Source organism: Mustela erminea, chromosome 6 (genome assembly GCF_009829155.1).
Source record: "Mustela erminea isolate mMusErm1 chromosome 6, mMusErm1.Pri, whole genome shotgun sequence".
Lineage (NCBI taxonomy): Eukaryota > Metazoa > Chordata > Mammalia > Carnivora > Mustelidae > Mustela > Mustela erminea.
This window is the reverse complement of record NC_045619.1, coordinates 140,884,566-140,955,106: the sequence shown is the minus strand read 5'-3', so window position 1 is coordinate 140,955,106 and position 70,541 is coordinate 140,884,566. Positions and strand designations below refer to the sequence as shown.

Here is a 70,541-nt window from a genome sequence, read left to right as displayed (position 1 = left end):
GGCCAAATGAGTCAATGACGGGGTCTTAGAGCGCCCTCCCGCTTCTGAGAAGTTCATTAGTGAAAGGTAATTGTTGGGTCCGAATGACCCCTGGCTGTCCCCTCCCTGCTCCTGTTGCTCCGCTGGCCAGTGAGCTGGTCGGGGCCAGCACTGCAGCCCCACGCAGGAAACCAGAAATTAAAACAGGCCTTTGGGCGCCATTAAGGCAGGGGATTCCCAGGCCCCAGGGGACAAAGGACCAGGACGTGGGGGCTCCAAAGGGGGATGAGAAACCTCGGATCCTCCATGTCCCCAGTTTCCGACCAGTGTCCTGGGGTTTCTAGTTCACTCACGAAGTTTCCTCACCCCAGCCCCGGCAATGATTCCGCCCACTTGCCCCTGAGGCTCCAGCAAGGACGGTCGGTCCTCGGACCCGGGAGGAGCAAGCAGTCCAGCGCTCTGCCACATTCTGCACTACCCAGGCCCTCCGTTCCCAGGCCGCTGTCCACTCCCAGGGACCCCGGCCAGTAGAAAGTATTTACTGGACTTAGCCAGGGCGTCATCCACGGGGAACCGAGGCCGACAGTCTTCTAGGAGCCTGCGGGACCCCCGGGCCCCTGCCCCAAGCACATCAAGTTGCTGAGGGGGAAGACCTTCCCTCCCCATTACGAAACCCCCTCACCATGGGGGTGGGTGCTAGGGGCGCCCAGAGCGCGGACACAGAGCCCCAGACCCGTCCTCTCCCGCCCGACCCCGGGATAGCCCAGCCCTGCGGACCCCGCGAACCTCGGAACACTGGCCCGCCAGCCGGGCTTCTTGCCCCTCCCGACGCCGCGCGGCCGGGACCCTGGGCCGTGAGATCGCGGAGTCGTGCGCTTGCGCACACCCACTCCCTGACGCCGGACTCTCGGGAGCCCGGGGATGTGGGCGTGTCCCCTGCCCGAGGGGCGCCGCCAGCCAATCAGAGCGGCCTCCCGCCGGCCCCGCCCACCGCGCGCGCCCGGGCCCCTCGGAGCTGCGAGCGCGGCGGCGCGCGCCGGTAGTGTTCCCGCGGCCGCGGTCCCGTGCGGGGCATGGAGCGGATCCCGGCGCTGGGCCTGGGCACCTGGCAGGTGAGGGGGCCTGTGCCCCGGGGCGGGCGGGGCCTCTCCCCAGCCGCGGAGGGGACTCGCGGGGCCACCTGCCGCCCGCCCACCCCGTCCCGAGCTCTCGCCAGCAGAGGTCGGCGAAGGACGGCCCGGGCGGTGGTCAGGCCGCGGTCGGGGCGGGGGGACGGCGGCCACCGGCCCGCGGGCGCCGTGGGGGCAGGTGACCTGCATCCCGAAGGCTAGTGCGGTCGGGGACAGCGCGGCGGCGAGGCACCGTGCGCCGCCCTGTGCGCGGACTGGGCCCCCGCGGGCCGGGACGCGGGAGCCGCAGGGGAGCGGGGGGCGGACCGGGGTGAGCCCCGGCGACCCCGCGCGTCCGAGGGCTGCTGAGGCGGTTTCCCGCACGTCCTTTCCGGCTCTGCTGGGGCCCGGCTGTTCCCTGACCCCTGACGGCCCCGGGGTCCAGCCCTGCGCCCACGGCGCGGGAGAACCTGCGGCAGGTGCTTCCCGGGCCGGAGCGCTCCTCTCCGGGGTCGTCGGGGCTCGGTGCGCAGCCTCGGACGCGTCTTCCCGCGGGTGTGTGTGCGCGGTTGGCGGAGCCGGAGCGGGAGGGAGCGCGAGCGGACGGAGAGGGAGAGGGTGCGGGGCGGACTCTTGACCTCGGGTCGGAGGTTGGAGCCCCGCGGTGGGTGCGGAGCCTAGTTAAAAGAAAAAAAAAAAAAATCACATTCAACACATGTCCTGGCACGTCGCTACGTCGCCCTCTTGTTCTCTCCCTTTGCCTGTAGATTCCTTTGGGTTTTCTCCATACGTGATCACACCGTCTGCAAACCGTGCTGCTTTCGCCTCCTTCTCTCTGATGCTTAAGTCTCAAATTCCTTTTTCCGTTTTGTTCCTGATCTTAAAGGTTGTGTTTCTGATACGTACACGTTTGAGGATGATGTTTGCCTCTAGATTTTTGGGGTGGTTTTATTCTTGATTTTTGTATTATTGTTGTGGTTTTAAATGTGGGTATTCTTTACCAAGTTATAGAGTTTCCTTTTCCCCTAGTTTACTGAGACTTTAAATCAGGACCGGGTGCTCCAGCTTACATTGATTGACATTTATTTTTTTAATCTGTTGATGTGAATTATCATGGATTTCCTAATACCAAGCCATCCTTGGCTTTCTCAGATAAACTCAGTGTGCATGTGGTACGTTCTTTCTCCAGAATATATTGTTGCGTCCAATTTGCTGTTATTTTACTTAGGATTTTTGCAACGGTTATTCATGAATGAGACGAGTGTGTGATTGTTTTTTAATGTTTTTGTCTGCTTTTGATTCCAGGGATATGCTGGTTTAGTAGGATGAATTGAGAGTATTCTTTATTTTTCCCTTCTGTGTAAGACTGTTTGTTAAATTGGGACGATTTCGTCCTTGAAACTTTTGTAGAACTGTTTTGTGTCTGTTTAACTAATTGCTTCATTTAAAAAATAGTTATAGGACAAGTCAGCTTTTACTTCTTCTCAAGTAAGTTTTTCCAAAGATTTTTCCCATTCTTTTCATCTTTCCAAATCGTCGGCTTATGGTTATTGATAATATTTTCTGAGATTTGGGGTCTATGTTTAATCCGTAGGACTGTTTTTCATTCAGATCATGTAAAAAAAAAAAAAAAAACCTGGTCCCATCAGTCTCATCAGAAGCTTTTCCACCTTATTAAGGTCTTTCGAAGAACTAGCCTCTGGCTTTGTTGATCTCTGTCCTGTCTTTATTGGATGTTTGCTCTTGTTTTCACATTTTCTCTTCCCTTCTAATTTCTTGGCGGTTTGTTTCCTGACTTGAGATGGATGCTTCATTGGCTTTTGGCCCCTCCAAGTGTGCTGCTAGTCAAGCAAGGACCGTCACAACAACGCACAGGGGCTTCTGCGAAGGTCAAGTGAGCAGGTGCTTTGTGAGCCACGATGCCCTTTGGGAAGGCTCAGTGCGCTGTGTTGTGAGCCCTCCCGGGCTTCGTCCCTGTTCCGGCCCCTTCGCTTGCTTGAGCAGCCCCGTTCACAGTGAGCCTTTTCTGAGCTTCCACATTCTTGATGGAATCCGCACCGTTCCTGTGGGTTTGGGGAGATGGAGTCTCTCCGTGTGAGTTCGCTCCTGTTCACTTTTGCCCTTGGACTTCTGGTCTTGTCGGGTAGAGGTGGAGTCTAACCTGCTTCTCTCTCAGTTGCTATTAGGATTCCTCCTCCATTTCTTTATTACTCTGTTCGTTCAGGAGGCTCAGCGTCCGGCCCCGTTATTTGCAGGCACTAAAAGTACCCATAGACTTTTCCCCAGATAAGTCAAGGAGTTGCAACTCAGATTGTGTCTAAGTCCTTTCCGACTCTGACAGCGTCCCTCATTTGGGTGCTCACTGACACCGTGACCTCCTTCCTCACTTATGCGCTGTGTGAGTCTTCATTTTAGAGTGAAACGCTGGGATGTCCTGAGCGCGGGTGGATTGCTTCTGTCGTGTTCACTCTGCAGGCGGCTCCAGGGGAAGTGACAGAGGCAGTGAAATTGGCCATCGACGCGGGATATCGGCACTTCGACTGCGCCTACTTATACCACAACGAGAGTGAGATTGGAGCCGGGATCCAGTGCAAAATCAAGGAGGGTGTGGTGAAGCGGGAGGACCTGTTTATCGTCAGTAAGGTGGGACTTCACACGCGGCGCCCGCAGCGCGACCCCCGGGGGCTCCCTTAGCAAGACAGCTGACCCAGTGTGGGGGGGGTTCTTGGTCTCTGAGCAGCTGGCAGCTCAGTTCGTCCTGGAACCAGACCTGCCTAGACCTCCTCAGCTTCGCACACACGCTGGTGGCGCAGGTGAAGATGTCTGAGGCCGGGTGACGAGCGGAGGGGACAGCTTGCGCAGAGGCACAGGCGTGGGACAGCGCCTTGGGTACACGGACCTAGAAGAAGCTTGGAGTTCCTGGATCGGAGAGTGGTAGGCAGAGGAGTGCTGACAAACAAGGCTGGAGCAGGGGACAGGCCAGACCACAGAGGCCTGGCTGCCTTTTAAGGGCCTTGTTCTTTTTCCCGTACACAAGGAGCGCCGCTGAAGGATTTTAAGTAGGGAGCTTATCTTCCGCAGCGGAGAGACTCGTGTCCTACCCAGGCAGTTGCAGCTACTGAAAGGAGTGTGTGTTTGAGCAGAAGGCAGAAGACGGGGGACATGGAGGGCAGGGTGGGCGGGAGCGGAGGGCAGGGTGGGCGGGAGCGGAGGGCGGGCCCGCCTTGCACAGGGAGAGACGGTGGAGGCGGGAAGGAGGCGCGCGGGCCTCGTGAAGGGAGGACCCACCCAGCAGAGTTCAAGAACCCCTTTGCTTTGGACTCTGAGGCAGAACCTTAAGACCGGGAGGTCAGTAGCCACAGGCCCTCATTCCAGCGGTCTCTCACGAGCACCGAGAGACTGGGTCAGTCACCCGATGGCACAGGGTCACAGCGTCATTGTGTGTAAAGCAGGACTCAGATTTGATCATCGCCAGAGTAGTTTCCAGGTCCGATGTCCATAATTGCACAAGTCACCTCTGTGTCTGTGGCAGATTTGCTCTTCTGTTTCACTCTCCGATGGTTTCTGTAATTCATCGGTGCTTCTAAAGCTGGAGCAAAGGGAGGGGAGGGATGGGCCGGGCCTGCACGTGGCAGAGGGGCAGAGTCTCCCCTGCCACTCCAGGAAGGGAGGGGTGCCTGGTCTGCCCAGGCCAGCCCCGAAGTCAGGGGACATTCGCGCCTGAGTGCATCACAGCCGCAGGGCAGGTGTGCTCGTTACTCCTGACGTTTGGGAAAGTCATAGAAATAGATATAGATATGTTAAAAAATCACTATATACTCGCCATCTAGAGAGTCCTGTTGCTGACAACGTATTTTTAGGGATTTTGTTTTTCTTCTTTTCTGTCAGTACGCTGTGTGACAGTATGTTTTTCTGTGTTTCTGTTCTCACTCTTGTACTACTTCTTGTGTTTTCTCTTGCTGCTTCGGAGCCTTCGAGTGGCTCCCGTCACAGTTAATACTAAACAGCGAGACGGGAATCTCAAGAGGAAGCACCAGTCACAGATTTCGTGCTTACGGGTGGGGGCGGGGGGAGGGGCGTGTCCAGGTCGCCGCAGGCCCGTGGCATTCACTCACCCACCAACTCTACTGCAGGAGTATGACGCCTTCGTCCCCAGGGACCTTCAACATGGCACACACTGAAGTGGGAAACGCGATGTAGACTTTCTTCTGAGTTTTCCTCCTCTCCTTTCTGTCCACACGCATTGAGTTTGGTTGGCTTTATCCTGGTGGGTCCGGATAACTGGCAGCCCCCCACCATATAGTTCACGGGGCCACCGATGTCCCTTTAGTAGGACTCAGGCCGCAGAGCCCAGTTTTGGAGATCCCTCCCCGAGGGAGCCCCGGAACCATCGGAGGCTAATGTCACAGCCGTGTTGCATTTATAGCCATAGGGCTTGGATGTCGTCTTCTCTCCCTGATACTGGATTGTGGGACAAGGGGCAGACGTTGTGTTAACCCTGGCTTCCCTCCTCCCCTCGGCAGCTCTGGTGCACCAGCCATGAGAAGTCCCTGGTGAAAGCAGCGTGCACCAAGAGTCTGAGGGCCTTGAAGCTGGATTACCTGGACCTCTACCTCATACACTGGCCCATGGGTTTCAAGGTATGAAAGACACTAGCAGCACCTTCCTTCCTGCTCATGCCCGCCGGGGGAAAGCGGGGAGTGAGGGCCCCAGCTCAGCAGAGGCCTGGGCTCGAGGCCCCTACGGGCCACCATCAGCTCCCTCCTCTGCCTCACAGCCCGGGGTGGAAGACATGCCTTTGGACCCCAGCGGCATGGTGATACCCAGTGACACCGACTTCCTGGACACGTGGGAGGTGAGCCACAGGCTGGTGGGCCTCTGGGCAGGGTGCTGGGCCCTTGCGAGCTGGCTGTGTTCACCAGGAACGCACACGGGGATAACCAGGGCAGACCTCCTTGTGAGTCTCAGTGTCTACTTGGTTGCTTATTAGAAACAGCAGGTGGTCATCACAGAAATTCAGAAGAGAATAAAAAGAAAAGGTAGAATCTGTGTCTCCCTCCTGCAGTGGTGACCACCACTCCTGTCCTGTAGCTGCCAACGGCTTGTCCGTGAGCTTCGTCGGAGCGATGCCTGGCAGCACGGCGAGGTTTGGGGCGCTGGGAGGAGCTGGAGGGTGGGCCACGAGCTCAGCCCGCGGCTGGAGTCCGGACAGGAAGGGAGGAAGAGGCCTTGAGCAAAGAAAGCCCCAAGCACGGGAGTCGAGGGGAGGGGCGCCCGTGTGGAAGGGGGCAGGGTTCCCGCTGCCCCCCGCTGTGCACACCCGTGTGGGGCAGAGGAGGGCAGGGGTGAGGCATGGGAAGCAGGTGAGGTCACACTGAGCTCAGGGACAGGCCTGGGAGCCTACAAGTACCAGGCAGCACGAGGGGGACACACACCAGCCGGGCCACGCCCTCCCCCTTCCTCTTAAATGGGGGCTGGCTTAACAGATCAGCCGAGGGCCCCGGCCTGGGAGAGCCAGGGTCCGGGGGCCCCAGCCCTTTCTGCCCCGCGGCACTGCTTCTCCAGAAAGCGTGGGTTAAACTCTGGGCTGTCCAGGCGGCACAAGCGGGTTCTGGATGGTGCCGCAGGGGCCATAGCTGTTGTACTTGCCCGTGGCCACATCGTACTCCTGCTGACGGTGTGGCTGCCCCGGGCCACGCTCCTCCTGGAGCTGCCGGCCCCTTCCTGTGCTCAGGAAGCATCTAATCGGAGTCGAAGGGGTGAGTGGGCAGCAACAGACGTCCCTGACCCAAACCTTACCGACAGGGAGAGTGAGAGGAGCCGCAACAGCTGCCACGTGGCACGGCTTACCGCTTTCCAGCCCCGAGCTAAATGCTTGCATGTGCTGTTTGGTGGAATCTTTAAAACAATCCTGTGGCACGGACAGGCTTGTCCCCACTTTGCAGTGACAACATTGAGTTTAGTGCGGCCCTATAAACGTGCCCAAGCTCCCCCAGCCAGGGGCATGGAAGCGGCACAGGCCCTGCGCGCAGAAGGCCTGTGGGGCATCGGGCGGGCTCACTCGGCCTGCAGAGGAGTGAGGCCGTGGGTTCTCGGGCGCGGAACGACTCTCTGTTCTCTTAGGCCATGGAGGACCTGGTGGTCATGGGGCTGGTGAAAGCCATCGGGGTGTCCAACTTCAACCACGAGCAGCTGGAGAGACTTTTGAACAAACCCAGCTTGAGATTCAGGCCAGTGACTAACCAGGTGAGGCTTTCACAGGCGGAGCTGGCTTTTCAGGTCACTTCATGTGGCTGGACTGGAGATGGAATGGCGGGGCACACCGTGGGCATTTGTCTCTGGTGGCTGCAGACGGGTGACTCGGGGAGCAGGCAGGCAAGCAGCTGGGGCCAAGGCAGGAGAGCTGCCCCAGAGGCTTGTGCGGAAGGCGGTGCCCTCGGACGGCAGGGTGAGGGCTGGGCTGGGTTTTCCCTGTGCAGAGGCGCTGAGGGGTCCCGCTCACAGCCATTTGGGCCTCCTCAGAAAGCTCTTCTGTGTGGACCAGCCCCCGCAGAGGGCAGCCGCCGTGCGATTACTAAAGCAGAGGGCAGCTTTCAACGTGCAGATAACGTGACGCGTTATGTGCTTTTTTGCGTCCGGCTTCCTTCAGCCCCGTGTCTGTTGGATGCCTCCATGCCCAGTGTGACTGTCCCTCGTTCTGCTCTCTGCGTGCTGGTCCGTTCTGTCAGTAATGGGTGCCGACTCATTCTAGCACTGAGGGCCCCTTGGGTAGTTTCTGGTTTGGGGACATGAAAATAGAGCATCACATTCCATTTTTTATTTAAAAAAAAAAACCCTTTCTAGCTAAAGCATTACAGGGAGACTGGAAAGGGTGATGCTCCGTGAGTCTCCCCAGATGAGCAAGCTCAGGTGGTCGCACCTAGGGCAGGGAACAGAACAGCCGCTGCCTTCTGGAAGCTCTTCTAACCACTGGCCCCTCGCAAGGACCACTCAGTGTTGCTACTTTACAACCTCGCAGGACTAGATCTGTCCAAGTGCATCACAGCCCCTGTCCCATGAGGGTTCGCAGTGGCACTTTAAATCCTGGGAAGGGCTGGTGCCTCATCTGTGGGGTGCGGAGGGGCTGGCGGGTATGTCCCCTAATTAGGGTTCTGAGCCCCCCAGGAACGTGGGTTCAGAAGGGTTTTCAGAGAGCCCACAAGGCGCTGTGGTAGCTCTTCATTCTTCCTAAACAAGCATGTGTTGCCAGCCCACTGAGGACCTGGGATCGTACGTGAGAATTCAGAGGATGTGGAGACGGGGATCCTGCCCTCCAGGTTCTTCCAGCGCCCGCTGGCGTCCCCAGGAGCCTGTGTTTGCCCCGTGACTCTCCAACCCCGCTCGCTGTCCTCACAAGTGTTGACGAGCGCATTCCGCTAGCTCATGCTGGGTGTTGGCAGATGTCCGCACACACAGCACAGTCTGACCAAACCCGCGCCGTCGTGGAGTCTGCGTCACGTGGCGAATGAGGACAACATCAAAGATGTCCGCGATGCGGTCTGGAGTGGAGAGTAGAAGACAGAGCGGGCCTCACCGAGCAGGGGCCATCTGAGCGTCCAGGGAATGCAGGTGTCCCTTCTGCCTGTTCGCAAGGGCTTGTCACTTCACAGCGGTAGACGCTTGAGCCTCGGGATGGGTCACGCAGCTCCTCGGTGACAGCCGAGACAGTCATGCGTGGCCTGTTTCCTGACCTGCTGTTGCTCTGAATTTTCTTGGTAAGCTGGGACTCTCTTCGTAGATTGAGTGCCACCCGTATCTGACCCAGAAGGACCTGATCCGTTTCTGCCAGTCCAGAGACGTGTCCGTGACTGCGTACCGGCCCCTCGGCGGTTCCAGGTAGGACTGCGTCGCTGGCGGTGAGTCTAGGCTCTAGCAGGAGCTGCAGGAGATGCACCGTCTGACCGAATGTGGCTGGTTAGCGGAGGGTCTTGGGAAGCAGGGTGTGGGCAGGGTGCACACAGACCTGCGGGGGTGGTGCCGGGGAGGTTGCTGGTGCCGGGAGCCAGAGGAGAGTCCCTTTGGGGGACAGAAGCGGCTGGGGCAGCCTTTTCAGAGCCCGCCTAGCGCGAGGCTCCTGTGCTCAGCCTCTCCGTCGGGCTGGTCCGCGGACGTCCTGTCTCCGCAGAACAGACACTCCTCCCATCCGTCAAGCTGGTCCGCGGATGTCCCGTCTCCGCAGAACAGACACTCCTCCCATCCGTCAGGCTGGTCCACGGACGTCCCGTCTCCGCAGAACAGACACTCCTCCCATCCCTCCCCAGACGAGCCCCGACTCTGGCAGCCCTGGGCAGTCTGGGGAGGTCCGAGGGCAGCCCTCGGACCAGACACCTGAAAATCCGGCCTTCCCAGTCTCAGCAACGTCCTCGGATCATTCTGCCGGCGATCCCAGGCTCTGTCTCTTGGTCTCTTGTTCTCGCCATCGCTGCCTTGGCTAAGGGGGAGTCCCTGAAATTCTGCAGCCTCTTCACTCCGGCCATGTTTGACCGGTTCGGGTTCATTGTCTACACCGCACATGTAGCCAAAGGGAGTCTCTCAAAATGATCAGGCCACTTTCTTGCTTAAAAACTCTTCAGCTCTTGCGATGGCCTAGGAGTCCCAGCTGGTCTGGCTGCTGCCCATTTCTGGCCTCATTTCTTCCTGCAGGAAGTGTGCGCACCGACCCCTGGAAACTACGCGGGTCTCCCGGAATGGAGCACGTTCTTTCCAGTCTCTGTGCCTCTGAACGCACTGTTCTCTTTACCTAGAGATCTTGCTTTTATCCTTTTTTTTCCCTTTTTTTTTAATTTGGCTAACTCTGATTTCTAATATATGGTTTAACAGCGTCGCCTCCTCCAGGAAGCTCTCCAGACTCCTCGTAGTCAGGTTTTGTCCATTGCCCTCATCATACTGTCCTGACATCAGTTCCTTTTCCCTCTTGTCAGAGCTGCTTCAGTGCAGGGACAGTGTGTGATTTGTGACTTCCTGCCAGCCCCTGGCTTAGTGCCTGGGACAGAGCAGGTGCCCTGGGAAGGCTGGAAGTATTTGTGATTACCTGTGTAATCACAGGGGAAGCAGGCATAGGTGTTGGAACTTGGTAGCAGCAAGGGAGTTGCTGGAAGGTCCGGTCCGGTTGTGCAGCTGAGCGCAGGGTTGGGGGGGGCGGTGGGCACAGTGGGTGCTGGGAGCCGCCCAGGAAGGGGAACCAGCCGAGTGCTGGGCCTGCGGCAAATGTAATCACCCGTTTAGTTCCTTCAGGAGACTCTGAGCACTGTTTCTAGAGCAGTGCTCGGAATCTAGGAGCTGCGTAAAGAATGGTCCTTGCAGAGACGTCTCTCCAGAGTGGGTAGGGCCTGTGCCTGCGGGACCACGCGGAGGCCTGGCGCCATTCTTGGCATTGGGGCTAGCACCCGTTCCCAGTCTCAGGCTTGTTCTGGTATTTGAGCTGGACTTTTCTGAAATTACCATCACCAACACCAATGACTTAGGAACAGAGCTGCGGGCGCTAGGTCAGGCCTGGCAGTGTCAGAGGGACACACACCAGAGCATGGGCAGACGTTGTCACCTTGTTCTCGAGAAAACACCAAATGTACATCAAAGCAGCGCATCCAGCTGTCTCCAAGGGAGCGTTAGCCGTGGCTGTGGCTAGACGGCGGGGTTTGCGGGATGAGCTCGTCCCCGCAGTGAGCAGGAATCGTGACGAGACGAAAGCAAATCCTGGAGGAAGCGGTGTGTGTTTTGAAGCAAGAAGCACACACGTTTGACCCCCTAACCCCCTTCCCGGTCCTGCTCTCTCTAGTGAGGGGATGGACCTGATGAATGACCCCGTGATTCAGAGGGTGGCCCAGAAGTACAACAAGTCTCCGGCCCAGGTAGGAGGGGGCTGCCGGGGCTGGGGGTGCTGCTCCCGCTTCCTCAGGGAGCCAGGCTCTGGGTGGAGGAAGGGCTCACTCACGCTGGCCCCGCTGCCCCCTGCCCGAGCTCCCTCGGTTCCCCAGCGCACGCCCGCCCACTCGGGGAGGGGCTTTGCCTCCGTGTTCCGTGCTCTCATGTTGCACATCTAAGGGTTGGGCGCCTCAGTGAATTCTCTTTCATTCACGGAATTCTCCATGGGCACACACACATTGGAGGAACCGTCCAGAAAACACCGGTTTGGTTCCTGGAGGACTCTGGAGAAGACGACCTTGTAATAAAAGCTCCAGCTGCCCCTGACTTTGGGACGTCATAGTACCATATGATGTAAACTGTGCGGGAAATTGCTGACTGCCGGGGGATTTCCCTTTGGCTGATGTTGGACCTTTTTCCCGTAGATTTTGCTCCGATTTCAGATCCAGAGGAATGTGATCGTGATCCCCAAATCAGTCAACCCAAAGCGGATTCTTGAGAATATCCAGGAAAGTGCATTTCTTCTTTTACTCGGAGGGTTGGGGATCATCGCTTAGTTAGCTGGGGGTCTGACCCCCGCAACAAACAGGTGCCCTGTGGCCTTGACACAACAGAGGGGGGGCGGATGAAGCTGCAGCCGGGACACGGAATCCGAGAGGGTGACCGCGTCGGCCTAGGAGCCGGCCAGCTGGCCAAAATGGGGGACAGAGAGAGGACGAACACCCAAGGTGTCGCCCAGAGGTGCCCTGGGCTGCCTGCCTAGCCAGGCACCTGCTCCCCAACCTTCGGGCCCACTGTCCCCGGGCTGCCCTGAGCCCTCCAGAACTGAACCCAGGGCCCTGGCCCGCCCTCTAGTCAGCACTGCTATGGACTCCGAGTCGCTGGTTTCTCCTGGACTGTGGGGGCGTGGGGGGGCCTCGGGCACTGCACCTTCTCTCCCAGCTCCTCAGCAGCGACCAGGGTTGGCTCTCCCGGGAGAAAAGCTCCCATTTTAGGAGTGGATCATAGTCCTCAAGTGTGTTAAGAGCAAAAGGGCAGGCAGGGTGCCGGGGGGCAGCTTAGAATCCTGCTTGAGAAGGAACGGGCACAAAAATCACTCTGTGTTACGGCTACTGTTAGACCTAATGGTCCCGGGGCCTCAGCGCCCTCCCAGGTGGTAGGGTGTGCGGCACAATGGATTTGGGTTTTGGTTTTTCGTTTTTTAGTTTTTTTGAGCAGTGAGGGAAAGATGCTTTGCTGTGCCTCTTAACGACCCCGGGTGTCCCTGACTCCCACTGGGTGGGCACAGCACCCGGCTGGTCGTCCCAGGGGCTCCCACGCAGCCCCAGGCCGCCGGCCTGGCCCAGCACCTTGCAGGTAACGCGTGCACAGCGAAATATTCACCAAACTGAATTTGCTGTGAACGTCTGTTTGGGCTGCAGGTGTTTGACTTTGAACTATCAGAACAGGATATGAACGACATCCTCGGCCTGGACAGGAACTTCCGAATGTGCCGGCTACCCATGTAAGTGCGGCTCCTTTACTGGCTCTCGTGACAGAGGCTCTCATAGGCAGACGGAGGGCTTGGTCCCTGAGGAGGTGTTGATTGTATACGTGTGAGGTTAGCGAAGCCTTCTCACAAGTCTCTCCTGTTTGAGGCTAGGCCACCGAGTGAATCCAAAGACTGATTTAACACATCGGGGAGCTTGAAAGTACACGAATGTAGCTTTTAGAATGTTTCTGTTAGAAAGAGTATACATGTCTATTTTTTGTTTCCTGTTTCTCAGAGCTGTGAACCACAAGGACTATCCTTTCAACTTAGACTACTGAGCCTGGCTCCCCCCTTCCTCCTCCTGCCGCCTGGACGGACACCCCCAGCTCCCACCCGGCCCGCCTCGGCACCGGGCGGCCAGGGAGGGGAGGGTTGGGGTTTGACTTGGTGGAGTCCCGCCTGGAACAGAAGCTGAGCTCCCTGAGAAATTCACACGGTTCAGCTGGTCTCCGTGACAGAGACAAACACCACGGGAGCGATGATTACTCTCTGTGGAGAACCTCCGTCCTCAGAATCCTTTGAGCACAGTGTGAGGGGGTTTTTACGAGACAAGCCAAGTGGCCTGTACTCTCGAACAAAAGATTGTGTGGTGGAAATACTCAAATACAAGAGTTGAGATCATCGTGTGGTGAGCCCCTCACCAACCCTGGGCCGGCCCCACGTCGTCTGTGCGTCTCTGTCCCTGCCAATCCCCCAGAATCCACCTTCACACAACCAGGGAACACCTGGCTGAAAGTGGGAGATGCCTCAGTTCAACAGAGAGGCTTTTTTTCTTATTCAGGTAAACCCGTGGAAACCCCAGCTTAGAGAGGACATGTGGGCCATCCCGTCAGGCAGGCAGGGTCCACCTGGTCCCGGGGCTCCGTCAAGAAGGGCATGAGGGGGGGGGCGCCTGGGTGGCTCAGTGGGTTAAGCCTCTGCCTTCGGCTCAGGTCATGATCTTAGGGTCCTGGGATCGAGCCCCGCATCAGGCTCTCTGCTCTTGGGGGAGCCTGCTTCCCCCTCTCTCTCTGCCTAATTGTGATCTCTCTCTCTATCAAATAAATAAAATCTTTAAAAAAAAAAAAGGGCATGAGGGCTCATGTCCACACAGGCTCATTCAGGGCAGTGTGTGACTTTGACTTGTCTCACTGGGTGGCACTTGGGCACCAAGCTTGGGGCCATTTTTTATTTTGAGCTGCTGTAAATGATGTTAGATTAAAAAGGATCATTTTCTTGAATGAATTCCCAGATGTTTTCCCTCTTTCCGTTAAGTGTAAGGCTAATAGGGCTTTTTATTAGTATTTACAGAATTTTTCTATTTAACGAAGTAATTCTACCAGATTCAGACTGCAAAGAAAATGGAGAAGAAAGAGCTCAGTTACAGAGAGCGGCAATAACAACATCTAAGAAGAATCATCTTTCTGGTGGGCCCTTCAGCTCTCTGCCCATGCCCACGACATGTGTAGATAAATTACACAATATGTAACAGGGGCGCCTAGGTGGTTCCGTCCGCGGAGCATGGGACTCCTGGTCTCAGCCCAGGTGATGATCTTAGGATGGGGAGATTGAGCCCCAACTGGGGCTGCGGGCTCAGCAAGGAGTCGCTTCTCCCGTTCCCTCTGCCCCTCCCCCACTGCGAATGCACTCCCCCCTCAAAAAAAATCTGTAATACTTGTAATACACATCTAATAAATGGACATAAACTTCACAAAACTGTATTTGTAACTTTTTAAGAAGGCATGCCTGTATACACTAGATGTACAGGTCATGCAACTGTCCACTTAGTATTTTGACAAACAGTTTTAACAGATCATCCGAGCTTCCTGCCTAGTGTAAATGAATTCCACATCTTACAACGAATCCTTATCGCCGGAAGTCCAGCCTTACTAAGGCACTGCTTGCTGGGGTGGGGGGGGCGGTGCTCTTCTCACCCCTACATGCTAAACTCGCGTGCTGGCAAACGTCAGTTCACAGCTAAGCCTTGAGGGACCGCACGGTACTGTAAGTTCCATCACTGTGTTCCGCAGGGAAAAAAAAAAAAAGGATTACACATTTGTGAGTGGTTTCTTACTAGGACCACCTGGACTAGCAACACCACGGCAGGCACCGTGAGGGTAAGAAACGCTTGGCCCTGCAGAGCTGGGGTCGGGGACAGCTGCACGCGATGGGCACTGCGCCTGCTTGGGCCTGCGCGGGCGGCCCCGGGCTCTGTCGCGCTGCGCACAGCACGAGGGCGCGGCCTGTGGACGATAGGCCACACCGCCGCACAGACCGCAGCTGGGACCCCGGCCGGCGTGGGAGCGCTGCGAAGCGGGTCCGCGCAGGGCGCCGGGCATTCGCGGCTCTGCCGGCAGAGGGCGCCGCTGCTCCGCCTGTGGACTGGGGGCTTTACCCGGGGTCGTCCGGGGGTGGGGGACGGGGGAGCCGCGCTCCAGCCCGGGAACGGAGCGCCTGGGCTGGGGACACTGGCGCCCGGGCGGCCTCCTCTCGGTGGACCAGCGGGAGCGCAGGGGCCAGCCCCGGGGAGGCGGCTGGGCTTCGTTCCCGAGCCTGCACCGACATCGGGGGCCACGGGCCCGGAAGGCCCCCCGAGGGGCCAAGCAGCCGGGCGCTGTTTGCTTACCCCGCTCCCGAGATCCGACCTCTCCCCGGGGGCCCGCCCCCCACCTGGTCCGGACGCGCGGCGCCCGCGGGGGTGACGCCTGCTCCGGTCTGGAGTGGCCCCGTCCCGCCTGGACCACAGGAGATGGACGCCGGCTCGGACGGCTGCCGGGGGCCTCTGTCTCCGTGCGGGGGACAGCCCTCGTGAAAAAGGCCACCACTGCTTCCCCACCTCGTGCACACAAGGACAGCTTGGGGTCTCTGAACAGCGGGGTCCGTCTTTTTTGAGGGAACTTCTGTGATTACCAACAGTGTTTGAACTTGAGCCCCAATACATATATATTTTTTATGTATTACATAAATGCACTCTTTACTAATCCGTTGTGTACATTCTAAAATACACCTCAAAATTGAAAAAAAAAAATTTAAACTGAGCCAGAGATGAATAAAAAATGGAAAAATAAGTACTTTAATCATGGTCCAAACCCTATTCTCACGAATTTATTGTGATTACTAACAAATTCTTTTCAAAGCAACAGTTGGTCTATGTTTATATATATATATATATTCGATCTTGATTCAATACTTTGTGGTATAGAAATTTAAATTCTGATTCTAAACTAAGTTTCATTTGAAACATGGTCTTTATGGCAAGCAGCTGGGGCTGGGAGTTCCTCACAAGGCATTGATGCAAACGGAGAAGGCACATCTTTGGAACCTCTTAATAAATCATGGCACTCATTTCTCAGTCCCTTTTGCCAATTATGCCATTTTTGAAATTTGGACTCTCCGACATATGTGAAGTTTTTTAAAAAATTACACGTTCAGTAACTTCTACAAGAACTCTAAATTTATAAAGATCTCCTGGTGGAAAGTTGGGATTATATTTCAAAGTCATTAAAATGTGTCTATGAATTGATAGCAATTGAACCTTTAGATATCAAAGTTTAGGAAAAAAGAGGCCCCCCACCCCCATTCTCAAGTTGGAGAGTGGGTGTTGCTAAAGAAAATTATTTATGGTTAATCATTTGAATGGGGGGTGGCTAAAATTTGAATTTAACAATTTCCAGAAAGGATTGTTCTTTCCCTGGGGTTCATTTGGACTTCGAACTCCTCACCCCAAATTCTGAATTATCCCACCACTTGGTAACTAGCAATGCCAAGTCCTAGAACTTGCTTGAAATCCCCATCATTCAAGGTCAGAGAAGGGGGTGTGTATCGAGCCACTGGGTTCACTGGTTGGGCTAAATCACTCGTTTTTAATTCCACTTCCTCCGGGTTGTGCTCTGACGGGACTATTCTTGGGATTACTCAAGTACTGGTAGCAGGGCCTGTGGCTAGAGCCTCACCCAAATTCTTTTGACTGTGGGTAGGAAAGATTCCAAAAGGAGAGGGAACATATGTGTGGAGATTCCTCAAGAAATTAAAAATAGAGCTTTCCTATGACCTTGCAATTGCACTACTGGGTATTTACCCCAACGATACAGATGTAGTGAAACGGGCCATCTGTACCCCAATGTTCTTAGCAGCAATGGCCACAGTCGCCAAACTGTGGAAAGAACCAAGATGCCCTTCAACGGATGAATGGATAAGGAAGATGTGGTCCATATACACTATGGAGTATGATGCCTCCATCAGAAAGGATGAATCCCCAACTTTTGTATTAACATGGATGGGACTGGAAGAGATTATGCTGAGTGAAATAAGTCAAGCAGAGAGAGCCAATTATCATATGGTTTCACTTATTTGTGGAGCATAACAGATAACATGGAGGACAAGGGGAGATGGAGAGGAGAAGGGAGTTGGGGTAAATGGAAGGGAGGTGAACCATGAAAGACTATGGGCTCTGAAAAATAACCTGAGGGGTTTTTTTTCCCAGCATAACAGTATTCATTATTTTTTCACCACACCCAGTGCTCCATGCAATCTGTGACCTCTATAATACCCACCACCTGGTACCCCAACCTCCCACCCACCCCTGGCCACTACAACCCCTCAGATTGTATTTCAGAGTCCATAGTCTCTCATGGTTCACCTCCCCTTCCAATTTCCCTCAACTCCCTTCTCCTCTCTAACTTCCCATGTCCTCCATGCTATTTGTTATGCTCCACAAATAAGTGAAACCATATGATAATTGACTCTCTCTGCTTGACTTATTTCACTCAGCATAATCTCTTCCAGTCCCATCCATGTTAATACAAAAATTGGGGATTCATCCTTTCTGATGGAGGCATCATACTCCATAGTGTATATGGACCACATCTTCCTTATTCATTCATCCGTTGAAGGGCATCTTGGTTCTTTCCACAGTTTGGCGACCGTGGCCATTGCTGCTATAAACATTGGGGTACAGATGGCCCTTCTTTTCACTACATCTGTATTTTGGGGGTAAATACCCAGGAGTGCAATGGCAGGGTCATAGGGAAGTTCTATTTTTAATTTCTTGAGGAATCTCCACACTGTTCTCCAAAGAGGCTGCACTAACTTGCATTCCCACCAACAGTGGAAGAGGGTTCCCCTTTCTCCACATCCTCTCCAACACATGTTGTTTCCTGTCTTGTTAATTTTGGCCATTCTAACTGGTGTAAGGTGATATCCCAAAAAGATGGAAGACCATTCCATGCTCTTGGGTCGGAAGAATAAGCATTGTTTGTCTATACTGCCTAGAGCAATTTATACTTTTAATGCTGTTCCGATCAAAATTCCACTGGTATTCTTCAAAGAGCTGGAGCAAATAATCCAAAAATTTGTATGGAATCAGAAGAGACCCCAAATCGCTAAGGAAATGTTGAAAAACAAAAATAAAACTGGGGGCATCACGTTACCTGATTTCAAGCTTTATTACAAAGCTGTGATCACCAAGACAGCATGGTACTGGCATAAAAGCAGACACATAGACCAGTGGAACAGAGTAGAGAGCCCAGATATGGACCCTCAACTCTATGGTCACATAATCTTCAACAAAACAGAAAAAAATATACAGTGGAAAAAAGACAGTCTCTTCAATAAATGGTGCTAGGAAAACTGGACAGCTATATGTAGAAGAATGAAACTCGACCATTTTCTTACACTGTACACAAAGATAAACTCAAAATGGATAAAAGACCTCAGCATGAGACAGGAATCCATCAGAATCCTAGAGGAGAACATAGGCAGTAATCTCTTCGATATCAGCCACAGCAACTTCTTTCAAGATATGTCTCCAAAGGCAAAGGAAACAAAAGAGAAAATAAACTTTTGGGACTTCATCAAAATCAAAAGCTTCTGCACAGCAAAGGAAACAGTCACAAAAACAAAGAGGCAACCCACGGAATGGGAGAAGATATTTGCAAATGACAGTACAGACAAAAGGTTGATATCCAGGATCTATAATGAACTCCTCAAACTCAACACACACAAAACAGATAATCATATCAAAAAATGGGCAGAAGATATGAACAGACACTTCTCCAATGAAGACATACAAATGGCTATAAGACACATGAAAAAATGTTCATCATCACTAGCCCTCAGGGAGATTCAAATTAAAACCACATTGAGATATCAACCTGAGGGTTTTGAAAGGGTGGGGGGGGGGCGTGGGAGATTGGGGAGCCAAGTGGTGAGTATTACGGAGGGCACGTATTGCATGGAGCACTGGGTGTGGTGCAAAAACAATGAATACTGTTACACTGAAAAGAAATTAAAAAAAAAAAGAGAGAGAGGGAACATATGGAGCTGGAACCAATTTTCTGGTTTCTTATTTTATCAAGCACTTTTTTTATTTTCAGATAATTATAGATACACAGTAGGGTGTAAGAAATAATACAGAATATCCCATGTAATCTTTACTCAGTATCCCCTCATGGTACCATCCTGAAAAACAATAGCACAGAATCACAAAAACCAGGGTTTTGACATTGATGCAATCCACTGATCTTATTCAGATTTTCCCATATTTATGCTGATCTGTGCCTGTGATTTTTTTTTTTCACGTGTGTGTGTTCAGGAATACTTCACCACAATCTAAACACAGACCATACTCCCCTCTCTCTTGTGTTCTTACTCCCTCCTTTTTCCGCAGCTTGACTGAGATGCAGTTGATAGATAAACTCTGTGTATTTAAAGTGTACCAACACAATGATTTGGCAAACATGTTCATTATGAAATGATTCCCACAATCAGGTTAATTAATACACCCATTACCCCAGATGGTTAACAATTTGTGTGTGCGTGTGAAAGAGAACACTTAAGATCTAATCTTTAAGCAAATACCAATTTTACAATATACTATTATTAACTCTAATTACCCTGCTGAATGTTAGGTCCGTGGAACTTATAACAGAAGTTGTGCCTTTGACCAACATCTCTGCATTCCCCCCGCCGTGACGACACGAATGTTAGAATTTTTTGTTATTACTCAGGGCCCACGAGGCTCTGTTCATTTTTTCCCCCTGGTTACTTTCTCTCCCTCCTGTTCCCATTGGGTGATTTATGTTGTTCTACCTTCCACTACACTAATTATTTCTTCTGTACCTTAATGGCTGTCAAGTCTATCCTTTGAGATTCTTATTTCATTTATTGTTTTTTTCAGTTCTAAAATTTTCATTTTGTGTCTTCTATTTCTTTATTGAAATTTTCTGTCTTTTCATTTGTTCCCAGTTATTTGTCATTGCTTGTTGAAACATTTTCATGATGGCTGCTTTAAAACTTTTCTGATAATTTTCATATCTTGGTCTTCTTGGTGTAGGGCATCTGTTGCTTGTCCTTTTTCACTGGGTTTGATAATCTTGTCCTTGGTATTATGAGTGATTTTTAATTGAAATATGGCCTTTTGGTATTGTGTTTTATTTTTAAAATTTTTTTAAATTTTATTTATGTATTTGACAGAGAGATCACAAGTAGGCAGAGAGGCAGGCAGAGGGAGAGGGGGAAGAAGGCTCCCTGCTGAGCAGAGAGTCCAATGTGGGCCTCCCAGGACCCTGGGATCATGACCTGAGCTGAAGGCAGAGGCTTAACCCACTGAGCCACCCAGGGGCGCCCTTTATATTGTGTTTTAATTAAGTTTTAGATTCTTTTAAAAGGTCTGCTAAATTTGTGTAGTGTGGTAAACTCACAAAACAAAAGAAGAAAAAGATTCTTACGGACAAGTAAAAAGCTTGAAAGTATACTAAATGTTTAGCTTTTTTTTGGGAGGGGACTATGATCAAAGGATTAACATTTCAACCTCAGTGACACAGAAAAAAGCAAAATATACTAAAAAGCTAAGGTAGTAAAAGGTTAGGTTGTTTGATATGTATTTTCATTGACTTTGGGGGGGGAGTAAAGACAGGGTTTAGCGACTTTTATTTCCAGATCCAGGGACTAAAGCCACATTCAGCCTATCAGGCTAAGCAATGTGGGATAAACCAGATACCGTCTCATCCGTGAGCTGTTTGCCCATCATCAACCAGAGTCCAAGAACTCCAGGGCAACCAGACACCGCTGTCAATTCTCATCATAGAATGGATAATCTGGATGACTAACAAATCTAGAATGTAAAGGGAGAGACTTAGTCAAGTTTGTTTCCGGCCTGGGTAAAGAGAGGTTTCTTTTAAACTGGTTTAAGTATGAATATTAATGGAACCTTCTTTCTGGATAGGTACAAAGGCACCCGGTTTTACAATAACCATGTCCCGCTGCCTGACACTGTTAGGGATACAATGTAGAGAATATACTTACCTGCTCATGATCACAGGTACAAAAACAAACCGAAATGTTGCCTTTTTGCAGGTATTGTAGTAGTCTACAACCTAAGGAGATAAGCTCTTTGCGTTGCCATTTTAAACTCCCAAGAGGGCATAAATGAATTCTGGCTCTTTTAAAACCATGACAACCTAGTTTAATCCATCAAGTTAACAAATATTTCAAGGCAATGACGAGGAGAGTGCCGAGACTGTCACTGCGGTTCAGTTTCTTGCAAGCACTTGGAAGTAATTGATCTACGTCTTGGTGAGAAAGTACTTTTTAGACGTGGGGTGGATACAGTGGTTATGATATAAGATACTTCATCGGGGGGTTTTCATTTTAGCAAGGGAGGTAGACCCCCCCATATATAGTAATAATTTTGAGATAAGAAGTGCTAAATCACTAAACAATTAATTACTAATTAAAATGACCAGTGTTAATTGCCAAGGAATACTGCCCGTGTCTCCACTCTCTGCCCTTCCCTCTCTATCATATGATGGTATTATTCATTCAACAAGCTTTTATTAATGACTGGGGGAGACGGTAGGTATTTAAATCCTGCCCTAGGAATCTAACACTTCGAAGGAGGTCAATAGGAAATCAACAACATAAATCAATAAACGGCATGGGATGCTAATTAGGAATGTATGCCAAAGGGAAAACGAAGTTGAGTAGAGACAAAGGCATTGCTGGGCAGAGTTGTGTTCCAAGGTAAGGTGACAGAGAAAGCACCACAGAGGTGACCCCTGGGGGAGGACATGAAGGAGGTGAAAGAGTGGGCATCCAGCCATGGGGAGGGAGAGCGTTCTAGGCAGAGAGGACAGTCAGTGCAAAGGCCCTGGGATGGGCCTGGTGTCTGTGCAGAACAGCCAGGCCTTGGGGCTGCACTGGTGTCAGCAGGCCGAGAGCAGAAGGACATGGAGGCGGACAGCGAGGCCCCTGCAGGTGTCGTGAGGAACTTGGCTTTCACTCTGAGTGAGAAGGCAGGCTACCAGATGTCAAGAAAGAGGAGTGCCTGTCCTCTCTGGCCTCCAGGTGTGGACAGGAAGTGCCAGCTCTGGGTGACGGAGCAGACAGCAGATGGCTACCTGAGCAGGAAGACTTTGGGCTGTGTGTGTGCGTGTGGGTGTGCAGCGGGGGGTGTCTGCACATCCCATAGGAGCTCAATTGTAGACATGGTTGGTTTGAGGTTCATATTCCACACCCAGGTGCTGCTGAGTAAACAGATACACCAATCCTCATAGGTCTGGGCTGGATCTAATTTGGGGAGTGTGTATTTATTTAGATGGTGTTTAAAGCATGAAACTGGATGAAATCGCTGATGAGGTCAGTGCAGATAGGAAAGATAAGAAGTCCAAGGACTGAGTCTCTCCAAAGTTAAGAGGTCAAGTACATGGAGAGGAGCCTGCAAAGAACATGAGAAGGACCAGCTAGGGAGACCAAGGGAACACAGACAGGATCTGGGGAAGGAAAGCCAGGAGCACATTTCTAGGAGGAGAGAGCGATCCACCAGCTAAGACAAGATGAATGAGGAGAGGAGGTCATGGTGGACCATGAGGAAAGAGTTTTGGTGAAGTGGAGAGCAGGCGCCTGCTTTGTGTAGGTTCAGAGAAGGGAAAGCCTGGAGGGAAAGCCTGGAGGCAGCAAGTATAGACTTCTTCCAGAAGTTTCCCTGTGAACGGAGAAAGGGTGAGCGACTCCAGAGTGAAGTTGGCTCAAGAGAAGATTTTTGGTTTTGGTTTTAAAGATGGGAGCATGTTTGAATGCATCTTGGAATCATCCCAAGGGAAGGGAAAAGTTGGTGGTGGAGGCAGACTATGGGATTTCCCCAGGTTTCCTAAAGGCCACTGAATAGCAGAGAGAAGGACAGAAGTCAAATGTATCTGCAGGGAACACCAGCCCCTGGAATGCAAGTGCGGCGGGGACAGAGGACGGGAGAGAACAGGGAACATGGGGTCGGAAGGTCAGAAGGAAAAATGTTTCCCAGCCAATTCCTAAAAGATGAGGCCCCCCTCTGTGGATTGAGACCAATGGAGTCCCTGCTGCCCAGTGTCTACAGCTCACCGAGCTACTTACTCATCTGGAAAATAGCGAATGTTTTTGTTTAGGCCATCCAGACTTTCCATGTCCTCTGGTGTCAACTGGAAATTGAAAACCTGTCAGAAACATGAGAAGACAGATTCCTTTTCCCTGCATCTATGACTGCCCCCGTCCCTCTGGAGACCGTCCCTCTGTTTATCCAGAGATGGATGCAGGTTTTATGAGAGGATGGTCATGAACCTGTGGTTCATTCCCCTGCAGGAGTGTGGCAGTGTGTCCACTGAACCCACAGGCCCCTCGGGGGCACTGGGCGGGTGTGGGGTGGCTGGAGCAAAGGAATCCTAGGCAGGGTCAAGCCCAAATCACATCTCATCTAATTCCTTCATTTCACAGCTCAAGAAATCAAGGCCATACTGTGGGGTTTAAAAAGAAAATGGGATCAGGACCCAAACCTGACCCTCTGGAGTCCTTTCCCAACACCAGCTTCCCTCTTTGGAGTAGCCGGAGGAGAGACCAGTTACGTACGGCCCTCAGACACATACAGAACACACGGAGCTAAGCTTTGTCCAAGCAGAGCTCAGGAGCCCCACAGATAACCCAGACCACAGGGAAGTGAGGTGCCTCCATCAGTCCCCAGCTGCCCACGCCCTTCCACATACCTGGAAGTTCTCCTGAATTCTCTTCTCATTGAAGCTCTTGACCAAGGCCACCAGGCCCCGCTGCAGCTGGAAACGCAGGGCCACCTGGGCGGGAGTGCGCCCATGCTTTGCGGCGATGGCGTTGAGCACCGGATCCTTCAGGAGAATGGGGCAGTTCTTGTTCACCCTGGAAGGGAGGCAGAGGAGCTGTGTGCCTGGGCTATGTGGCCGCTTGCTCTAGGGGTGCTTCCACCTCTGAAATCTGCCTTGTTACCCTCTGGCTGTCTTCACCCCTGTTTCTGCTTCTTTTGGTAAATCCAGACAAGGACCAGAGAAAGAAAGACAGAAAAGGACTCTCAGGTATTCTTTTTTTTTTTTTTTTTTTTTAACATTTCTGAGAAATGTGGTAGAAGATTGGATAAGTCAAGAAGATAAAAATGTCCAAAGTAGGACCCAATAATCTCCCTGATTTTTTAAGAATTATTTTAGAAGAATTTCAAAAATGTTTCAGTGAATGACCTGTTTTATCGAGGGCTAAAAGGTGCATTCTTACATTGCTCTTCAAGAGATAAACTGAGACTTACAGAAGTTGTCAGTTGCCTCCTCTCACTCAACTATACTCAACTATCAACTGCCAGAATCGTGGTATGGGCTCCCTTTGTCACTCTTGAAGGCCAGAGCTTTCAAATTGCGGGAACATTCTCATCAGTGATTTTATTGCCTAATAAAATATTTTACTGGCAATATTTTACTGCCTAATAGTGTTACGGCAATATTTTATTGCCTAATAGTGTTATTCAGTCATGACAACGTAGGCTGGTTAAAGGGTTTCCAGAATGGATTACTCCTGCTGTCTACCGTCAACCTTCCCCCGAGGACTGAGCAATAACTCCAGCACCTATGGTGTCTGTGGTTAGAGTAAGTGCATAGAGGTCATTACCATTCCTTCCTAAAGTCAGTCCCTAAGGCAGCGTATGCAGTCAGGATGATGTCCTTGGACTTGCAGAATTCCCAGAGTTTGCTCTGGTTGAGGTAAGGGTGACACTCCACCTGCAAAACGCCAGGCACAATGGTTGAACACAGGACCACAGCCACCAGATGGGTGAGGAACAGATAGGGCTGCACCACGTGGTGGCAAGTGCATTTTGTGCACACGATTGTCACCCACAGCGGTACCAGTGGAGCGGCCTGAGGCTGACCCCTGATTACTGCCCAGAGACAGCACAGCAGCGCTGAGAAACGTGCTCAGTGCTCAGAGGAGACAAGCTTAGGGTGAGCAGTTGCCTGACAGGCTCAGTCTCTCTGATTGGAGAGCACAAGGCAGGCTTGGGTTGGTCTCACGCACTGCTCGTGTCTACAGAAGAGCAGCTCTGCCTTTCCTAGTTATCCTCAGCCTCACACTGACCTCTTCTCTTCACAGCCGCCACACCTGGAAAGCAGTCACTCATCCTCACATCTGAGCCATCTTCGTTAGGCCCGTTTGGCTCCACAAGCCAGAGTGCTTTCCTCTTTCCCACCACACCGTACTGCAAGGTCTCCGCGTGATCCTAGGAGCCTCCAAATGCCGGCCCTGCTCTGCACCCCCGCACCTCTTCCCTTCCCCAGGCTCAGTCTGGTCCCAGGGTTAGAGGGATTTGGGACTTCTGGCCCCTTTACCATCACGTGGAAAGAAATGGCTAGTTGTTATTCATCAGAAACTGTTACCAGTGTCGTGACACGCACACACTGCTAATAGAGAGGCTTCCGTGCCGTAGATGGTGATCAGTGGTGCTGTCACCTGACTTTCCATCTGACTTTCTGACTTCCTTCCATGCACCTGGAGAGCAGGAAATCCAGAACCTTTACCCAGAACGCTAACTGCCTTTTCTCTGCTTTCTAGTCCAGATCTAGGTGGGCCAAGACTATTGCCCCAGGCATGGGACAGGTGGGCTGAGGACCAGCTCAGCTCAGCTGGGGACTCTTGGGCTGGCCTTGGCTAGATTCCCTTCCATCAGACCCTCAGATCAATTAGGCTTGAGTTAAACCCCAAGTGGTTAGGCTGCAGGGTAGTAGTTTCCACTGTGGGGTGGGTCTGAACAGAAACAGAACATTCTGGCCATTTTTCAAGCTGGCCACTTCCCCTTCCCCCTGATAGAAGCATGAGTGTTCACTGGGAAATCCTGGTAGGGCTTCTGGAGGTACAAGCTATGAAAGTCTGGGGACCATCCCATAGATGAGCCCCCTGGAGTCTTTAGCTCCGGTACTCTGAGCCTCCAGCAAGTGAGCAGCTCTGTTTGACGCTTTCCTGCCCCATGGGGACCCTTGCAGTGGCTGTGTTCTTGGGAAGCCGCAATTCTCTGCATCTGTCTGTCTGCCTCCCCAATTTTCGGGGCCACAGCTTGCCCTGTGACCTCAATCCTCTGACGGATTGAGAGTGTAGCTGGTTCTCCATTGGTCCGGCTTTTTCATTATTGTACGGATGCAAAGGATAACCCCGTCGCTTCTTACAAGCCCGATCCCAGACCAGAGGTGTGCCAGAAGCACTTTCTACTGCACACCTTTCTCGTTGCTTTTCCCCTGATTCTGGTGGTCAGATCAGAAGGAGCAAAGATCCGGAATGAGATGGCTTGCTGGGCCAGATTAACTCTCTGGGTCACGGCCGCACATGCTTGTGGCTCGGTCAGCACCACGCACAGGGCGGAAGGGGGACGGGTTGTACGCAGGTCCACAAGCCAAACCAGGACCCGGGTCCACCTGACCTCACCCACCGTCCACGACGGAATTTTTGCCTCACAGGTCACAAGGAACTACACTCTGCCCTAGCTCTTCGGGCCCGTGTAGACTCCCCACTAACCAATGGCCTCCACTTGGCCACATTCTGTTGGCCCCGTAGAGCTCAGGGTCACTGCAGAGGTCGCGACCACTCAGCTTCTTAATTTGTCACCACTACGCAGGTCAAAACCAGTTTCTTTACTTTGTCCAAACCCATGATGCCCAAAGTGGAGCTAAACCTCTTAAGCAATGCAGAACACAACTTTTTAGAACTCCCATTTGTATTTTTCATCCAAAAATAAGCCTCGCAAGTATTGAATACATAAACTGCCTCTCCCTCCCGGTCAGCCGGCCCGTGAGAGGTTTTAAAGAAGATGATGTAGACATGGTGAGTGTGGGCCCCGCCGAGCGCAGACGGCCGGCCGCTTACCTCCCAGCTCATCGGACTTCTTACCTTATTTTCTGAGACGAGCAAGTCGTTCGTGTGGCTTATTAAAGCAGGTTTATCTTGACAAGGGGATTTCTTTCTTTTTTTTTTTTTTTAAAGATTTTATTTATTTAACAGAGAGAGAGAGGGGGAGAGAGCAAGCACAGGCAGACAGAGTGGCAGGCAGAGACAGAGGGAGAAGCAGGCTCCCTGCCGAGCAAGGAGCCCGATGTGGGACTTGATCCCAGGACACTGGGATCATGACCTGAGCCAAAAACAGCTGCTTAACCAACTGAGCCACCCAGGCGTCCCTTGACAAGGGGATTTCTTAATTTTTTTTTTTTTACTTGTAAATGTGTTTTGGTGTTAAAATACACCAAACCTAAATTTACCATTTAAAAAAAAAACAAGTTTACCATTTTGGCCATTTCTAAGTGACGGTTCAGTGGCGTTCCTGTATTCACGGTGTGGTGGGCTGATTTCGTACCATCGGGTCTCGGTGGTTACCTCATGACACAGAGCTCAAAAGAGTTCCCCCGTTTTCCTTTACACGGGAGTGCTCCAACTTTGCTGACCGGAGAGGAGAAAGCTCGGGGGTGGTTAGCTTTCATTTTCTAGGACCAACCACCGTAACACCTAGTCCATTACGTTCCAACCTGACCCTTGGATGTTTTTTTTATGAAGCGATGTGGCCTTGGACCTGTCTCAACAACCTGCAATGCGCTCTGTTCTCTGCAGGAGAGGGGGAGGCTGCTGGGGACCTTGCCGGAAGGAGGGAAGAGGAAGCTGAGGACGGAGAAGAGCTTGGGGGCAGATGGGTCTGGCTCACCTGGTTACAGACTGGCTTGTACTTGAGCCCTGGCTTGTTCAGGATCCTCTCCAGGTGCCTGCGGTTGAAGTTGGACACGCCGATGGACTTGGTCAGCCCTAAATCCTTACACTTCTCCATGGCCTGAGGAGGAAGGGGTGTGACTCGCGGGGGACGCGTGATGAACGGGGGTGGGCTCGGCGTGGGGGCTGGGGCGGGGAGAGACCCCGAGACAGAGCAGGAAAGACGAAGCCTCCAAAGGTGCCAGGGTCAATAAAGGGGAAGGAATTAACCACGTGGGAGAATGACAAAGAAAATAATAGGAGAAAAAAAAACGAGTCAGAAGATAGAGTAAGTAAAGAGGGCAAGACGTTCAAGACGGAGCCAAAAGGGCCAGGGTGATTTTTAGCTGACACCTAGAAACCCGGAAAACCCTGAGCGACGGCAAAATGGGCCCCAGGAGAACGGGAGGTGCAGCCCAGGAAGCCCAGGAAGCAGGAAGGAGGCCATCCCTGTCCCCCAGACCACTGGCTCCCTCTTTTCCCTTTGACCTCATTCCCTATGAAGGTTACCGAAGTCACTGTGGTCCAGTCACAGGCCCCCTTGCTGCTCTTGAACATGGCACGTTCTCTCTCTCCTTAAAAACCGGGCCTTGGGCGCCGTGGAGTGGCTCAGTTGAGCGTCTGCCTTTGGCTCAGGTCATGACCCCGGGGTGCTGGTATTGAGTCCCGCATCAGGCTCCCTGCTCAGCAGAGGCTGCTTCTCTCTCTCCCTCGGTGCTCCCTCTCTCTCTCTTGCTCTCAGTCTTTCTCAGGTAAAAACCACAGCACGGGACCTTGGCCTTCCTTCTACGTGCGTCACCTTCCCTCCAGGCACCCACACGATCAGTTCCTTGCCCACTGCCGGCTGGCCCAGGAGGCCCTACCCTGCCCATCTGCATCCCGTAGCTGCCCAGCGTTCTCGGTCCCCTGAGCCAGCTATCCCTTCCCATTCCTCCCCCGTGCCAAGCACCTTCCTATCCATGAGGCCGGACATCTTGATCTGCTCCCTGAAGCAGCCCGAGAACTTAAAAATACTCAGCACTGAGTACACCATAGGCACTCAAAAAGTACTTGCTGAGGTATTGAATGGGGGAGACGTGAAGCCAAGGCAGAGGGACATCCAGGGACTCATCCAAGGCTACATGGGAGCAGAATTGGACAAGACACACATCTCCCGAGTTCCTTGTCCACCCTCTGTCTCCCAGCACGCAGGGACATAGGTGGCATCTTTGGGGCTGTACTCACCTCCCATGTGGCACAGAGATCTACCGTGTCAAAAATGACTTCTCCATCTTTGTCCTTTGGGATAAATTCCTCCCCAGGCTGGGACACAGAAAAGAATGAGCGGTTGTATAAAGCTATCTTTGGCCTCATCCAAGCCATCTAGAGCCTACAGACCTTGAAGCTCGTGCAACAATCGATTCTCGTTCTTGAAAGAAATGGAAAGATTAGGGTAAAGGGAAAGAAAGTACCTGGAGGAAGTGTCCTTCCTAGAAAGTGTGCTTTTAACTGCTAAGGGTTTAATAAATATTGTTTGTGTCAAGGGCAACTTGAGACACCCAAGGCCCCATCCTTGGGAGAAGTGAGGGTGATGCCAGTTGGGAGCTCTTTGGCCCCCAACCCTGTGGGACAGGAGGCTCCCACCCCTGCTTTCCACCTGGAGGGGCCTTACAAGAGCGTGACTCATCCGCATCTCCAGGCCTGAGTTCCAGACTCACTACATCTCTTGTGCGCCAACTGGTCTCCACACTGGGACATTCCCCAGACAGGAAAGGACAGAGGCTGAGATTCAGGAACATGGGGTCTTGAAAATACAGGCAATGCAGTCACAAGAGTGAAGCAAAGCCATGGAAACCAGTGAACTCTCTTCACTCTGGGGCTGGAAGGGAATATTAGAGCAGAAAAGAAGGGGAATCTCAAAGTATTATGCATCTTTCCTCCTCATCTTTATTAACTATATCCTCTGTTGTATTCAGCTACTAGTTGTTACGTTGATCATCAATGTAAAATAACTTTTGCTAACCTTCAAAGCTACTGGGAAATGAATGAGATAAAGATTCACATAGCTCAACCCAAGCTTCCTCAGAGATGTGTCCAGGCTGGTTCGAACCAATTCTGGCCGGAAGAAGGTTCCCCACACCTGCAGAGGTTGGAAGAGAAGTGGTAGGAGACGGGTTTTTTTAAGAGTCTTTAGGAGAAATAAAGTACAAAATTCACTATTTGTGATGCAGACAAGATACTATATAAAGACTCCACCAAAAAAAAAAAAAAAAACAACTATGAGAACTGATAAATTCAGAATCCAATAAAGTGGCAGGTGACAAAATTAATATATAGAAATCTGCTGCATTTCTATACAATAAGGATGCAGTAGAAAAAGAAGTTAAGAAAAGCAATCCCATTGACAATTGCACAAAAAAGAATAAAATTCCTAGGAATAAATTTAATCCAGAAGATAAAAGACCTGGTTTCTGAAAATTATAAGACCTTGATGAAAGAAATTAAAGATGACACAAAGAAATGTAAAGACATACCATGCTTGCAGATTGGGAGAATTAATATTGTCAAAATGTCCATACTACCTAAAGCAGTGTACAGATCCAATGCAATCAGGCTCAAAATACCAACAGCAACTAGAACTAGAACAAACAATCCTAAAATGTGTCCATCCTTATGGACAAGTCTCCTCACATGTCTCTAAAATGTGTCCATACTTATGGACATGTCTCCTGAGGCATGGGAAACAAAAGCAAAAGGAAACCACTGAGACTACACCAAAGTAAAAAGCTTCTGCACAGCAAAGGAAACAATCAACAAAACCAAAAAAGCAACCTACAGAATGGGAAAAGATATTTGCAAATCACATAGCTGATAAGTGGTTAATATCAAAAATACATAAAGAACTTATACAACTCAACACCAAAAGAAAAAAATAATCTGATTAAAAATGGCAGAAGACCCGCATGGACATTTTTCCAAAGAAGACATGCAGATGGCCAACAGGCACATGAAAAGATTCTCAACACCAGAGAAACCCAAATCAAAACCACAATGAGATGCCACCTTGCGTCTGTAAGAACAGCTAAAATCAACAACATGAGAAACAATAGGTGTTGGCGGGGACTCGGAGAAAGGGGACCCTCCTGCACTGCTGGTGGGAGTGCAAACTGGCACAGCTGCTGTGGAAAGCAGTATGGAGGGGGCTTCCTCAAAAACTAAAACTAGAAATGCCATATGATCCACTACTCTAATTCCACTTCGGGGTATTTACCCAAAGAAAATGAAAACACTAATTCAAAAAAGACACATGCATCCCTATGTTTATTGCAACATTGTTTACAACAACCAAGATATAGAAACAATTCAAATGTCCATTGATAGACGAAAGGACTAAAAAAATGGGATATGTAGGTATATATGTAAAATGGAATATTGTCCATAAAAAGTGAAATCTTGCCATTTGTGACAACATGGATGGACCTAGAGGATATTATGCTAAGTGAAATAGAAAAAGAAAAATGCTATATGATTTCACATATATGTGAAATCTGAAAAGCAAAACGAATGAACAAATAAATGGAAACAGATTCATAAATACAGAAGAGAAAATGGTAGTTGGTAGTTGCCAGAAGGGAGGGGAGGCAGGGAACGGGTAAAACAGGTGAAGGGGGACCAGAGAGTACGGACTTGCAGTCATACGGTAAGCAGATCATGAAGAATGGAGAGTATATACAGTCAACAATGCTGCAACAGTGTTGTATGGTAATGGACGGGGGCTACACTTACCGTGGTGAGTGTTGTGTAACGGAGACCTGTCAAAACACTCTGTTGTATGCCTGGGGCTAATAAATACTGTATTTCAACTCTACTTCCATAACAAAAATGCTCTATCTTTTAACTCCATGTCAATAAAAAAATTGTTTTATTTTAATATGGCTTAGTTGATTGACGCATCTGGGGCTTACTGCCTCCCCTTCTAGCCTGAGTAGAACCAAATAAAACTATTTGATTCAGCTTTAAAAAAAAAAAAAAAAAAAAAAAAAAAAAACCTTTAGAAGGAATTAATCAAATGGCAAATAAACAAGCACAGATCCACATGCCGTCATTGGAAAGTGACAAATCATCCCGCCAAGCTTCTACGTTCTGTATCCTTGTAGCTTCCTTTTCATACAGAATGAAGACAATGAGGTAGAAATGGACAAGTATGGCCTTACACAGAGGGTGTCAGACTCTAGAACATAAAGGAATTACTTGGTCTGCCTGTACAGAACGCACCCCTGGGTTCTACCTCAAACACAATAATCTCAGTCCCTGGAGACTGAGCTGGGAAGTTGCATTTTAAACAAGAACCTCAAGAAGTTGTGATTCAGAAAATTGCACCTTGACTGTATTAAATGATCCAGTGTTCCAGAGATAACTGGACCCTATAGGGATTTGGGGGGAGGAGGGCACTTTAGTCAGCTTATTTTAGGAAGTAATAGTGTAAGGAAAATCAACCAGATTTGCTAAAGCCAAGGAAACAAAAGGAGACAAGGAGATGAGAGTAAGACGGTGATACCATGTCTAACACGGTCATAAAGGAAGCTTCATCTTCTGGAGTGAAAACGGAGAGATACCTGTTCGCAGACCTGCCTAGGATTCACTTGTGTGGACTTCAACCCTCTCTTCATGGACTATTTCACCTCACATTTAAATATTTGGTTCCAGGGCGCCTGGGTGGCTCAATTGTTAATCACCTGCCTTCGGCTCAGGTCATGATCCCAGAGTCCCAGGATCGAGTCTCACATTGGGCTCCCTGCTCAGTGGGGAATCTGCTTCTCCCTCTGACCCCCACCCCAATTGTTCTTTCTCTCTCTCTCAAATAGAATAAAATCTTTTAAAAAGCTATTTCTAGCAGTAATCGGCTCAATGCACACTACTAGAATAATGCCTCTTGGATTCCCTTTCCAGTCTGAATTAAGCATGTAAGTTCTTCTATTTCTTTCAGATTTGATATCCATGGATATGAGGAATACTAGGAGAAAATGGCTCAAAAGTTTAAATATATATATATGTGTGTGTATGGACGTCTAGGTGGCTCACTTGCTTAAGTGTCTTAAGTTTTTTTTTTCTTTTTCTTTTCTTACCTTATTATGTTATGTTAGTCACCATATAGTACATCATTAGTTTTTGATGTAGTGTTCCAAGAGTCACTGTTCATGTCCAAGTCTTGATTTTGGCTCAGGTTAAGATCTCAGGTCATGAGATTGAGGACAGAGCAGGCTCTGTGCTCAGCAGGGAGTCTGCTTGAGAGTCTCTCTCTCTCTCTCTCTGCCCCTCCCCCTGCTGACGTGCATGTACACACTCTCACTCTCTAAAATAAATAAATTTTTGTTAAAAAGTTAACAACAGGGGCACCTGGGTAGCTCAGTGGGTTAAAGCCTCTGCCTTCGGCTCAGGTCATGATCTCAGGGTCCTGCTGAGCAGGGAGCCTGCTTCCCCCTCTTTCTCTCTCTCTGCCTGCCTCTCTGCCTATTTGTGATCTCTGTCAAATAAATAAATAAAATCTTTTTTTAAAAACGTTAACAATGTACATAAGTACTTTCACAAACATTAATTTCATCCTTGTGGCAGTTCTCTTTTCCAACATCATAGAAAAGAGAACTTCCACATCATTATTCACAGATACCGAGGGAACTATACACAGAACCTTCGTCGTGTAGAATATGTCCTCTCTCTTCACGGTGCCATCAGCAATCTTCTTCCCGATGGCCCTCCCGATCTCTTCCTCATTTTGATACAAATAAGCCGAGTCAATATGGCGGTAGCCTACATCGATTGCTTTCTGGACGGCCTCTTCCACCTTACTCTTCGGGACCTAGAAGACCACAAAGACAAGGACCTACTGGATTCTGGAATGGCCAGTTCCACAAGCAGAGGTATTCTGCAAAACCTATTGTTTTGCTAAGGGCTGAGAGCTAGAGGTGACAGAAGTAAATATTTAGAACCTTAGCAGTAAATGTTTAACAACTGATTCTCTGAAGAGAAGAAGTCCTGATTTATGGCATTTGCTAGTAAATCCTACCACCACGGCTAACTTCAAGCTACGAACACTAGGAAAAGGTGCTCACCATCGGATCTCATGAGCCCATAAGCTGGCCCAACTTGTCACTGGTTTTAACCCCCCTGCCTCTGGATTTACATGATCTGTGGGTTTAGCCAATCTATAGAATTATAGTCCAAGTTATTTCAGTCTGTAAGAGATTATTACACTGATGGCAATTCAGGAGTCTAAGACGCAAATTATCTCTCAATTCAATGAAAGTGCAACTGTACACAGAATAAATTAATGATTTACCTATGGCAACTTAGAAAAACACTTCAAACAACCTTTGAGGAAGGATAGAGATGTAAAAGAAAGTAAACTATTCTTTCATGCAAAAATACCTCGTCATTAAGTGTGTTGTTATGGTGGTCTTTCTCCTACAACCAGGAAACGACTCGGTTATTGTTCTTAGCTGCCTACGGTTCTGCTGGACTGCCAGGATGGGCTTTCCAAGTTATCTGTAATTTCCCCTCTCTCTGATCCTCCTCTCCCTCACTTAAAAGGTCACCCGGGGATATTTTTTCATTCGTAACTCCCAATGACACAGACTTAAATAAGAGCCCAGTCCGAGGAAAAGCAACGCTCTGTGCTAGCGTTCTTTCTGGGTCCTCAGCATGACATCCCATGTGACTCTCGTGCTGGAGAATGAACCCTATAACTTTCTTCTAAATAATTATAACCTCCTCCACCAAGAACAGCTGACAATGCGCTCTTGTAAATTTGCAATGTTCAAATGCAAGACATGCATGGTGTTCAGTGTTTCAAGCAGAGAGAGAATTTCCAAGGGCCACTTGGCTCTCCCCATGGCACAATCTTAACAACCTGGCCTCTAAGAGCATATTTCCATTCCAGACCACCAACACGCTCTCTAACATGAATCTTGTCTCTCTCCAGGTCCTTCAGCGGCTGAGATTTCTCTAGATATTCTATGACTGCTGGTGGACAGAGAGCTCTTGGACCCTGGGCGTTACAGAGAAACTTCATGACAAGCAGGCTTGCTGTTAAGTCCCTGCCTCCTGGGTCTCATCGATTCCAATGGACTGTGAATGGCTACACAGGACAGCAAGTGAAAGGAACAGAAACAACCTTGCCCACTCCTGGACTGCTGACAGATGACACACTTCCATGTCCCTTGATAGAGCACCACTCCAACTGTGATCCTTGGACAAGTAGCATCAGAGTCACTGGGTAGCTTGTTAGAAATGTGGATTTTTGAGCTCTATCCCAGATCTACTCATTCAGAACCTTTGTGGGTGCAGCCCCCCGTCTGCATTTTTCACAAGATCCTCGGGTGTTTTATGCCTATTAATATTTTTTTTCAGTTTTTTTTTGTTTTGTTTTTATAATTTTTTATTTTTTATAAACATATATTTTTATCCCCAGGGGTACAGGTCTGTGAATCACCAGGTTTACACACTTCACAGCACTCACCAAATCACATACCCTCCCCAATGTCCATAATCCCACCCCCTTCTCCCAAACCCCCTCCCCCCAGCAACCCTCAGTTTGTTTTGTGAGATTAAGAGTCACTTATGGTTTGTCTCCCTCCCAATCCCATCTTGTTTCATTTATTCTTCTCCTACCCACTTAAGCCCCCATGTTGCATCACCACTTCCTCATATCAGGGAGATCATATGATAGTTGTCTTTCTCTGCTTGACTTATTTCGCTAAGCATGACACGCTCTAGTTCCATCCATGTTGTCGCAAATGGCAAGATGCCTATTAATATTTTAAAAGCACTGACTTAATGCAGTAAATAGCCTAACCTGGAAGGAAGGTTAGGTTATTACCAATGGAGAGAATGAGGCCCTAGTGCATTTCCTGGATTATGATTCTGGTAAGGACCCTTGTCTGCTACTCTCCATCTCCAATGTCATTTGACTACCTGACTAGGAGCAGAAGTGCCAAGTCCCAGCATAGGCATGAGGTGTCCGTCATTCAGCCTTACAGAGCAAACTTTCATTGGATTCATCTCTTTGCACTCTTCTGGTTTTTAATTAAAAGAAATCTGCCAAGGAGAGAAAATAATGAAATTGCTACTTTGAAAACAGCTTTAACGAGGTATAAATCACATACCATAAAACCATCCCTTTAAATTACACAAGTCAGCAGTTTTTAGTCCATTCACGGAGTTGTGACCAATATACCATTTTAGAACATGTTACCACCCCTTCTAAGACCCAATACTCATAGAAACAATTCCCCATTCCGCTCTCCCTTCAACCCCTGGAGACCTCTTTCTGTCTCTTTGGATCTGCCTATTCGGGAAATTTTATGCAAATGCACTCATACCCTATGTGGCATTTTGTGACTACTTGCATTCACTTAGCATAATGTTTTCAAGGCCAATCCATGTCATACTGGGTAATGTACTTCATTCTTTCTAATGGCTAACTGGCATCCCTTAGTACAGATGTGCCACATGCTTTTTATCCATTCATCAGTTGACAAACATTTGGGGTTTTTTTTCTGCTTTTTGCCTACTGGGAATAATGCTTGAGTAAACATCCATGCACATGTTTTTGTGTGGACATACATTTCCAGTTCTCTTGGATCTATACGTAAGCCTGGAACCAGTGAGTCATACAGCAAACCCAGATTTAATGTTCCGAGAATCTGCCAAGTGTTTTCCAAAATGGCTGTACTGTTGACACTCCACTTCTTGAGAATTCCAATTTCTCTACATCTTCTCTGACAACCATTGCCCATTGTTTTTTGTTAATAGCCATCCTGATGGCATGAAGTGATGCTGTGGTTTGATCTGCACTTCCCTGACAATGCGCAATGTGGAGCATCTTTTCATGTAACCCTTAGCTATTTGCTTATCTTCTTTGGAGAAATGTCTACACGAGACCTTGCCTGTTTTTAAATTGGTTATTAGTTTCCTTTACTAACAGATTGTAGGAGTTCCTTATATATTTTGGAAAGGAACTTCTTATCAAATATATAGTTAGCAAATTCCAAATACTTCCATTCTAAAGAACACCTTTTCTCTCTGTTGATGGTTTCCTTTGCTGTACACAGGTTTTTTGATTTGATGTAGTCCCACATGTTTATTTTTGTCTTATTGCTTGTACTTCTAGTGTCTTATTTACGAAATCCTGATCAATGTCATTGAGATTTCCTCCTATGTTTTCCTCCATAGTCTTAAAGTTCTAGGTCTACTTTTAAGTCTTTCAACCATTTTGAGTTGAATTTGATGACCCCAATCCATTTGTATTATTCTAACATGGACTTAGAATGATTAATCTCTGATCAATTTTGTTCTTAAACTATTTAATGAAGCTCTAACCCTGGGCCTACCTCCATTTCTAAGTTTGAATTGATGAATTAAAAGAACAGTTGAGGGGCACCTGGGTGGCTCAGTTGGTTAAGCGTCTGCCTTCAGCTCAGATCATGATCCCAAGGGCCTGGGATGGAGCCTTGTGTAGGGTGCCCTGCTCAGCAGGGAGTCTGCTTCTCCCTCTTCCTCTGCCCCTCCCCTGGCTGTGCTTACTCTCTCTTTCAAATAAATAAAATCTTTAAAACTAAATAAATAAATAAGCTATTGAAACCCAGGCTTTATCTGCTTCATGATATGTTAACAAGACAAAATGCACAGGCCTCCTAAACAGTAATTTTGAAAAAAAAAAAAATAATGATGTTTATTCAGATTTTATGATGCTATGGAAAATTATTAAATACATATATTTTGAAGCCTTACCTGATGTTTCCAAGTCAGTTTCTCAAAAGGCAATGCCACATCGGTGTTTACACACTGATCAACAGAGCATGAAAATTCCTAGCTCCTTGGCAGTATTGGGATACCTCAGGGAAAAATTTCTGAACAGACTCTTGGGCTGTCACATTCCTTTTCTAGCATGTACTATCCACAGTACAAGAGGCTGACTAACGCTGTCAGGATAATTTCTGGATTCCGACTCTGTTAATCTTTTCCTCTCCTCTCCTGCCTAAATCGGGTGCATTAAAGCATTTCCTTTCTCTTGCTTCTCAAAAAGGCACTAGACTCCCAGGAAGTCTATTCTGCCGTCCACCTTGCTTACACATCAGAGACGGGCATGACATGTTTGCTAACTACACACACTGTGGCCATCTGTGCAATCCATCCCAATATCAAATCAACACGCTGCACATCTGAAACACGCAGCGGTATACGCCAATGATACCTCAATAAAAATTACTTTTCTGTGGGGCAAGAAAGAAAATGCACATTAAAAATGAAATACCACTTTCATGAGTCTGTTTAAATTGTGTATTCCCTAAAAAGATCAGCTACAGAGATGGTGACATGAACGTAGTAAATGAAGATTTCACTGCAGAAACAATGCATACACAGGGTATGAAACTCCGAATGCTGATGATTACTGTGACAGTTTATTGTGATTTTGGTCTCTGTTCTGGAGTACCCAATTTTTAAGATCCCTAAAAGCTAATGTATTATTTTTGAAGAAACAGATTAAAATGTATTTTAAAAGTCCCTGGGTTTGTAGATTTTATTGTGTAATTGGTCCCAGTGAACTTGCCAGCAGGTGCCCAGCCTGACCAGATTTGGAGTCCCCAAACGCTTTCTCAGCCTGTCCCCTCCTGGTCTCCTCTGCTCAGACCTCGCCTGTCGTTACCCTCCGACTCCTTGCCTTGGCCCCACCACCTAGAACTGCTCTGCTTGCTGAGTTTAGGAATTCTTCCAAGACCTTTGAGCTTGCCCAAAGCCAGCTCAGCAACTGGCACCTTCTCCTTAGGTTGCATAGTTCATACCAGGGATTGTTCAATTATGAAACACTTGTGGGTATTTTCTGGACTTTGATACAGACTGCTGCCTTGATTCAGGACCTAAAATTCCTATGGGTACTGATTCTCAAAGCTCTCAAACCTCAGTTTCTATTTGCCTGATTTCTCCATATTATTTAAATTTCCTTTAGCCAACTGCTTTAATAAAGTAACTGTCAACGTAGTATAAGATATTAGTGGTTAACAATACCTCACCCTGTAAGAAACGTTCAAATGGAAACATGACGAGCTCACGTTTCTAAAATTCTATTGAAGATACTGTTTCTGGTCCTGTCTCTCCTAAAGGAGGCAAACAGGATCCAGGAGCGTCTCCACCGACCCCTAATTCTCATGCGTGATACCAGTGACCAGAGTTTACTCGCTAGCTCTGTTTCCTCTGAAAGTAAATCTGCCTTCTCAGAGAGTAGATATTTGTATCTTGCATCCTGAAAATTCAATACAGAACTGAAACCAGAACCGAGGCAATCGAGAACTGGAAATCGAGGCTTACCACGCCAGCAACAAGGCTGATAAAACAAGGTATCCAAGGAAGGAAGCCTGTCAGACCATCTGTGACACTTTGAAAATGAAAATAACATTAACATCGTTATTGGGAAGAAACTGATTCTATGAAAATCCATGAGTTCGCAATCAGAGTGAAAAAGAGGAAATTAGTATAAAGGTTAGGAAAAGGCGGTTGAAATATTAAAGTAGGACGAACACAGATAAAATATGTTGAATTTGTCACTGATTTTACTAAGTGAGGGCCCTAACCAAAGGTAAATGTGTCATCCAAATCTCGCCATTTAGGCTAATTTTTTGGTTCCAAAACGCTTTACTTCTGAATACTAAAAGTTGGAAGTCACATAATTTTCAAGTATCATGAAATATTATCCATCTTTTGGATTTTTAAGCCATTAGAAAACATGTCTAAGTCATTTTTAGCTTGTGGGCAATGCACACACAGGCAGTGAGATCTGCCACTTTGTGGATCTCTGCTCCATATCATTAGTAGACATTTATAATATCTACGATTATCTTTCTATCGATTAGGTCTTAACTGTGATAAAATCTGCATAGCAATGATTATCATTTTGATGGTCCAGTGCCATTAAAGGGATTCACAACATTTTGCAACCATCAGCACTAACTCTAAGCAAGACATCTTTGTCATCCCCAACAGAATTCTGCGCCTGTCCAAAAATTTCCTTGTGGCTCGTTCACTACCGAAGTGTAGAAACACAAGTGATCTTATCCTCACAGTAATTGACATCAAGCACTGTGTAGCATTTCCCACCGCTTTTCTTTCCTTTTCTTAGATCCCTAATATTCACTATAACACACCTGCTAATTTCAAATATTGAAGAGCTCTGATGGCCCAGGACCAAAGGAAAGCTGGTTTCCTGTGAACTTCAAAGCCGTGGTTCTCAAAGCGGAGTCACAGGACCCACGGGGCCCCTGCGGTCCCTTTCTGAGGCACAAGAGAAAGACTATCTTCATGATGCCAAGGGGCTCTTTTCCTTTTTTATCCTCATTATCTTACAGGTCTACAGTGGAGTTTTCCGTGCTTCACGTGGTGTGGGTTGTTGTACCAGATGGAGTGCAGAAGCGGACTGGATATTCCAGCTGTCTTCAGTTTGACCCCTCACTCAGCTTTCAAGAAATATCATACAATATCACTCCTGATCCCTAATGGGCTTAGGAAATAAACTTATGAAACTTATGAAAGAAGAAATAAACCTTGTTGCACATACAAACGTCAAAACATTGCATGGCAAAGTTCACTTTCATCAGAGTTAACAGGCAAACGATAAATCTGGAACATATTTATCAACTGGATGAAAGGGAGCTTATCTATATAACCTCAAAGAGCTCTTAGAAATTGGCCAGAGGGGCACCTGGGTGGCTCATTGGGTTAAAGCCTCTGCCTTCAGCTCAGGTCATGATCCCAGGGTCCTGGGATGGAGCCCCTCATCGGGCTCTCTGCTCAGCAGGAAGCCTGCTTCCTCCTCTCTCTCTCTCTACCTACCTCTCTGCCTACTTGTGATCTCTGCCTGTCAAATAAATAAATAAAATCTTTAAAAAAAAAAAAAGAAAAAAGAAAAGAAATTGTCCAGAAAAAGACAAATAGTTTTCAAATATGCTGAAGAGGACCGATGGCACAGAAGAGCGAGCCAAACTCCCCAGAGATCAAGGACATTCTGATTCACCGGCTGTTAGGGAGAGGCTCCACTGGGTCATGACAGATGTCAGCTAGAAGCCATCCGAGGAGCAGAAATGAAAGCGCCTCGTGCTGTCCATCCTGGGTGGGAGCGAGGAAATCGCGATCTCGTCTGCTTCGAAAAGGTACTGAACACTGCCTTTGCCAAGGAGCGCGGCAGCACCGACTGAAACTGAAAGCCAAGAGGGGGAGAGAGAGAAGGAAAGTTTAAAGGTCGTTTCATACTCACCGTGGCCAAGGGGTACACAGCCGGCCACTCAGGGCACTCGGCGGGAGCCCTGGGGTTGCAACCGGGCAGAGCCATGTACACCAAGAGCTTATATTGTGGCTTTCCAGAAAGGATCAGGCAAGGTGAGCAGGCTTGGGATTGGCTGGCTCCACTGAACATTATACGGTGTTCCCTGTGACCAGCAGGACACTGTGACCAGCCTGGAGCTATTTGGTGCCTCGACACTTCTGGATGGGCCAAGGTTTACCAAGAAACACCAAGTTCCCATTTTATGGGTATTAAAATGTCAGCTTACCAAAATTTAAAGTCTGTCTGAGATGGCCTGGCGGGCTCATTCGGTGGAACGGACAACTCTTGATCTCAGGGCCATGAGTTTGAGCCACCCATTGGGCGTAGAGACTACTTTTAAGAGAATAATGATAAAGTAGAATAAAGTACGTTTACATAGCTGGCCCCATTATACTGTCGCATCCCATGGCCATTAGGTGCACTCGGGGAATGGGGTGGAGATTGCCAGGGAGATTTAGGTAGTCGAGACCTCAGTGACAGAAGACACCTGGAGGGTATAGGGTGAGATCTGGTCACCACGCATCCACAGCAGGGAAGAAAATCACAGCACGGGTCTCTTCCTAGGATGGTAATTACAAGCCCTTGACGCACATTGCAGAGCTGGGCGGCCCCCTGGGCGAGTATGAAAATAAATCCATGACACACTGGGAAATGTTCAGGGCCTAGAGTGACACAGAAGGAAGGGAAAGTATGTGAAACTTGCTTTAGAAACAGCAAGTCCCTCACAGGGTGACTCTGCCTACATCATTCCTGTACATGTAACAGGAGGTTCTGACAATTTTCCAGATACTCCCATGGTCAGTCTTGGCGAAGTCAAGAGCTACATCATTTCAGCAAGTGAGCCTTGTCCTTGATTTAAGCCAATGGCTGGTGGTTGTCTCCACCATTCGAGTGATTAAAGCCTCAGACATTTGCCCTTTGGGCTCTGCATGGGCGCTGCCATGCTCTCCTCTTTGGAACAGGCAACAACACTTCCTGAGGAATCTACCTTCACTGGGTGAACCATCCTTCCTCCCTGGATGAGTCCTGCACCTGGCGTTGGCAGAAGGATGCTGTCTGGATGCGGGTGGAGATCCCGGAGTGATGAGGGAACCAGGGAATGGCAGCGGATCCATGAGAAAGGGGGTCCCAATATGGCGGCATGGAGGGCAAGGGGAGGCATGAGTTCCACAGGACAACCCAATCGGCTGGTCTCGGCAGTGATTATGGGAGAGGGTGACGTTAAGGGAAGGCCATGATAGAGTCAAGAGTGGAGAAGGACAGTAGGTGGGAGACCACAGACACAGACTGACCAGTGGGGACAGTCCTCTGGGGGCATGGGAGCAATCAGTGGGAGCCTGGACGGGACAGAGAGCTCCGTGGGCGGAGAGCAGGTGGGCCTCCACAGGGGCTGTCCAGACCCACGTAAGTGCCATCCCCCGTCACGACATCGGTGGGCTAATGAGTGCAGGGCAGGGTCGGTAAAGTCTGCTGGGACCATTGGTGGTACCTGCTGGTATCGCTGGGCTCGAGATCTGGACTTGGAAACATCGGGGAGATCTCCAGGATGGCAGAAGTCTGACCTGCTTGTGGAGCTGTTTCCAAGTCTGACGACACAGCTTTTTACAGGAAGCACACAGGAGGCTGCTGTACACAGAGCCCGTGTACCAAGGACAGTTGGTAAACCCAGGTGCGCTGGGCGTGTACCGGCCCGTGTCATTAAGAGTGCGGGTGAGTCCACTGTAGGCGCTGTGGGCTCCTCTGCAGTCACCACACGCCTAGGGACCTGGAGCCATCCGAGACATCCATCTTCTGCCTCACATCCTGTGTTTTGGGGGGGGGGGGTAGTCCCTCTGAGCTGTCCCAGGCCACACACAGCAGCAAGCAGGTCTGCAAACGCTGGGGAGGCACGCCATCCATTTCCAGGAGCCTCAGGGCCAGGGTCGATCTCCCCAAGAGGAGGGTCTCTTCCCCCTGGAAAGCCTGTTCTATATCGAGGCCTTACACACACACAAAATACCTTCCACATAATGCCAAAATGCTGTATTATTTAATTGTGCCAGTCCTGTGGCAGAGGTCACGTGCCACAGTGGGGAACCACCCCCAGGAAACCAGGTGACTGTCAGCTGAGCGCCTCAAATGGGAACGTAATGGGGTGTGAGACAGGACACCCCAAAATACGCCACTTTAGTATATTGATTAATACCTCATGATAAAAATGATTTCAAAGTGACTTTGAACTCAAAGTGACTTTCGATTAAAGTCACTTGAGAGATGGCCTGTGTAAAAACACTCTGTCCCTCCTCTATCCCCTGCAGGAAATAAATTCCACTTGTCAGGGGTACCCTCCCAGCCCTTGGAGGATAAAAGGCATCCTTCCTGCCAGAGAGGAAATTCAGGGCTGAGCCTGTTGTAGAAACAGGGTGACTTTTTCAGTAATTTGAAAGCCCAAGCCCAAACTCCTTTGTCTGTTAAGTCTTCACAAATCTACTGTTTTCTTGTCTTAAGGGTATAAAAGCTGCCTACTTCAGTCACTTCTTTGAGTCCCGTATCTCCAGGAGCTCCTGTACGTATGAAATTAAGTTTGTTTTCCTCCTGTTAATCCGTCTTAGGTCAATTTGATTCTTAGAGCAGCCAAGGGTCCAGGAAGGAGGAAGGGAAAAGTCTTCCTTCCCCACAAGTGCAAGCCGGGCTGGGCAGCTGGGAACACGGGTATCTAGTAAATCATGCTAGCTGTGGGCACCTGGGGGGCTCAGTTGTTCAAGTGTCTGTCTTCAGCTCAGGTCATGGTCTTGGGGTCCTGGGATGGGGTCCCACATCAGGCTCTCTGCTCAACTAAGGGAGTCTGCTTTTCCCTCACCCTCTGCCTGCTGCTTCCCCTGCTTGCGCACTCTCTCCATCTAATAAATAAATAAAATCTTAAAAAAAAAAAAAGAACAAAAATATGCTAGCCAGATGGATGCCAGGAGAGGAGCTGCTGCAGTGAGCTCTGTACGCTGTGTGCCCGGGGCAGGACATAGGATGGGCTGACACGTTCGAGCGATGACAGTCACCTGTACATCACCACTCAGTTCTGTCTGCCTTTAACACTGGACCTAGGGAGCGGTCACATACAGACTGAGTTGCAATACTTTGAGTTAGGGGATCTTTAATAATTGTGCCTCAGTACCTCGTCCCAGAAGACATGGAGGAATCTTGACCCATTTTAATGGTGAATGAAATTCCACAGCCTTCCATTTTGTGGGTCCCAACAGCAGTGCCCACGATGGGACTGGACTACAGGCGAGAACATCCACTACTATGGGGTCCATTCCTATAAGAGGCCGATGGAGAGGAGGAGGAACCACCACCCCGGAGGCTTGGAAGGTTTAACAACACTAAGTGACATTGAGGGGTGTCAGGGCTCCAGTTAGTGGTTCTCTGGCGATGCATGCCCTTGAAGGGGAACCCACGTCGGAACCCTGGGTGGCGCTGGTACCACTGGGACCCGGGCATGCCAATCTCGGAGGGCCACAAATACCGGTTATTACGCAGACCCCATGGCACCAGCAGAGTTATGTCCGGACGGCTGTGCCTGGATTGTAGGATGGACAGCAAGAGCCGGGGGGGTCTTTATGGGAGCTTTAGCGGGGTGCCATGGACCAAGATCCCAGAGGGGCCTGTGGCCTGGCCTCTTCTGCAATGGGAAGGTCGTGGCCATGAAAGACACCAAGAAGCAGGGGGCTCGTCCTGATGAACTAAACACACGGTGACAAAGAAATGCAATGGCAACATTGTATCTGGGTGGAGGAACTTTTGCCAGGACTGAGGCAGCCGCGCTGACCCTCCCCACCTGTGTCACCATCTCACAGATGCAGGACAGACCTGCAGCTGCCACGTCCACGTTTCTCTGCCTCGGGGCTTTCTCTGCTCACTGGCACCGCAGCCTGTGACTGTGGGCGGGAAGAGCCAGGACATTAAAGCCCCCCCCAACCACCACCACCACAGGCAAACCTCAAACGACAGGTAGATGTTGGTGTGGGGTTCCTCCGGCTGCTCACCGTTTGGAAGGGCTCTGGGGCTAGAGGCTCCCTAATGCTTCCCAGAGTTCCCGGTGGGATTACCTTTCAGGGGTCCCTCCTCTCACTCTCTCACTTCCTCAGCCCTTTTCCGAGGTTTTCGTTATGACCTTTTGAATGGGCCATTTTCACTTGACACCTTTCATTCTAGTTCAGGGAGGTCCAAACAGAGGCAGACCTTCCCAGGACAGCTGGAGATATCCAAGAGCGGGCTGCAGGCCCGGTGGAAATACTCTGTCCCGGGCCTGGCTGTGGAATAGAGGTGGCACTGGAAAATGCCTTCATTCTTGGGAGAGTCAGTCTGAACAGAAGCATGCTGTTTCTAACTTATTTTTAAGAGTTTCCACAGGGGAAACAAAAATGGAGAGAGAAAGATGTAGCGAACTATTAACAAACGGTGAATGACGGTGGAGAGCGGAGGCACGCTCATTGCACTGTGCTTTCAAACTTTTAGCACGTTCGACGTCGTTCAAAATAAAAGTTGGGGGAAGATGCAGATGTTTCTCTCTGGTTCTGCAGGAACACAAAAGGGACCCAGGAGGAAGCACAGAAGAGCACGTGGGCTGCCACTATCTTCCCGACTGAACAAGAGAGCCGCCACGAGCGCGAGCCAGAAGGGATGGAATCACTGGATTTATCTGGTGAAATCTGTGTTGGCCTGATTTGGTGTTCCCTGTAGAGCAGAAGCAAGGCTCCCCAAGAAGGTCAGGCAGAAGAAAGAGCCCCCATACATAAAAGGAATGGACTGACCTTGAAAGCACTTATAGAAACAGTAAGGTTGGTAAATGTGGTTTAAGGATTAAAGTCAAATACAGGACCTCCTCCATCCAAACGTGGAGCCTTCCTCCTCAACCTTTCCTAATGGCCCAAAGTGAAGAAGCAATTCCCATTAATGTAGGCTAATCAGCTTAAAATTTTCCGAGCATCGCCGATGCAAAAATATCACCTGTGTTGGGCTTTCTGAGACTCAGGGCACATCTCGCCAAGGGAGGCCCAGAAGTGCCCGAACTCGAAACCAGAGGCTCCCAGACCAGCTCAGGGCTCAGAGGCTCCCAGACCAGCTCCGAGCTCCAGCAGCAGATGCAGATTCCGTGTGCAGTTCCTGCGGCCGCCGCCGGCGCTGGCTGGCAACAGTAGCGCCACCTCCCCTAGCTGGCTGCAAAGGTTCAAGGCTCTGTGTTTTCCCCCTTTTCTCCCAAGAGCAAGCAAGCAAAAAAAAAAAAAAAAAAAAAATCTTTAACTCTCTTTCAGCTAACAAAAACAGGTACTAATGTAGGTCCTTCATAAAAGCGAAACAGTCCAAGGTGAACTTATGAGAAGCAGGGGACACCTGTGACCAAAAAAAAAGCGAGCAAGACAAAATGATCTTTATTGGGAAAGTCACACTGATTAACCTCTTTTACATGGAACTCATCAAAATAGACTCCTTTGTCATTGGCTTTGGCAGATAAAAAGGCATCAGGTATGTTCTAAAAGTAGTCACTTCATTTAAGTAAAATTAACAGCTGTTTATTGCATCTAGTGAAGGTGGTTCTTTTTTAAAAGATTTTTACTTATTCATTTGAGAGAGAGAGAGAGAGCACAAGCGAGGGGGACAGGAGAAGGAGAAGCAGGCTCCCCACTGAGCAGGGAGCAGGGAGCCCAGAGGGGGCCAGGACCCAGGGATCGTGACCTGAGCCTCAGGCAGGTGCTTACCCAACTGAGCCACTCAGGTGTGCTGGGTTTTCTCTCTTACTCAAACACTTTAAAGTCTTTCCCCCATCTGTCTTTTCTTACTTATTTTCCTTCTTCCATAAATGTTTGTCCCTTCTTAATTTCTTTGAATATGCCAAACCAAATTATTTTTAAGTTCCTCCACCATTTTTATTTATTCTCGTGTGGTTGGGGGTCTGCTGGTCATGTTTCCTGGTGAGAGACCATCTTGTTTGCTCTGTTATTTTTGACATGAGAAACAGTCATATTCTCGCATGCCCCCAAATTCTGTGATAAGTCTTGTGGTGCCAGGCCTCGTGCTAGGATTCAGGATTATCACACTCTTTCTCAATATCAGATCTCCTGAGACTGTTTCCCAGTGGACCAATATTGGCATACCCCACTGGCCTTTGACTCATAGGGTCTTAGCCAAATCTCGGAAAGGATTCCATGATTTGTCATCCCCTTTGTGTTTGGAACTGCAACGTCCATAGGGTGTTCCTGGCCAAGGACCCTTTCTGGCATCTTCAGTTCCACAGAGTGTAATGCAAAGGTTACTACTGCCAGGCTAGGAGCCTTGCCTACTTGGCTGCGTTCTAGAACTGCAGGGTTCTTCTCTGCATGCCGCCTTGGATGCAGGGGCCATTCATCTCAGAATCTTCTTAGAGGCTCAGAAAAGAACTGCTCTTTACTTCTGTGGGACTGAAAACTAGGCTGAAATGAAACAGTTACTTCCCTATGCAAGTAACTTCAAAAACCATTTCCCCCCAGATGACTCCACGTGGCTTTGTGCGATGAAGTCCGGCAACCTGCTCTTCTAGTTCAGATGGCCTCATTTCCCATTTGAGTTCACCTTCATAGATCTTGAAACTGTCAAAAACACTGACATCTAGGCTAGACTGGTATCAGACCCTTTTAACAGTTGTGTCATAAAAGAGTCACAATATCTCACTCTTACCAGATGCTCAAAAAGTTTTTTTTTTTTTAATTAATGGGCAAAAGTTGTGAGAAGGACTAGGAATTGGACTGTATGGTTTTTTGTTCTTATTAATAGATGATATTTTTTAGAATAGTTTTGGATTTATGAAAAAAAAGGTACATAAAGTACAGAGAATTCCAATTCCCTCTCCCCCGCTCCTCCCTGCCCCCAGCTAAGTTTTCCCTATTATTAGTGTCTTGCCTGACTGTGGGACATTTGTTACAATTGATGAGCCAATATTGATTCACTATTATTACCGAAGATTGGAAGTTTGCCATAGGGTCGACTCTGTGGTTAAACTGCTCTATGAATACTGAAAAATGCATAAAGGCATGTATCCACCATCACTGTATACATCACTCTGAATAGTTTCACTGCCCTGATGCCCTAAATCTCCCCCGTGCTCTACCCATCCATCCTCTCCTTTCTCTCTTCCTCCTAATCCCTGGAAACTAGGGATTGATCCTTTTACTATTTCAAAAGTTTTGCCCTTTCCAGAGTGTCATACAGTTGGAATTATACAGCATTGCAGCCTTGTAAGACTGGCTTTTTTTACTCAGCAATACGCATTTAGGGTTCTTTTCACATCCTGAGACTTCATTTCTTCTTCTTACTGAATAAAATTCTACAGTATGAATGTAATTATTGTATCCAGATCCTCTCTATGTACTTTGGCAATTAGGAAAAGCTGCTACAAGCATCTGTGTGAAGTTTTCTGTGTGGACTTAAGTTTTCATCTGATTTGGGTAAATGCCAAGGAGTGCAATTGGCAGATCCTATGGTGAGAGTATATTTAGTTCTATAAGAAACAGCCAAAGTGTCTTCCAAAGTGGCCACACCATTTGCATTCCCACCAGCAGGGCATGAGAGTTCCTGTTGCTCCCCAGCCTCATCAGCATTTGATGTTGTCAGCATTCCAGATTCAGGCCATTCTAACAGGTGTGTAATAGTAGCTCATTTTTCTTTAATTTGCAATTCTATAAAGACAAATGATGTTGAGCAACTTTCCATAAACTTATCTGTATATCTCCTTTGGGGATGTGTCTGTCTGGATCTTATGTCCATTTTAAAACTGGGTTGTTTGTTTTCTTACTGTTGAGGCTTTAAGCAGCTTTGCATATTTTGAACACCAATCCTTTTTTTTTTTAAGTTTTTTTTTTAAGATTTTATTTATTTATTTGACACAGAGAGAGAGATCACAAGTAGGCAGAGAGGCAGGCAGAGAGAGAGGAGGAAGCAGGTTCCCCACTGAGCAGAGAGCCCGAAGCAGGGCTCGATCCCAGGACCCTGAGATCATGACCGGAGCTAAAGGCAGAGGCTTAACCCACTGAGCCACCCAGGCACCCCCACCGATCCTTTATTAAATAAATGTTTTACAAATATTTTCTCCTAGTCTGTGGCTTGTCCTTTCATTCTCTTTATAGTGCCTTTCATGGAGCAGATTTTTTTTTTAATTTTATTTTAATGAATGCTAACAGTGATTTTTTTTTTCTTACAGGGATTGTGTACTTGGTGTTATGCGTAAAAAGTGATCACTGTGCCCAAGATCATCTAGATTTTCACCTGTTATCTTCTAGGGTTATATAATTTTACTTTTGCCAGTAGGTCTGCAATCCATTTTGAGTTAATTTTTGTGAAACGTCTAAGGTCTGAGTCTAGATTCACTTTTTACATGTGGATTTGTTGAAAAGATTAATCTTTCTCCATTGGATTATCTTTGCTCTTTTGTCAAAGACCAGTTAACTATATTTTTGTGGGTCTGCTTTGTTCCACTAATGGACTTGTCTATGTTCACCACTACAATACCATCTTTTTTAAAAATTTTTTATTTTTTATAAACATATATTTTTATCCCCAGGGATACAGGTCTGTAAATCGCCAGGTTTACACACTTCACAGCACTCACCAAAGCACATACCCTCCCCAATGTCCATAACCCCACCCCCCTTCTCCCAACCCCCCTCCCCCCAGCAACCCTCAGTTTGTTTTGTGAGATTAAGAGTCACTTATGGTTTGTCTCCCTCCCAATCCCATCTTTTTCATTTATTCTTCTCCTACCCACTTAAGCCCCCATGTTGCATCACCACTTCCTCATATCAGGGAGATCATATGATAGTTGTCTTTCTCTGCTTGACTTATTTCGCTAAGCATGATACGCTCTAGTTCCATCCATGTTGTCGCAAATGGCAAGATTTCATTTCTTTTGATGGCTGCGTAATATTCCATTGTGTTTATATACCACATCTTCTTTATCCATTCATCTGCTGATGGACATCTAGGTTCTTTCCATAGTTTCACTATTGTAGACATTGCTGCTATAAACATTCAGGTGCACATGTCCCTTTGGATCACTACGTTTCTATCTTTAGGGTAAATACCCAGTAGTGCAATTGCTGGGTCATAGGGCACTTCTATTTTCAACATTTTGAGGAACCTCCATACTGTTTTCCAGAGTGGTTGCACCAGCTTGCATTCCCACCAACAGTGTAGGAGGGTTCCCCTTTCTACGCATCCTCGCCAGCATCTGTCATTTCCTGACTTGTTGATTTTAGCCATTCTGACTGGTGTGAGGTGATATCTCATTGTGGGTTTGATTTGTATTTCCCTGATGCCGAGTGATATGGAGCACTTTTTCATGTGTCTGTTGTCCATCTGGATGTCTTCTTTGCAGAAATGTCTGTTCATGTCCTCTGCCCATTTCTTGATTGGATTATTTGTTCTTTGGGTGTTGAGTTTGCTAAGTTCTTTGTAGATTTTGGACACTAGTCCTTTATCTGATATGTCGTTTGCAAATATCTTCTCCCATTCTGTCAGTTGTCTTTTGGTTTTGTTAACTGTTTCCTTTGCTGTGCAGAAGGTTTTGATCTTGATGAAGTCCCAATAGTTCATTTTTGCCCTTGCTTCCCTTGCCTTTGGCGATGTTCCTAGGAAGATGTTGCTGCAGCTGAGGTCGAAGAGGTTGCTGCCTGTGTTCTCCTCAAGGATTTTGATGGATTCCTTTCGCACATTGAGGTCCTTCATCCATTTTGAGTCTATTTTTGTGTGTGGTGTAAGGAAATGGTCCAATTTCATTTTTCTGCATGTGGCTGTCCAATTTTTCCAATACCATTTATTGAAGAGGCTGTCTTTTTTCCATTGGACATTCTTTCCTGCTTTGTCAAAGATTAGTTGACCATAGAGTTGAGGGTCTATTTCTGGGCTCTCTATTCTGTTCCATTGATCTATGTGTCTGTTTTTGTGCCAGTACCATGCTGTCTTGATGATGACAGCTTTGTAATAGAGCTTGAAGTCCGGAATTGTGATGCCACCAACTTTGGCTTTCTTTTTCAATATCCCTTTGGCTATTCGAGGTATTTTCTGGTTCCATATAAATTTTAGAATTATTTGTTCCATTTCTTTGAAAAAGATGGATGGTACTTTGATAGGAATTGCATTAAATATGTAGATTGCTTTAGGTAGCATAGACATTTTCACAATATTTATTCTTCCAATCCAGGAGCATGGAACATTTTTCCATTTCTTTGTGTCTTCCTCAATTTCTTTCATGAGTACTTTATAGTTTTCTGAGTATAGATTCTGTGCCTCTTTGGTTAGGTTTATTCCTAGGTATCTTATGGTTTGGGGTGCAATTGTAAATGGGATTGACTCCTTAATTTCTCTTTCTTCTGTCTTGCTGTTGGTGTAGAGAAATGCAACTGATTTCTGTGCATTGATTTTATATCCTGACACTTTACTGAATTCCTGTACAAGTCCTAGCAGTTTCGGAGTGGAGTCTTTTGGGTTTTCCACATATAGTATCATATCATCTGCGAAGAGTGATAATTTGATTTCTTCTTTGCCGATTTGGATGCCTTTAATTTCCTTTTGTTGTCTGATTGCTGAGGCTAGAACTTCTAGTACTATGTTGAATAGCAGTGGTGATAATGGACATCCCTGCCATGTTCCTGACCTTAACGGAAAAGCTTTCAGTTTTTCTCCATTGAGAATGATATTTGCGGTGGGTTTTTCATAGATGGCTTTGATGATATTGAGGTATGTGCCCTCTATCCCTACACTTTGAAGAGTTTTGATCAGGAAGGGATGCTGTACTTTGTCAAATGCTTTTTCAGCATCTATTGAGAGTATCATATGGTTCTGGTTCTTTCTTTTATTGATGTGTTGTATCACATTGACTGATTTGCATTGAACCAACATTGCAGCCCGGGAATAAATCCCACTTGGTCGTGGTGAATAATCCTTTTAATGTACTGTTGAATCCTATTGGCTAGTATTTTGGTGAGAATTTTCGCATCTGTTCATCAAGGATATTGGTCTATGGCTCTCTTTTTTGATGGGATCCTTGTCTGGTTTTGGGATCAAGGTGATGCTGGCCTCATAAAATGAGTTTGGAAGTTTTTCTTCCATTTCTATTTTTTGGAACAGTTTCAGGAGAATAGGAATTAGTTCTTCTTTAAATGTTTGGTAGAATTCCCCGGGGAAGCCATCTGGCCCTGGGCTTTTGTTTGTTTGGAGATTTTTAATGACTGTTTCAATCTCCTTACTGGTTATGGGTCTGTTCAGGCTTTCTATTTCTTCCTGGTTCAGTTGTGGTAGTTTATATGTTTCTAGGAATGCATCCATTTCTTCCAGATTGTCAAATTTGTTGGCGTAGAGTTGCTCATAGTATGTTCTTATAATAGTTTGTATTTCTTTGGTGTTAGTTGTGATCTCTCCTCTTTCATTCATGATTTCATTTATTTGGGTCCTTTCTCTTTTCTTTTTGATAAGTCTGGCCAGGGGTTTATCAATTTTATTAATTCTTTCAAAGAACCAGCCCCTAGTTTCGTTGATTTGCTCTATTGTTTTTTTGGTTTCTATTTCATTGATTTCTGCTCTGATCTTTATGATTTCTCTTCTCCCGCTGGGCTTAGGGTTTCTTTCTTGTTCTTTCTCCAGCTCCTTTAGGTGTAGGGTTAGGTTGTGTACCTGAGACCTTTCTTGTTTCTTGAGAAAGGCTTGTACTGCTATATATTTTCCTCTCAGGACTGCCTTTGTTGTGTCCCACAGATTTTGAATCGTTGTATTTTCATTATCATTTGCTTCCATGATTTTTTTCAATTCTTCTTTAATTTCCCGGTTGACCCATTCATTCTTTAGAAGGATGCTGTTTAGTCTCCATGTATTTGGGTTCTTCCCAAACTTCCTCTTGTGGTTGAGTTCTAGCTTCAGAGCATTGTGGTCTGAAAATATTCAGGGAATGATCCCAATCTTTTGATACCGGTTGAGTCCTGATTTAGGACAGAGGATGTGATCTATTCTGGAGAATGCTCCATGTGCACTAGAGAAGAATGTGTATTCTGTTGCTTTGGGATGAAATGTTCTGAATATATCTGTGATGTCCATCTGGTCCAGTGTGTCGTTTAAGGCCTTTATTTCCTTGCTGATCTTTTGCTTGGATGATCTGTCCATTTCAGTGAGGGGAGTGTTAAAGTCCCCTACTATTATTGTATTATTGTTGATGTGTTTCTTTGATTTTGTTATTAATTGGTTTATATAGTTGGCTGCTCCCACGTTGGGGGCATAGATATTTAAAATTGTTAGATCTTCTTGTTGGACAGACCCTTTGAGTATGATATAGTGGCCTTCCTCATCTCTTATTATAGTCTTTGGCTTAAAATCTAATTGATCTGATATAAGGATTGCCACTCCTGCTTTCTTCTGATGTCCATTAGCATGGTAAATTCATTTCCACCCCCTCACTTTAAATCTGGAGGTGTCTTCAGGCTTAAAATGAGTTTCTTGGAGGCAACATATAGATGGGTTTTGTTTTTTTATCCATTCCGAACCCTATGTCTTCTGATTGGGGCACTTAGCCCATTAACATTCAGGGTAACTATTGAGAGATATGAATTTAGTGCCATTGTATTGCCTGTAAGGTGACTGTTACTGTATATTGTCTCTGTTCCTTACTGATCTACCACTTGTAGGCTCTCTCTTTGCTTACAGGACCCCTTTCAATATTTCCTGTAGAGCTGGTTTGGTGTTTGCAAATTCCTTCAGTTTTTGTTTGTCCTGGAAGCTTTTAATCTCTCCTTCTATTTTCAATGATAGCCTAGCTGGATATAGTATTCTTGGCTGCATGTTTTTCTCCTTTAGTGCTCTGAAAATATCATGCCAGCTTTTTCTGGCCTGCCAGGTCTCTGTGGATAAGTCAGCTGCCAATCTAATATTTTTACCATTGTATGTTACAGACTTCTTTTCCAGGGCTGCTTTCAGGATTTTCTCTTTGTCACTAAGACTTGTAAATTTTACTATTAGGTGATGGGGTGTGGGCCTATTCTTATTGATTTTGAGGGGCGTTCTCTGAACCTCCTGAATTTTGATGCTCGTTCCCTTTGCCATATTGGGGAAATTCTCCCCAATAATTCTCTCCAGTATACCTTCTGCTCCCTTCTCTCTTTCTTCTTCTTCTGGAATCCCAATTATTCTAATGTTGTTTCGTCTTATGGTGTCACTTATCTCTCGAATTCTCCCCTCGTGGTCCAGTAGCTGTTTGTCCCTCTTTTGCTCAGCTTCTTTATTCTCTGTCATTTGGTCTTCTATATCACTAATTCTTTCTTCTGCCTCATTTATCCTAGCAGTGAGAGCCTCCATTTTTGATTGCACCTCATTAATAGCTTTTTTGATTTCAACTTGGTTAGATTTTAGTTCTTTTATTTCTCCAGAAAGGGCTTTTATATCTCCCGAGAGGGTTTCTCTAATATCTTCCGTGCCTTTTTCGAGCCCGGCTAGGACCTTGAGAATTGTCATTCTGAACTCTAGATCTGACATATTACCAATGTCTGTACCTAGCCTTCGGTACTGCCTCTTGTTCTTTTTTGTGTGGTGAATTTTTCCGCCTTGTCATTTTGTCCAGATAAGAGTATATGAAGGGGCAAGTAAAATACTAAAAGGGTGGCAACAACCCCAGGAAAATATGCTTTAACCAAATCAGAAGAGATCCCAAATCGTGAGGGGGGAGAAAGGGGATAAAAAGAGGTTCAAAAAGAAAGAAAGAAAAAATAGAAAAAAAAAAAAAAGAAAAGAATTTTAAAAAAGAAAACAAATGAAGAAAAATATAAAAAAGAAAAAATATATATACTAGATAAACTAGTTTAAAAACGTTAAAAAAGAAAAGGGTAAAAGTTTAAAAAAATTTTAGCAGAAGAAGAGAAAAAAAATGAAAAAGAAAAAAATTAAATTAACTGCAAGACTAAAAAACAATCACAGGGAGAAAGCCATGAGTTCCGTGCTTTGCTTTCTCCTCCTCTGGAATTCTGCTGCTCTCCTTGGTATTGAAACCGCACTCCTTGGTAGGTGAACTTGGTCTTGGCTGGATTTCTTGTTGATCTTCTGGGGGAGGGGCCTGGTGTAGTGATTCTCAAGTGTCTTTGCCCCAGGCGGAATTACACCGCCCTTACCCGGGGCCGGGGTGAGTAATCCGCTCGGGTTCGCTTTCAGGAGCTTTTGTTCCCTGAGCGCTTTCCGTTCCGGAGGACGGGGATACAAATGGCGGCCTCCTGGTCTCCGGCCCGGAGGAGCCGAGAGCCCGGGGCCGTACTCCTCAGTGCGCCCTCAGAGAACAGCGCCCAGTTACTCCCGTCTGCCTGACCTCCGGCCGCGCTCCGAGCTCACCAGCCTGCGACCGGTTCAAGGTAACCCCGAGCTGCGAGCTTACTGTCGGCTCTGTCTCTGTAGCCGGCTTTCCCGTTCCAATACCCGCAAGCTCTGCGACACTCAGACACCCCCGATCCTTCTGTGACCCTGCGGGACCTGAGGCCACGCTGACCCCGCGTGGGCTTCGCCCCGGTTTAGCCTCTGGAGGATGTCCCTCAGCGGAACAGACTTTTAAAAGTCCTGATTTTGTGCACCGTTGCTCCGCCGCTTGCCGGGAGCCGGCCCCTCCCCCCGGGGTCTATCTTCCCGTCGCTTTGGATTCACGTCTCCGCCGGTCCTACCTTTCAGAAAGTGGTTGTTTTTCTGTTTCCAGAATTGCTGTTCTTCTTCTCTTCGATCTGCCGATGGATTTGCAGGTGTTTGCAATCTTTAGATAAGCTATCTAGCTGATCTCCGGCTAGCTGAAGCAGTCTCAGCCTGCTACTTCTCCGCCATCTTGACTCCTCCCCCCCACCATACCATCTTGATTGCTGGAGCTTTTATAGTAAGTTTTAACATTCATTAATATCGGTCCACCTGCCTGTGTTACTCTCCTGCTTCTGGTGCGTCATGATGCTCTATGTCCACCTGTCTCTCCAATTTGGGGATCTTCCATTTGTCCCGTGACTTCAATTTTGTGGTGGATCTAAGGGATGCAGAATTTTAGTTTACCTTTTTGCTTGTTATGAGGATGGGAGTAATAACTTCCAAGTTTGCAACCTGTGAGACTGGAGACCAGAAGTCCAGCTTTTTCTACATTATTAAAATTTGACCTCCCTCTGTAAACAGTTCTGAATTCATTAGACAATGTAGTTTCTTAACTTTTTGCATCTTCTCCTTATCTCTTTACTGCCTGAAGTAGGCCTAGGGAGTTTCCCTAGCTGCCTTCCTCATATACACTGATCTTTCCAGGGGAGCAACTTTTAAAGATGGAGTTCAGTATACTGACTAAAAAAAAAAAAAAAAGCCCAAGGAGACATTATAAAAAATAAGAGAGAATCAATCTCGGCCTACGTAAAGAATTTGATTCCAATAATTATGTGCTATGTTTTAAAGACACAAGATTATGTCATAGTCCTACACATACAAACTAACATGTGAGAACAAACATGGCGTCCTCTAATTTTAAAAGGTGGAGTCATTGTAGGAAATACTGGGGGCTGCATAGCTTGTTGGTTAGGTCCCAGCTAAAGAGCATAGCTTTAGAAAACTCAGTGGTTACGACAGACAAATGTGTTTACGAGAGGAAGCAGGAGATGAGGTACTGGCACTGGACAGTACACCTGGGCCTTGAATGACTTTCCATCTCAAAGTTCTTTCATTGTCCCTGACTGTCCCAAGTTTTAACAAAGTGATCTGACATAAAAATCTGGTTCCTTACGATGATATGATTAAGTCTGTATTCTTTAATATTATAGAAATTACAGAGCACCGGTGTGGCTCAGTCAGTTAAGCCTCTGCCTTCGGCTCAGGTCACGATCCCAGGGTCCTGGGAGGGAGCCCTCCTTCCAGCTCCATGCTCAGCGGGGAGTCTCCTTCTCCAGCTCCCTCTGCCCCTCCCCCTTGCTCCTGCCCTCTCTCTCTCTCTCAAATAAATAAATAAATAATCTTTAAAAAATAAATACTATAGAAAGTAATGTATATTTTTTGTAAAAGGTGTTCCTAAAAGTTAACATATTCTTAAAAATCATAGAAAATAAATGTACATTTTTTGTAAAAGCTGTTCCTAAAAATTAACACTTGTTGGAAGCAGTGTTCTAGTTAGCATGCACACATTTTCAAATGGTGCTTTAAAATTTAGGAGAACCAAAGTTATTAAATGTATTAGCCATAGCAATATTGCCTTTATCAAAAATATTTAATGGCTTAGGAATAGTTTGTGTTTTGTATTTGCAGGTGTGCCTGATTTAGTGTTTGAAATGTTTAAAGGGATCAAATATATCAAGTTAATATTTTTTGGACCTAAGAAAATTAGATAAATGTGGAATTAATGGGCACGGTACTAAATCCACAGGGCATCATGGAGTCACTTGGGTTAGGCCCCAAGGCAGTAAATCAAGACTTACTACCCTACCTAACTGCAGTTTCAACCCCTCAGGAATGTGATCTCTAACTGGTCAACGTGGAAACTGCCCGGTCACTAGACCCTTCCATTCCTGTTAGGAGGGCGACCTTGCCTAAAACAATTGGTTCTTTGCTAATAATTCCCTTTTTCTCTCTGCCCTCTCTACATTGAAAAACTCTCGCTTTTCTGCAGCTTGCTGGAGCTCCTTTCTGTTTGCTAGAGGGGACGCTGCCTGATTTATGAGTAGTTTAATTAAGCCAGTTAGATCTCTAAAATGCACTCAGCTATATTTTTGTTCTTAGCAAGCACAATGTGACCAGTGAATGAGTGGTTCCCTTGACTTCCCCACCAAATTACCCTAGCAAGTTACTGCTGTTACCTACATTCACATGACAGTCTAGCTCCTCCTGCCCGCTCTGGTTCTTTGATAAAACACTGTGGAGAGTTGCCCTTCTTCTGCAGGGTCGAAATATCAAAAGAGGCATTTGCCACCATTTCCCAACAGACATGCACTCAACTCCTTCCTCAGCCTTCTGTCCACCCGAGTCCTACGCATCCTCTGGGGTGGGTTCCCCTCCCATATCTGGGTTGCTGGGGCCATGGGATGTGCCTCATTCCCTCTGCTCTGTGCACTGCTGGAAGGAGCCCACGGGCTGCTTGTCGTCCTTTCAGTGTGCCTCTGTCTGGACCAAATGCCATTCCTCACCCTGTTCCTGGAAGGGCCCGGGGGGACACTGACTATTGAGTACCTGCCAGCTGCTGCTTCCTGGAGGCTGAAAACTCCCCACCCCAGGAACATCCGGGTCACTGTGCCATCTTACGTACCTTCTTCTGCACCCCAAGCCCAAACTCTGGGCAAACCAGTTTGGGGCTCTAATTAGTTAGAAAGAAACAAAACAGACAAGACAGAGGCTGGAGTTGCTAAAAGTCTTTAGGGAAAACAGTTCTTTAATATTTACCAAAAGTGACAAAGGCTTAGTGCCCTCCCCTCCTGACCTCTGGATTTCCCTCTGAGTGTGCACTAAATAGCATGGACTGACCCCAAGCTGATGCGTCTGCTCACCGACAGCTGAGATGTTCCCACACCGCTCTCCACGTACACACAAGGCGAAGGTCGGAGTCCAAGGCCCCAGGGTTGATATTCATTAGGCGAGGACGGTTATGGGGCCAGCTGCACCAAACGGGAGCGAACATCGTGTGCTACTGGCTCAATGACTCTCTTTCTCTCTCTCGAATAAATCAATGAAGTTTCAAAAAAAAAGTAAAAGTTAAAGATTTCATTATGTGGCTCATTGTGAAGTCTGTCTTTCTTCCTTTCACACACATGACTTTACAAGAAATGTGGCTTTTAAAAAGTAATAATGAAATTATTCAACTCCTATTCCCTGCCAAGAACGGAATACAGAGAACATGCAGAGTCAAATATTCAATCATATTCCTCACCTGAGTGACATCTGTCAGCACAGCAATGGCAGAGAGCCTGTCCCTTTTTATTTCAAATACTCAGCAGAAGAAGAGGCTGATTCTGCTTTCTTTTGAATAGGACAAGTCCAGCCACTTGCTTGGCACTAATACCTACTTTAGGGTGATAAGTGTTACTGATAGCAACTTTACTTCCCATTTTTAAAATTCATTCATTATTTATCCACTGCCCACCATTGGCAACATATCAGAAATGGAAAGAATGTCACATAAGAGTCAGGTCCCATGTCGAAACGGCTTACTGTAGAGTAAGGAGATCTTTATACAGAGTAGTGACCTAGAATAAAATGTGATAGAAAAATGATGGCCTATTATTGAAATATCTACTTTTTTATAGCAGTTACCAATTGATCACCATTCTCTCTTTCTCTTTGCGTTATTTCCTTATTGTTGTCTTCATTCTCTTCTATATCAATAAAATATTAGCAAGAATATTTACCAACTTCTGAGTGTCACAATGTGCTATTAAGCTAAGTCCTTTCCAGATGTTTTTGCATTTATTACTAAACGGGAGGCTGTTTTAGGATTGCCTTATAAATAATGAGTATCCGTGAGCTATCTGTAAGAATTAGCATAGAATAGTACTGGGTAGAATTTCCAAAAGAACAGGATAGGTAGAATTTCTTATTACAGCTTTAATGAAGATAGAGAAGTAAGTTCAGTGTCCTGGACCACAAGCCCCCGAAAGAGAACACATGTAACTTTGGAGGATGGGGCCCAGGCTGAACATCCCCCTATTCATCCGGCAACCAGTCAGAATCCTCAAGCTCCCAGGGCCCCTGGAGAAACTGGCGGATCTGTACCGGCATTTGCTTGACCAGTCTGGGTTAATGGAACTGGTGTGGATTCCAACTTTCCCCAGCTATACACATCAGGCTGAACGGGTGAATTGTCAAGAGACCTGAGCATTTCCTAGTCCCCTAGGAGAGGGCTGAGACAGGGGCGTGAGGAAAGGAGGAGAGACGAAGTAGGAATGCAGGAAAGAAAGGAGGTAACAGGGGGCCGCTGAGTCATAAATAAGTAATGCAGGTTTGCCACAAAAAAATCATTGCTTTCAGTTTCTCCTCACTCACTCCCTAGGTGAGAACTTTCAGTGCACAGAGACGGCAAATGTTTGTCCAGCAAAGGGTAGGGTGACACGGTTTAAAAAATAAATAAAATTATGTGGCTAGTAGTACTTGTCCCTACGAAGGGACCTGTTCCATTTAATGAGTTCTGGGCAAACAAAAGTTTGCAGTTGAACTTGGCAAAGATGCATGGTAGGAGAGTGCAGGCCAAAGGCCAGGTACACACTGTGATGAAGTCCCAGAACCTAAGTCAGGTTCGGTGGGGTGAGGAGGTTCGGAGCCAACGACTAAAGAAAGAATTCTTAAGACGTCATTGGTGCAAAATGGTGGTTTATTAAAGCACGGGGACAGGACCCGTGGGCAGGAAGAGCTGCTGCCCCGGGTTGTGAGGGTGGGCATGTTATATACCCCACGGTTGGGGGGGGAGGTGGTGAAGGAATGGGAGATTTCGACAGAGTTCTCACATGCTAGGGAGGGCCTACAAGGTGCCGGGGGGAGTCTTTGCCCTTATGGCTTGATCAATGTCGTCCTTAGGTCAGGCATTAACATCAAGATAATTGGGAGATTCTTGGTGGGGTATTATGATCCGGTTATCATTTACATTCCCTTCTACCCCAGTCTCCTCCAGTTTATGGTGGGAGGGGGACATTAGGGCTTCAGGAACCAAGAGTTATTTGCCTCTGGAAATTTGTGCTATTGATAAAATAACCTCCCTGTTTAGGTCTCTAGGACATCTTGTAGAGCAAGGGAGATTCCTGTTCTGCAGGATTGCGATCCCTGCAAGTTAACTATTTATCGTTTTATGGCGATCAGGGGTGCCTGAGGAATGCTACACATATGGAGGGGAGCGGGTGAAGAGGGGGTGCAAAGCGCCAGCTTTTGCTTTGTCCTCAGCCAGCCTCCTGCTCCCTCATCAATTGCTTTGGAAAATGGGAAGCTGTGTGTGCAGAAGGGTAAGAAAGAGAGGTCAGGCGTAGAGAGGATGTGAGGCCCTGCTATTGGCCTGCGGGGAATTTGGGGAGAAAAAAACAGAGAAACTTTACGAAATGTTAGGTATGGTGTTTGATGAAATCCAGAACCCATGGAATTTTAAGTAAAATTCACTTCACTCACGGTTGCGTCATGCAGCGGGTTCCATAGGAAAAACAAAAGGCATCCCAAATGCAACCTCAAGATAAGTGAAGGAGAAATCCAAGGCTTTTGAGGGGACCACTGCATCTTCTGCATAATTATTTAGTTTAATATCACCCAATACCATTGTCAAACGCTTCAAATCCCCTGGGGTCCAAGCTCTCCAAGGATGACTCAGCAACTTTTGCAATTCCGAACTGCCGGCAAGGTGCACCATGCAGGGAAGTTATCAATAGAAAGTTGTTAACTTCAATGTCTGTTTTGGTTAGGATACAGCCAGGTCAAGAAAACCAGCCTCCTCCCATGGCTTAAACCCCACGGAAATGCGTTACCTCTGTAACAAGAAGTCCAGAGGCGAAACAAGTGCTGGGTGTCATCCGTGGGGGTCCAGGTCTCGTCTGATATTCTCTGATCTCTTTCCTTCTCTGGGCATCGGCATCATCCTTGAGCTGGGTGTGGGCAGGGCAGCAGATCCAGACATCACATCTCAACAGGACCAGCCAGCAGCAGGAGAGGGGCCAACTGTTTTAAGAAGAAGGAACAAGGGGGGAAGGGAAAGGGGGTAACAGGGTGATGAGTATTAAGAAGGACACGTGTAGTGATGAGCACCGGGTGTTATAAGCAACTAATGAATCACTGAACAGTACATCAAGAACTAATGATATACTATATAGTGGCCAACTGAGCATAATAAATAAAATAAAATAAACCAGTTTAAAAAAATAAAAAGAAATGGCAACAAGTCCTTAAAAGCCCCCCAACACAGTTCCTCTCATTTGCCATTGGCCAGTGCTCTTCCCAAAGCCTTTATGTGTCAAGGGAATTGGAATCAACAAGAGTGACCTAACTCAATCATTTAAGGTAAAATGGGTCTTAGGAAGGCAAACTGAGAACATGATCATTAGACTAGCAGTTTCCAACCTTAGCCTCACATGGAACTGTGTACTGAGTTTTCACAACGTACTGACACCGAGGCTTCACTACAGAGCAGAAGATTAAGAGTCTCTGGTGGGGTTGGAGTCTCAGCTTTAGATAAAAGAAAAGCAGAGCAATTGTCTTGGCTGTAGGCAGACTTGCCTTGTATGGTTGATACAAGGACAGATACATGAACGAGCCAGGAGGCAGAAATGTAGAAAGAATGTATGACATCTGATAAATTTTAACTTAGGGTGGCCCTTTAGCCTAATCTGAATATGTAATCTCCTATGGGAGCCCAAGGATGGAAAGGGAAGGGACTCACAGGCTGCTCCTGTGCGTCATCAGAACTTGACGGATGGAGGTGCAGGGGAAACCACAGGGTAAGAGAAGGGACCGGTGTGGATCACGTCAGCGTGAGGGCTTCACAGACGCCATAGTTAAAGCAGTCATCATGGGGGTAGTGACCAGTGTGGTCTCAGTACAAAGAGAGACTCTCTTGAGTTGAGAACATCAAGAAAAGTGAGAAGCTTGCATCATCTGTATGAACAAGGATGATGTCAACACATCCTGGGAAGGAATTATAAACTAAGAGAACAAAGGGAGTGTTGCCAAGAAGTAGGTAAGATAATGGGGTCAAAATGATGCTAACCTTAAAAGAGAAAGGTTATTATTATTATTATTAATATTAATGTGGCTTTCCACTTGATATTGGGGCAAAATTCTAGAGCTTCAGAACTTGGAACCTGATGGTATAATTATTTTATTGGAAGTATTAGGAAATTAGGGCTTAGTTGCCTCAAATTAAGCACAGAGGTAATGCAGTAGACTGAATAGTGGCCTCAAAAATGTCCATGCCCCAATCCCTGCAGCCCATGAATATGCCACTGCGTGTGGCAAAAGGAACTTTTAAAATGTGATTAAGGATCATGGGATGAGGGGATTTTCCTCGAATATCTGGGGAGGCCGAATGTCAGTGGGACAGGGCAGGGTTGCCGTCAGACGTGGGTACAGAAAGCATAAATAGGAGATTCAAAGATGCTACGAGGCTGGCATTGCAGAATGGAGGAAGAGCCCACGAGAAAAGGGAAGATAGTGTCTTTGAGAAGCTGGACAAGAAAAGAAATGGATTTTCCCCTACAACCTCAAGAAGGAATGAAGCCACACCACCACTTTGATTTTAGCCCATTGAACCCAGTTTTGAACTTCTGAACTCCAGAAGTGTGAGACAATACATCTATGTCATTTCAAGTCCAGAGTTTGTGGTGATTTGTTATAGCAGCAACAGGAAACTGATACAGACATGATTCCAGCAGATCTGCTCCTCTCCTGGGTCGTCAATGTTCACTTTTTACTAGATTGCTCCTATGAGCATCAGGCGCCCTGCTCAGTGGGGAGTCTGCTTCTCCCTCTCCCTCTGCCCCTCCTCCTATCAGTGCTCTCTCAGACTAATTAATAAAATCTTTAAAAGAAAAAAACAAAACAAAACTTCTCTTGACCTTGAGTTTACACTCACTCACGTGATCTAGTCTCTGACCAGCTCCTTCCATGGCTTTAAGCAGCAAATGTATTTTGATGAATCCCAAATATATATTTTTGGTTTAGATCTGTCCCTTAATTGTAGACTTGTATGTTCAACTGTCTGCATGGTTTCTTCACTTGGATATCTAATAGGCATCTCAAACACACATGTCTAAAATTGAGCTTGTCTTCTTCCCACAAAAATCTGCCGCTCCTACATCATCTTCCTTTGAGAAGAAAGCAACTCCTTCTGCCCAGTTCCTTAACTGAAAATGTCTGGAGTCAACTTTGACTCTTCTGTCCCTTTACCATATGTCCAATATGTTAGACAGCCTTGTTGACTCTACCCATAAAATATATCCATATTCTAACAACTTCTGACCACATTTACTGTTCGTGTTATGGTCTAAGCCAACATTATTTCTTAATTTTTTAACTTTTAAAAAGATTTTATTTATTTATTTATCAGAGTGAGCGCACAAGCAGGGGGCGTAGAGGCCGAGGGTGAAGCTTGTCCCCTGCTAAGCAAGGAGACCAATGCGGGACTCAATCCCAGGACTCTGGGATCATGACCTGAGCTGAAGGCAGACACTTAACCAACCAAGCCACCCAGGCTTCCCTCTTATCTTAATTTTTCCCTGGAGCCCTGAAACAGGATCTTCTTCCTCCTTGACGTTCCAGCCCATTTACTGTCACTTAAATATTGCAGGAATACTCTTTCTTATTGGCCTTAGCACTTTTTGGTTCATGTCCAGGCATCCTCTCTCACATTCCCACAGAGTTCACTCTCTTGCCTTAATTTTTGCTCTAGAGTCCCCTCTTCAGCCCAGTCTTTTCTGACCATACTGTAGTGGCACCAAACACTCCCCTCTCTCGACCACTACAATTCTCCTTTCCTGCTTCATTCTTCTTCAAATCCCTGTCAAGAACCATCAAGGATGGATTTGCAAGCTAACAAATTCGCCTGCCCTGGTTTCATGGATGTTGGTTGAATAAGTACAGCTTATCACTCCCAGTGAAAGCTATAAGCTAAAGTAACAGCATCTTTTCCAGCTTTGTTGAGACACGGTTCACATATAACATTGTATAAGCATAAGGTTTACCATATGAGGATTTGATAGATGTATATATTGCAAAAAATCTTTACCACAGTAAGGTTTGTTGTCCTGAGCCCCCATTTCCACAAGGTGAAGTGAAGGGGACCAGGTGATACGTAAACACACAGTGGATAGAATTATGGGAGAAAAATCTTGAGTCTAGGGAACCTGGATCAGGGACAGTAGGCACTAAACATCCCTGCCCTTTCTCTGGAGGGAAATATTTTTTTAGTATTATTGGCAGTGAGCAGCCTTCCATTTCTCCGGTGGGGTTCACGATCTCTATACTCCAAGACCATTTGCTGTACGAACTTCTTGAAAAAAATACTGTGGAATGAAGGGCAGTCAGTGCCTCTGTTTCTGAGGAGTACAGAAACGTGAGAGACCGCAGAATTATCTCCCACTTACCCATTTCTAACAACCAAATACGCCTTATTTCACTCAAGTAATTCTTCCTCCACTAGACTATAAACTCAAGACATTTCTCACTTTAATTTCATTCTCAGCCATCTTATTTATGGATAAAACAATAAATAAAGGATGTTCAATAAGGTGTGCTGCATGAGTAAACAGATGAAAGGCAAAAATACACAAGAACTTATCATGACGCCAAAACACGGGCTGACGATTGAGAAATTAAATAAATTACTGAAATGTATCACCTTACCACAAGCCAAATACAATAGTGGAACTTTGAAAATAATATTTTAATATCTTAGAAAAAGACTTAGGCTAACTAAAAAAAATTATACAGTATGTATATTGAGGATTACTTCAATTTTGTAAATAAACACATACATGTATAGGAAAATCAGGAAGGAAAATGCATCAAAAGTTAAATTTCTTTTTTCACTTTTTTAAAAGTTAAGTGTTTTTAAATGGGATAATTATAGGTTATCTGTATTCTCTATCCTTTATCTTTATTTCCCCAATGTTCTGTAATTTTTATGGATCATTTTAATTATCTGGAAAAAATGCTTATTTTGAAGTCTTTATTATTTCATTTAAAAGAAAGAAAGAAAGACAGACCGACAGAGAAGCAGCCTGAAGCCACAGGCACTGCTTTTAATCACCTCCACCATGAACAGGAGTCCTCTCTGAGCCCTGGAATTGAGAAATTCTGGTAGAGTCAACACTGAAAGAGACGGAGGGACATGAACTTGTCAATTCTGCCTCCCAAGCTCCCAGGGGGTTTCTCTGGGTAGGCAGGAATGCCAGGCTAAAATCTCCCAAGTCTGCAGCCACATTTGCCCCCATCCCTCCCACCTTGTCCCCCAGCGCTCATGTGCACTGAAGCTCCCGAGCCCCGAGCAGAGCTCACCTGTGCACCCAGTGCCCGCACACCTGCAGTACAAACTCCAAAGTGACGCAGATCCTGTTCTAGGTTGCATTTTACAAGAGAGATAAGTATTGGGGCTCAACTATTGTGGTCACTTCATCCCCAGGTGGAACCGGCCCCTAGATGGTGAGAACAGTCACAGGGAGGATTTTGCTGCCTTTTGAAATTTTTTGTATGCATGCATTCAGCAAACCTATAAGGAGCTCCTTCAACAGCACAGGGTCCCTCTATTAAGGAACTCCCAGTATACTGAGGAGATAATATGTACACCTAAATTATCATACCTACAAAATGTGATTACCTTCCTCTTAATTTATGACTTAAGAGAATACTTGTTCAGTAACCAGTATTATGATATTTCTTTCAAAACTAAATTCTTATTCTGTAACTAAAATCTTTTCCCCCCTTATCTTTAAACTGCCTTGTGAACTCCCTCATTAGACACAGAAGGCACAGCTCCCACAGTCCACTCTACTTCTGGGGGGCCTGTGAAAATGGTTTGTCTTTCATTCTTTTCAAAATCAGGAGAAGAAAGGATTCTACTAATAATGACTGCATCATAATGAGTCCAGCCTGGATTCTATTTATTTTTATCCTAACACAATTGTAAACTGTGATGTTAGTATTGTTGGAGGACCATGGCATTCTTCACCCCATGTGGAGCCCAATGCAGGGCTTGAACTCACAACCCTGAGATCAAGGCTGAGTTGAGATCAAGAATGGGCTTAGCTGACTGGGCCACCCAGGTGCCCCACTTCTTATTTTTTTTAATTAGTGTTTAAGATGATGACAAACCATTATGCTGAGGTTGTGGCCTCTACATGCCCTCTCCTACTAAAAGTAACCAAGATTTCTTAGAAAGCTGGATGATTCCTGGTCTGAACCAAAAACCACAAATGGATCCTAGAACATCTACAGTACTGAGAGGAAAGAAGATGGGGAAGACAGAGAGAAGGAGGATGCTTCTGCTGACCAAAATGGTGACCATTTGCTCATGGGTAAGAACAGCCACTGCACTGGGTGGGAAAAAATCCAATCTGTTAACACCCATGGATTACTGATGACATGTGTGTGATTATGGCTTTAGACCTAACCTCCAGTTTACAGGAAGCACAAAAGACAGAGCAACATGTCAAATTGTAACACAGGGATCAGTCAGTAAAACCAATTCCATAGAAAAATTTAAATGAAAAAAGTCTTAGTTTATTTCACAAATAAATTGAGAGAGAGAGAAGGAGGAGGAGGAAGACAATGGGAAGGAAGGAAGGGCAGGAGGACATATTTTAACACATTTTTAATTATTTTCTGCAAATAGATTCCTCGAAGATGAAGAGTATAAGTATGTGAATGGTTTCTTGCCTCATTTTCAAGCTCTTTCACAAAAGGGTTATAAAACTTCCCAATATCATAGTGTTTGAAAATTGGCAGCATATGGAATTTTTTAAAATTCAATTAGCCAACATATAGTACCTTATTAGTTTCAGATGTAGTGTTCAGTAATTCACCAGTTGCATATAACACCCAGTGCTCATCACATCACATGCCCTCCTTAATGCCCATCACCCGGTACCCCATCTCCCCACCGACCTCCCCTCCAGCAACCTCCTCATGTTTAGAGTCTCTCATGGTTTGTCTTCCTTTCTGATTTCTTCCCAGTCTTCCCTCCCTTCTGCTATGATCCCCTGCACTATTTCTTATGTTCCACATATGAGTAAAACCATATGATAATTGTCTTTCTCTGATTGACTTACTTCACTCAGCATAATACCCTCTAATTCTATATATGGTTTACATTAATGTAAATGGTAGGTATTCAACCTTCCTGATGGCTGAGTAGTATTCCATTTTATATATATACCACATCTTCTTTATCCATTCATCTGTCAAAGGACATCTCAGCTCCTTCCACAGTTTGGATATTGTGGACATTGCTGCTATGAACATTGGGGTGCATGTGCCTCTTCAGATCACTACACCTGTATCTTTTGGGTAAATATGAAGTGGTGAAATTGCTGGGTCATAGGGTAGTTCTATTTTTAACTTTTTGAGGAACCACCATACTGTTCTCCAGAGTAGCTGTACTCTGGGAATGTTGCGTTCCCATCAACAACATAAGTAGGTTCCCCTTTCTCTGCATCCTTGACAACATTTGTTGTTTCCTCTCTTGTTAATTTTAGCCATTCTGACAGGTGTAGGTGGTATTTCATTATGGTTTTGTTTGTATTCCCTGTTGGCAAGTGGTGTTGAGCATTTTTCATTTGACCGTTGGCCATGGCGATGTCTTCTTTGGTGAAATGTTTGTTCATGTCTTCTGCCCATTTCTTGACTGGATTATTTGTTTTTTGGGTGTTGGACATTATTTTAAAATCTCTTTTACTTATGACTTATTCCTCTCCTCACTCTCCACTTCTTTGCTTCTCCTCTCAGGTCCTCTCTCACTGCTTTGCCACTGCTCCTGTGGGCTTTCCCAAGCAGCCCACGTCATGAAGTCCAGTGGCTCTTTTCATCCCTGTTTGGACTGGGAGCTCCTCACCAAGACCACCCCCACCCCTGTGCCCCATGACACACTCAAACATTTTCAACCCTCCACTTTGGCTTCTACCATGTTCTCTCTCCCTACTTGGCAACTCATATTCAGTCTCCTAACCAATGCATTTTTGCCTGATCCTTAAGTAACTGTTGACTTTTCTGTCCTCTCCAGTTCATCCTTCCCAGAATAAACTGGAAATTTGTCCCCAGAAATGCTAACCCATTTCTGTGAGTTTAATTACCACCCATAAAGCAAGGACTCCAAAATCTTCACCTCCAGCCCTGACTGACTTCCTGAACTCCAAATCAGCACTGCTGTTTGCCAAATTCAGCATCTCCCACTTTTGTGAATTTCACCTCAGTAAAGCTGACCAAAAAAAAAAAATCAATCCATATACCAGTTGGATTACAAAGGAAATAATGGGTGATTTTCAGGGAGTTTGAGAGAGAATTAAAGGATAAATATACTGCATGATGCCCCTCATGGAGATGCAGTTGTTATTCTGTGAGCTTGCACTAACCCCATCCATGTGCACTTACCCAAAGTCTTCCAATGGGAAGCACCCACAGCTCTGCCTGAGGAGAGGCTCTCAGTAATCAGGTAAAGAAGGTGTGTTGAGATGTAGTGAAAAGAAGGGCCATATGTACCCCAATGTTTATAGCAGCAATGGCCACAGTCGCCAAACTGTGGAAAGAACCAAGATGCCCTTCAACGGACAAATGGATAAAGAAGATGTGGTCCATATACACTATGGAGTATGATGCCTCCATCAGAAAGGACGAATACCCAACTTTTGTAGCAACATGGGCGGGACTGGAAGACATTATGCTGTGTGAAATAAGTCAAGCAGAGAAAAACAACTATCATATGGTTTCACTTATTTGTGAAGCATAAGAAATAACACGGAGGACAAGGGGAGATGGAAAGGAGAAGGGAGTTGGGGGAAATTGGAAGGGGAGGTGAACCATGAGAGACTATGGACTCTGAAAAACAACCTGAAAGTTTTGAAGGGGTCGGGGGGTGGGAGGTTGGGGGAACCAGGTGGTGGGTATTACGGAGGGCACGGATTGCACAGAGCACTGGGTGCGGTGCAGAAACAATAAATACTGTTAAGCTGAAAAGAAATAAAAAATTAAAAAAAAAAAAAAGAAGGTGTGTTGAGGGGAGGAGTCAAGATGGTGGAGAAGTAGCAGGCTGAGAGGACATCAGGCAGCAGGAGATCAGCTAGATAGCCTATCAAAGCATTGCGAACACCTACAAATCCAACAGGATATCGAAGAGAAAAAGAGCAACAATTCTGAAACAGAAAATCGACCACTTTCTGAAAGGTAGGACAGGTGGAGAAGTGAATCTAAAGCGATGGGAAGATAGACCACGGTGAGAGGGGCCGGCTCCCGGCAAGCAATGGAGCAACGGAGCACAAAATCAGGACTTTTAAAAGTCTGCTCCACTGAGGGACGTTGCTCCAGAAGCTAAACTGGGGTGAAGCCCACGCAGGGACAGTGTGGTCTCAGGTCCCATAGGGTCACAGAAGGATCAGGGGTGTCTGGGTGTCGCGGAGCTTGCAGGTATTAGAGCGGGGAAGCGGGCTACAGAGACAGAGCCGAGGGGTGAGCTCTCTCCTCGGGGCTACCTTGAACTGTAATCCGTGGCACAGGCCACTGCTCTGTGAGTGGGGTCCCCACAAGATCTGAGGAGACCCCCCTGAAGACTATATATATATATATATATGTGACTGGTGACTAGAACAGGGTCATCCACTTAATTTTGGGAGTATTTTGGTCTCTTAGAAGAAACTACCTCCCAAAATCTTAAAGAATGAAAAACATATATAAGGGTAAACACAATGAAGGGATGGAATATGACTATAAAGATGAAAAAAAAATTTTTTTAATATCTAAAAAAGGAGTTGAAAAAGATTGTACAGATATATTTTCTTGAGGAAGGATTTTGCTCAGCACAACTCTTAACTTGTTCACACGCATATTCACACAGAAGTCATTTCCAGTCTGCTCTCCGCCGTGGCTCTAGGTCTTTGCCTCTGTGCAGCCGTGCACACTGGGGGATGGGAGAGATGAGGGTTTCCCCAGCTCCGGCCCTCAATTATCCAATTATCTGCAGGGGATT

General features: G+C 47.0%; 2 protein-coding genes across 5 annotated transcripts; one reads left to right on the top strand and one right to left on the bottom strand.

The window, feature by feature from the left end:
• Nucleotides 1-970: 970 nt before the first annotated feature.
• Nucleotides 971-13,140, top strand: AKR1E2 (aldo-keto reductase family 1 member E2). Its single transcript, XM_032349858.1, has 10 exons — nt 971-1,091; nt 3,564-3,731; nt 5,612-5,728; nt 5,866-5,943; nt 7,212-7,334; nt 8,866-8,963; nt 10,903-10,975; nt 11,414-11,497; nt 12,410-12,492; nt 12,755-13,140. Exons 1-10 carry the CDS (start codon nt 1,053-1,055, stop codon nt 12,795-12,797), a joined length of 906 nt encoding a protein of 301 aa, XP_032205749.1. The 5' UTR covers nt 971-1,052; the 3' UTR covers nt 12,798-13,140.
• A 7,240-nt stretch (nt 13,141-20,380) lies between these two features.
• Nucleotides 20,381-41,134, bottom strand: LOC116594449 (prostaglandin F synthase 1-like). Of its 4 annotated transcripts, XM_032349855.1 has the most exons (13): nt 41,112-41,134; nt 40,577-40,753; nt 39,711-39,837; nt 38,878-38,944; nt 35,485-35,607; nt 33,203-33,370; nt 29,537-29,653; nt 28,759-28,836; nt 27,494-27,616; nt 24,427-24,536; nt 23,508-23,673; nt 22,885-22,964; nt 20,381-20,611 (listed from the first exon to the last, which is right to left on the bottom strand). In XM_032349855.1, the coding sequence occupies exons 5-13, from the start codon at nt 35,569-35,571 to the stop codon at nt 20,569-20,571; spliced, it is 972 nt and encodes a 323-aa protein (XP_032205746.1). In that variant the 5' UTR covers nt 35,572-35,607; nt 38,878-38,944; nt 39,711-39,837; nt 40,577-40,753; nt 41,112-41,134; the 3' UTR covers nt 20,381-20,568. The 4 variants fall into 4 exon arrangements, with proteins under 4 accessions (XP_032205746.1, XP_032205745.1, XP_032205747.1 ...); XM_032349854.1 differs by lacking the exons at nt 39,711-39,837; nt 41,112-41,134 and having other exon boundaries at nt 40,577-40,800; XM_032349856.1 differs by lacking the exons at nt 40,577-40,753; nt 41,112-41,134 and having other exon boundaries at nt 39,711-40,263.
• Nucleotides 41,135-70,541: the final 29,407 nt, after the last annotated feature.

What these genes read in the sequence shown, in the direction of transcription:
- AKR1E2 (XM_032349858.1), top strand. Translation starts at nt 1,053, where the DNA reads ATGGAGCGGATCCCGGCGCTGGGCCTGGGCACCTGGCAG. An exon ending in TGGGCCTGGGCACCTGGCAG is followed by an intron (nt 1,092 to 3,563) that starts GTGAGGGGGCCT and finishes TTCACTCTGCAG; the next exon opens with GCGGCTCCAGGGGAAGTGAC. An exon ending in GGATTCTTGAGAATATCCAG is followed by an intron (nt 11,498 to 12,409) that starts GAAAGTGCATTT and finishes TTTGGGCTGCAG; the next exon opens with GTGTTTGACTTTGAACTATC.
- LOC116594449 (XM_032349855.1), bottom strand. Translation starts at nt 35,571, where the DNA reads ATGAATCCAATGAAAGTTTGCTCTGTAAGGCTGAATGACGGACACCTC. An exon ending in GCACTTCTGCTCCTAGTCAG is followed by an intron (nt 33,371 to 35,484) that starts GTAGTCAAATGA and finishes GTGGTCTTCTAG; the next exon opens with GTCCCGAAGAGTAAGGTGGA. An exon ending in ATTTCCCAGTAGCTTTGAAG is followed by an intron (nt 28,837 to 29,536) that starts GTTAGCAAAAGT and finishes TCTGTGTCCCAG; the next exon opens with CCTGGGGAGGAATTTATCCC.